The following is a 72,089-nucleotide window of genomic DNA, read 5'->3' on the forward strand; positions in this document are numbered from 1 at the left end:
TTTGCTCCTATTAATATCATAACTCACTTAGAATAATTACTAATCTTTTCCCACTCTCGTATACAATACTATAAGAAATGCCGAATGCTTTAACATAACCTAACTAGAATTTTATCCAACAACATCTTAATTAGCCGTTTCCTATCCTTAAAAAAAACGTCAAATACAAGGCGATTTACAACTATACATTATACCAACTTGCTAGAACTCTTAATCCTTAACCGAATGCTATAACTCAACTACACCTTTTATTCATTAAAACATCTTCAAGGACCACATTCGGCAACTCTCTTTAAATACACTAATCTCAACTTTCAAGTTAAAAACAATTTACCATTTATACATATACTAGATAAATGACTGATTATTCAAAAATCACATATGTACATAATTGAAACTTATTCCATAACATTCACAAGGCTGAATACCCACATGAACAAATTAACCAATGTCATTCAACTTTCAAAGCTAATAAGTCAATATATAACCAACCATTTTAATGTCACAAAAAAAAAGTATCTACTATGAGTTTCAAGCTTATTGACCGAATTTCCAACCTCAAAAACCTAAATTTAATCTATGGGATAAGTAAAATTTGAACTAATCATCTCAATTATGCATAAATTCATTATTCAATACATACCTCATTCTAGCCATCATCTAAGCCAAAAATCAAACAACAAAACTTTCTTCTCCCTCACTTTAAGCTACGGCAATGGAGGACAAGGATGAACCAACTTTGGTTTCTCCTCCCACTAACTATTATCTAATATCTCCTTTTTATTTATTAATTCATTTGTAATATAAAATGTTAAATAAAAATACATATTATATATAAAACAATATCATGACCGGCCACTATCCCAAAAATGGGTATTTTGACATGCAAGTCCACATTTTTGAATACATGCATTAATAGATCACTTTATATTTACCTAACCTATTTCACAAATGTCTCACATAAGCCATTTGACTAAAATTCACATTCAACTAACAGAATTTAAGCATCAAAATTTCACACATGCACTATCACACATAGTAGATATGAATTTTAATATTTAATAAATTTTTGTAACTCGATTTTGTGGTCCCGAAACCACATCTTGACTAGGGTCAAATTAGGGATGTCACATTATAGCTCTTATGAGCTTTCTATTATATAGTCCGGATAAGCTTCCTGATAGGCTCTTTGTAAGCTTCCCGAATAATGGCTCTTTGTGCACTTCTTGTTATATAGCTTGAGAGAGGATTTCCCGATTATGTGCTTTAAAAAGCACTCTTGAATATGAATTGACAAATTTCTGATTTGTACACTTTGAGTGTACTACCTGTGTATCTATCAATGTTTTCAATGATTCAACGGGCAAAATCCTAATAAGAGAAAATATGAACATGAAATGAATTAATACATGTATTTACCTGAAATACATGAAAATGATGATACATGGTATATGGAAATACGATGATAATATATGAACATGGAATTTGTTTGATGAATATGTTCATCCATGATTATATATTTGTACACCTTGAGTGTATTACCCGTGTGACACTGACATTTCAAAAGATTTAATGGGCAAAGTTCTGACATGAAATAATCTGAATTTGAGACGAATTATTATGAAAATGTACTTGAAATACAAGGATATGATTTGTATATGTTATATGAATACATGATGTGGAAAGTATACGTACATGAAAATCTAATTATTGTTGAGCCCATACATGTTTCTTGATATTTGTATCAAATATATGACTAACAAGGGTAAGGAGGATATGTGTTAAGGCTCGTGATCAAGTTGAATGAATGTGCCTTGTATGTTTATATTGAATTTAAATGAGTGGTACGTTAATTACCATGTTATACGAACTTACTAAGTATTTCATACTTACTCTGTTTTATTTTCCCCTATTCTATAGTAATTCGGAGGCTCGTTGGATTGGAAGCTTGGCGGAGATCACTCACACTATCCATCAGCCCATTTCTATATATATATGATAAATCAATTATGGTTCTAATGGCATATATAGGTTAATTGGCCAATATCGGCATATAAATGCTTTAATTATAACTAGCCATTGGAATGGCTTGTGATGGATATGTTTGGTATGTGTTTGAAATGGTTGATTGATAGAAATTATATTAGCATATTGATGATTGAATTAAGTTAGCAAATTTTATAAGATATGCATATATGTGAACTTGGTAATTTAAGTAAGTGTGTATATGACTTGATTTTGAGTTGGGCTAAATGACCTATAATAGCTTGTGAATGTGTTAAAGTGTTGATTTAGGAGGATGACAAAATGAGGTGAGAAATATGGCTTAGAAAATAGCTTATTTTCATCCACACGGTCAGAGACACAAACGTGTGTCTCAGCCATGTGTGACACACGGCTTAGCACATAGGTGTATGACCTGGTCGTGTGTCCCCTGCATCTTTAAAATTTCAAAACAGAATGCCCAGGTATTTACACACGGCCTAGCACACAGGCATGTGGCTTGGCCGTGTGACCCAAGTCAGAGAGTTACACAGCCTGAGACACGGGCTCCCTTGACCATGTGAACCACACGGCCTGACCATACGGGCATGTGACCCCTGCACCTAGGAAAAATTTTGAGATTTCGCGAAAAAATTCTCTGAGTACCCGATTTAGTCTCGACTCGTTTCTAATGCATGTTTTGGACCTCAAGGGTTCATATAAGGGACTTTATGTTTGATTTCTAACATGAATACTGTATAAAATGAAATATATGTTTACTTGATCTGTATATTCCGGTAATGTTTCGTAACCCTGTTCTGGCAACAAATACAGGTTAGGAGTGTTACTATATAAATGTTAAAATATGCCATAAGTCTATGTACACTTTATAAATTTAAAATTCAGTCTATGTACTTTTATTTTTAAGAATTGAATCTTTCTACTTTTCAGATTTGAAAATGAAGTTTCATTGTTAATATTGTTAATTTTTTTTGTCAATTTTGTTGATGTCACTTTTTTAAATAAAAAATACTCGATATTCATATAACTAAAAAATTGTGTTATAATGAACATGAATTTAACAAAATATTTTTAATAATGCGAACAACTAAACCTTAATTTTAATATCTAAAAAGTAAGACTAACTCGAAAATAAAAGTAGGTGAACTAAATTTCAAATTTACAAAGAGTATAAGAACTAATGACATATTTTAACCTAGTATAAAAATATAAATATTTTAATTATATAAAGATGAGTATTTATTTAAATAATTTTTAGCTGAGTATTTATTTTAACTTTTATTTATTGAGTTATGGTTTTAATTTGTCAAATTTAATCCACGCTTTCTCTATGAACATTTTTATAATTGTTTTTTAATTTGAGTTATGCAAATCGATAGTGCTTTTGAATTTGTTCTTGTTTTTCAATCCATGCTATCCTCCATATGCTGTCCGCCAGTCAACTTTTTGTTTTTGTTTTTCCATAAATTATTATATCCTATGGAGGACAGCGTCGATATCGAGTAACCAGGCCAGCCAACTACCAAAATGGCTGATCAGGTGGAAGAAATATAAAAGATTTCTGTCTTTTTCCTTCAATAATTTTATTTTATTATTCATTAAAGATAGAGAAAGAAAGTTACACAAGTTATAAAATTCATTATTATATTTGCTCAATGGTTTGTTGTACTTAATAAAAGGATACTAAATTATTTTATACTACTTTTTTTTTAGAATATAAATATAATTAAAGTATAAAGTGTTTCATCTCCCACACTTTCAATATGTGGATAATATTAATTCGGGTTTACACATGTTAGAAATTTTCGAAGTAATAAAATAAAACTATTAATATTAATAAAGAAGATTATCGAATATTATTAGAAATAAGAAAAAAACTTTTGAATTTAGGGAAATTGATTTAAGAAATAGACTAAATTGTAAAAATATGAAATATGAAACGTGTTGGGTATAGTGCAAAATTAGCAATAAGAAAAAATTGAATTGATGCATTGGAAAAAGAGGAAGATTTTGGAGAGGAATTTGACCATGAAATAAAAAAAATAAAAAATAAAAGTGGATGAGATTGAGAGTAAATAGAAGCCAGCATGATGATGTGATTTTTGCTTAATTAAATAGTATTAGAAAATCTATAATAAAGAAAAGATGATAAATATTTTTGGTATGGAAAGATGTAGAAGAGAAAATAAAAGTAATTTTTTTCAAAATTATTAAAAGTCGGGTCGTTATAATGTAGTCGCGATAAGCTTTTGATGGTTTGGATTTTTACATTTTGACCGCTAAATTACTTTTGATCACCTAGGGAACATTTGTAAATTCGTGTTAAGTTAGGATAAGTGTATAAATCATATTTTAAATGTATTATGAGCCTAATAATGCGAATAAAGATATTTAATCAATTTAGAGTGATTGTAATTATTTCGGTAGCGAATGTAATATCTCTATATCTGGACTCGATATTGAATCGAGTAAAAGGTATTATAATAAGTCTCTATATTCTTCTCTGATTTAGAGTTTAGTTTTTTTACTTTTCATACTTTAAAATTTAAGTTCAATTATTTAAGTTGTTAAAATTATTTTGTTACATTCAGAATCATCATCCGAGGGTCATTTTTTAGTTACATGTTTATTAAGTAAGTTTTTTTATTATAATATTACACCAATAAATTAAAAAAATAAAGGAATAAATTTCTAAAAGTAAAAATAATTTTATTTTAGAAAACCAATCATTAGAAAGGAAAATTGTTTTATTGATTTATTTAAATTTTATCAATTTCTCGAAAAAGAGTATTACTGAGAGGGCGAAGGACCAATTCCAAATATCAAAGGTAAAACTGGGATCCTCTCCCTTTTTTTGTTATTTGAAAATTTCTCAAATATTGAATTAATGATTTGATTCCTTAACCATTAAATTTCCAATTATTATAGTCCTTACAGGGCTCTTTTATTTCGTTAATAAATTGAGTAATTGATTTGATGATAATATTTACTTATTTGGCATATGGTAAGAAAAAGTTGGACCCTCCCTACTGGGTTCTCCTAACATAACAAATTCAATGAAAATGTACCAAAAAGCATTAGATGGACTTTTCTATTTTCTTATATTTTCCAATATCCACTTTCTACTTTCATATCACCTTCCATTTAATTGCTGAAAAGGTAAGACTCTTTATTTGAGAAGCATTCATGCAAGACTTCCTAAGCATTATTTGAACAGATTGTTGTAATTATTGGACTTAATTTTGTTGCAACCTCAAATTCTATAATTAATCATTTATTAAATTACCCTTAAATTTCATCATTATTGCCAACCAAATTTGTATCCTTCACCGGATGATTAAAACATGAAGCTTACAATATCTACCATCCCAATTTTGGTACACGTGGCAATAAATTGTTGTGCCAATTGCTAATTTTGGTCAAATTCAACACTAATATAAAAAACTTGCTTTTTTTTTTGTAAATTTATAATGTGGTTTTTACTTTTTTTACATAATTTTACACCGAAATAAATTTAAAAAAATCCACATTTCATGTTTTTTTCTTAATAAAATGTCTAAAATTACTCATAATTTTTTTCAGTCCTTAAATAGAAGGGTAAACAAGTTTTAGTATGTTTGAATTCACATCATTTTTCATCGATAATAATGTCGATATCAACTGATTTAAAACTCGATCAACCACATATCATAATATTTGATCACAATACACTTTTCTCAACCTTATCATTTTAATAAAACCTTTATTTGTTTCTCATACAAAATTTTTATAAATGTAATTTTTTACCTGTATCGTGGGTGTAATATAATATATTATTACTTAAAATTTATGATGAAAATTGACTTTGGTCTCCTGTAAAAATTTAATTTTCTTTTGTTTTTTCTTCTTAATTTTTTGTGAGGTTAATTAATTCTATCACTTTTACATTTAATTATTAAATACCTTTTTCCATAAAAAATTATTAACAACTTTTTTAGTGTATATAATATTATGTTTTTAATATGAATTAATTTTCTATCACTTTTAATTATTTTAATCATATTATAAATTTTTAAATAATGTTGAAAATTTTTAAATGCAACATTAATAATGAAATTTAAATATTAAAGTTTTTATTTGGTTAGAAGGAAATTACATATTACTAATAATATCAATACAAAAATAATTACTTTATACACTATCATTTAAATTAAAAAAATTCTACTAGCAAATTTAAGATATTATATATCTTTTTTGCTATCTTTTATTTTTATAAGAACATGTGACTATTTTAATATCACTTACTTATACAATAATTACCCTTAATACAATATGTAATATTATCAAATTAAGTTATTTGTTGTGATTAAGTCAAGTTTAGTGTCACTTAATTATAAAAAATTTCATTTTAAGTCCCTAAAATAAAATGTTTGCAATTTAAACACCCACGTTACATGGTTCGGTCATTTTGGTCACTCTTGTTAAAATCGCAAACGACAAGTTGATGTGACAGTTAAAAATGGTATAATAATATATTTAGCTCTTAACTTTTACATATTATATCGATTTTTAGTCATAAATTTAAAAAATTTAACCCTCAAAATTTACAAATAACTTCAATTTAATCCTAATTCTAAAAAATTCAAAGAAATATATAAAAATACAAAAATATTCTTAAAGAATTTAAATTAATATTAATATTAAATAAAATAAAAACCCTCCCCTCCTCTCCCTTCTAGACCTCTCCCCCCCCCCCCCCCGCCCAAATCACCCTTGTCGAACTCAATCCTTGTGTGGTCCTTGAACTTCAATGTTATATTCAAGGCACCCCTTTCTCTCGTCACTTAAAGGTACACTAGATCATGGGTTGGGCCACTCACTCAAGCCCAGAGGTCCGCTCGAAAAGTTAAAGGATTTGGTCAAAAATATAAGCAAAAAAAATGGACTTGAACTAAAAATAATGTCATTTTTCTAAACGGGCCAAGCATCGGGCAAGATTTTTGGCCTGGGCCATGCCCGAATTAGCCTAAATTTTTTTCTGCTACTATTTGCTGTCATTTTGCTATTATATTACTACTATTTTGTTGTTATTATTTGAGTATTGTTTAATTCTTATTTTATTGTTAATTTTGCTACTATTGTAGAGGCATTTGCTTGTTAAGTTAACTATCTTAGTGTTATTTAAGCATAAATACTTTTTTAATATATTTTGAATTTGTTGAGAAACATTTATTTTAATGTTTTTAGTGTAATTGATGTATTATATTTTTTAAATTTATTTTTATATAAAAAAAACACAGGCGACCGGGTCAGACTCGGGTTTAGTATTTTTAATCTGGGCCGGGCTTGGACAAAATTTTAGTCTCATTTTTAGCATGAGTCAAGCCTAGAAAATGAGCCTAAAATTTTATATCGATCTGACTCAGACCCGGCTTGGCCCAATCTATGATTAGTTATACTTAAATGTATGCCTTTGTTTTTTAAATTGACCAAATTTTAGACTTTTAGGGATTTAATAGTCAATTACCTAATAAATTTGAATGTTCTAGAATTGGGGATTTGACAATGTTGTTTAAAATGCAGATTTTTTTTCATGTTACTCGAGATGTGTTGAAGAGAAATTTGCCCTATTTTGATATATGAATATTCCATATAAAATATTTCTCTTACATTCAAGTTACTGTTTCATTAGCCGGCTTTTAGGTGTGCTATTATTATGTTCCAAAGAGAATTCACCATGCATCTCGTTGCTCAGCCACTGAGGAGAGGGAGAGGGAGGGGAGAGTGGTGGTGGGGATAGAGCAGAGGCGGATTTAGGGGGTTAGCAGGGGCCCCGGCCCCCCTAAAATATAAAATTATTATTTAAGCCTTTAAATTTTTTAAAAAATTTTAAATTAGTAAAGATAAATTGTACTTCGGCCCTCCTAAAATTATAAAAATTCGATTTAATCCTTTAAAAATTATAAAGATATAGACTATAAAAAATTAAAATTTCATTCGGCCCCCTAAAAATTTTTTCTGACTTTGCCCCTGGGATAGAGGTCTGGTGGGTGAGGGGGGAGGGATGAGAGAGATTTTTTTTTATATTTAATATTAATATAAAGTTTAAATCTATTATTATAGTGTTTGAAAATATCTATCTATTTTTCTCTATTTTTGAATCTATTATTATGTTTTTGAAAATATTTATATATTTTTATATATTTATTTGATTTTTTAATATTAGAATCAAATTGAGATCATTTGTAAATTGATGATTAATTTTATAAAATTATGACTAAATCGATATAAAATGTAAAAGTTGAAGATCAAATTTGTTATTATACTTATTTGTGATTTTTAACTGCCATATAAACTTACTATTTTGATTTTAACCGGAGTAACCAGAATAACTGAACTATTTATGGTGGATACTTAAATTACAAACTTTTTATTTTTGTTGCCCAAAATGAATTTAAAAAAAAATAGGTTACACTAATTTTTTTACTAAACGCGACTTACATATTCATCCAACATTATCAAAATCTAATCCAATGAATTCATTATCCTTCTAAAATTAATAGCATTCCACGTTTTGGTGACATGGGCTTTAATCTTTCAAATTTTCAATAATGGTAGAAAGTTATCGATGATATCTGTTCACCATCATCTCCAAAATATAATATTTAATGAAACTGATATTAATTTTAACTAGGGTAATAATAAACTAAGTGAAAAGAATTTCACCATTGGAAAACATCATCAAAAACCTCAATATAAAAGAATATTGTCGGTGTAGTTTTGCATATCTAATATGGCCATGAACATGGAGGACTAGAGCGTCATAAATCCTGGTTAAAGTTTGCATGATACCATCGAAAAAACTATATAAACTGCACCAGAAGTGTTGTTTATCGATAAATTCATAAAAACATTTATCATCAGGATGATTACCTGACTTCTATAGTATGCATGCCTTAAGGAGGGGGGATATGTTTCTATGGTTACCTGGCCCGACACCATCCAATATAACCGTCACTGAAATGTCTGTGCACGTGAAGTGTTCCACAAATTAACGGAGGAAATGAAAAGCGGAGAAGAATTTAGATAAAAAGGCAAATTTTCTGATAATTCATCATAATTTCGTCAGTACATTAGGGTACTCTCTCTCTTACATATATATATACTGCTAGTACATTTGACAACAGAACTTAGCCCTGACTATATTCTAAAATTCTAGAATTATTTTCTTGCTGAATCATCAGCTCACACATGGCTTGTGGCTTCAAACGGCTACATTGCTCATGTTCAGCTTCCCATTTTTAGCTTCCAGCTTCAATTTTGCACCTTTTAGCTTTGATCTTTCAACCTTCCAAGTGCTTTTCCCATTCTACACTTTAATTCCATGATAGCAAACTAGTAATGTTGGTTGATTCAAGATGGTGAATTTGAATAATCTTGGGTCCCAACTTCCAAGCATTATGCAGCAAGATTTTCAATGGAGTGTTCTTGCTCATAACCAATATAGCAATCTGAAACTATAATTAGTTTCATCCCCTGGAAAGGAAGAACAATCTCCAGTTATTAACAAACAAGATTTAATTCCATGGATTATGTATTCAAAGATCAAACTTCATCATTCCAAAACAATATAAAAGGTTCACATGCTCTTCAATAGAAAACAAAACAGCAACTTCCTATTATCTGCTTAAACATTCACGGGATAAAACACTCATGCTTGTGTGTGAACTTGTATTCCACAGAGGTTAAATTTTTTCTAAGTTTTTTATGCACTTTGAGGGTCCTTACAAAGTCGAATCTCCACACCCATATAAGAAAACTTATAGGGCATGAATGCTAATACCAAAAACTTAAAGAAAAATGAAGAGTCAAAGTAGTGTGTATTAAAAAACATTTACTAATTAGCACATATGCACCTCAATCTCCAAAATAAAACCAGGGATGCTTGTTAGGTCATGCATCTATTCATCTCTACTAAATCATGAACTAATTCATGTAAACAATTGTTATCGTGTGAAAATTTTTATCCTGCAAAAAAGCACATCATTTAAGGGGGCTTTCAAAGGTCCTAAAACCTAATACCTGAATCAAGGTCACATCTGATGGTAACTCCATGTGGGTAACTAAGCGATCGGAGAAAGAAACTCTCTTCAGAGCATATAGTTCAGCAGTACTGGTGTTACCAAGAATCAGCCACCATGCTTCATCTTTAATCTGTGCAATGGAACATCTAGTTAAGTTTGCATCCCTAAACATGAACTAAGAAACAAGAACAATGGTTTAAAAAAACCAGACTGGTAGTCAAATGCTGTGACTACCAGTTCCTGGTCCATCCAATTCGGCTTTTTCAGCATGTCAAAAACAGTTTACCTTAGGGAAACGAGGGGCAAATGCCCTTGACATATTCCGCCTCAAATTTGTCTTCTCCAATCTGACGTTCAGTTGAAGAGACTTTTTGCTCTCAGTGCCCTTCTTCAGCAGTTTTAATTTGACTCGTATACAGGGGAAATGCTGCAGATCCTGACAAAAGAAAGAATAAAGGACCAAGCAAGGAAATCAGTGGGAACGACTACACATCATGAATAAAATCCAAGCAGCAACAACAACATTTTTTCAGTTAAGAGGTCAATATTCAATCATGGACTTTCTACATATTTAGCAAAAGAGAGTAAATGTCAGGAAAGTTGGTTCATTATTAGTTAATATGAGCATACTTCCAAGATTTCAGAACTTTTTATCTTTTAATATTTGTCTTATCAATTATTACGATCACATCAGGTATATGACCTAGAACAAGAAATAAATTTATTAGAATATAAGGCGATAACCTGGCTAATTCTATATACCACAGGAATATTTAAAGGATTTTTATTGATATCACCCTAGGAACAGGGAAAATTGAGGAGAAGAGAGGAATGGATCCAAGAACCTTGGAAGTAATGCCATCATAACGAGATTTAGCAGAAAAAGATGTAACTCAAAGATAATATGACATATATATCTAGCATTATATTCTCAAAAAAGTGCACCTGATATAATTTTGAAGCAGGGAAGTTTCCGATCACAGTTTGCAATGTTGCCTTAGGAAGATCTAATAGTTGCTGTACGGTGGAAATTCCTCTCTTGCACAATGAGCCAGCAAGTTCATTATTCATACACGGCAACATCCAGAGGGCTGAATCCTGACCAAACCACAAACCCTGAAATGATAGATGTCAGAACAAAGACAGAGAAAAACAATATTCTGTTCTAGCCTTTTTTCCCCTTTAAATCAGATGAAAAACTTATCTGGACACTGGCATCAGAAACTTCACTAAAATTGGTAATATAACATCTAAAATATTTACAGTTGATCACTAACAACTCAAAATCAAACATATATTCTCTATGGGATGGGAGACAGAATCAGATATGTAATATATAGAGTAATACCTGCATGACCATCTGCAATAGATGCATGCAAGCAATCGAACTTGTAAGCCATCCACTATTGGCACATATATCTATCATAGCTTGAATGATGCGTATGCTTTGGTCCAACACTGACTTTAAGTCAGTCACATAGTCGCTGATTGGTAAATCTAACTGGGAAAAATGTGCCTGAACTCCAAAGATATGGCCTTAATTAGAAAGAATAAGGAAAATTAAAGAACATTTGGGTAACACAGATAAGAGAGGGTACAGATACATTATGGATGGAGGAATATATGTTATACACATATCAATAAGATGCACTAGCATGCCTGTCCAAGTATGCTAACGTGGAAAACAAATAAAGTTTGGGGTTCTAATCATGCTAAAACCAGTCACAAGTAACTCAGACCTGGAATAGAAGGTTTGCTTTGACATGTGGATCATCAAGCCGATTTTGATCCACCATATACCGGACTCTCTTAGACAATGCTTCATTATAGTTTTCCTGAAATGCAAAAGAAATTTTTTATTAAAGGTCACTAGTAACATGTTATTTTGTGTGTGTAACTTGGGGGGGGGGCAGGACCACACGGTAATTTTGCATTCAACTATGCGTCATTTGACCTATTAAGTCTTAAATGCTCACTCACAAAACTATTAATATGAGGCATTGAATTACCTCATTATGTCGCACAGGAAGTTCATCATACTCAGAAGCACCCGACAAAATATGCAAGAACACCTATTACATGAATATTTCAACCAAAAAAAAAAAAAAGCCAGTGATTAGAGTAGCAACAGAGATGCCAAATTATGTCAACAATTCATTTTTTTACTTACTTCAGGAGACGTGTCTGGTCCAATGTTTGACCCAAACATTGATACAGTCATGTAACTAAGGTAATACTGAGATGCTATTGTTCCCAACATCATAGGCTCTACACTGTCTTCAGTCATTTTGATGCACCCACTATCTTCTAGATCCTCAAAGGTGCTTTGCACCAAGCTGTCAAAAAGATATTTACACTTAGAACAGCAATAAAAAGGACAAGGATTTATCCCAGCAGGAAAGGTGCTGGGTGAGCTGCTAAACATCTCAGCACCTGGACAAATACGAACTCAATGTTTCATCTTCTCCACTCTCCAAGCCATAGTATGCAGGATTAACCATCTGAGACATGCATTTAAACTTAAGAACTCTTAAAAGGTAAAAAAAATAAAAAAAGTAATGTCAACTAAAGAAAAAGTTAATTTTTCTTCTTCTTTTTAAACAAACAAACAAGACTTTTCATTTTTCTCCATTTAAGAGGCTTCCCATCTAGAGGTTGGGTCACTTCAGTTCGTTTCTGTTTGGGTAGCATATCAGGTTCGAGTCTTTCAGGTTTGAAACTCGTGTAATTCAGGTTCCAGTAATCTTGAGTTCAACAGTTTTGAAGTAAAACCAATTTCATTTTGGATTGTCTTTCAGCTCATTTGTATTTGAATCATTCTAGCTCAGGTTATTCAGGTTCAAGTTGTTCAGGTCTAGGGAAAGTGCATGAAAGAAGTTTTAAAAGGCTGCATTTCTAGATGTGTATGATACATCATATATGACAGCTATACAGGGGGATGGGGGATTGAGAGCTCAAAACATGTGAAAAGTAAACAAAGAATTTCTTAGCTAGAAATACCTTATTTCAATCAAGGCAAGGACTAGACAAAAGCTACAGACATAAAGACCATAGTATGGCACCAAATTCAACAACTTCAATCATGTTATATAGTGGGCTAAAAACCATGACAATATCACACCACAATTCTTTTTGTTCTTGGTGATGATAACAAAAAGCATACCAGTCTCCGGAACAAGTAGGTCCAAGTAAGATAATGAACAGCATCTTCTTTATGACATATTGTTCCAGAAACAATCTCTGCATTCATGTGATCATGCAACTGCTCCCTCAGGCTACTCTCAACTGGAAATGGTTCATATAGGAACTGCATAGTAAAAACAAGAAACATTTAAGCCATAAAGAACTTGGTCAAATTAGCAGGAAAATGGTCAGTTTTGTCCTGACCTTTTTGTAAAAGCTCTTTTTGGGTTCATGAACAAGAATAACTGCCTTCCCATCCTGATCATATTGAGGACGACCGGCTCGACCCATCATTTGCAAAATATCTGTAATGGGGAAATCAACATACCTCTTTGTTTTCCCATCATAATACTCTGTTCCCTGTGTCATTAAAACCACATTTGTTAAAACAGTATCATCCCAGAGCAAAAGGAACTATCTCAAGAAAAAGAATTTAAAAGGCATTTCTTCAGCTCACATCATGTAAAGTCAAATCTCTAAAGCGACAACAGGCCTACTATACCTCATGCTGAGATCCACTTGCATCAGCAGCCAGCAAGTGGAGCCCCTATATGACAATTGTCCCTGATCTCAACCCAAGAAACTAGACTATTAAGGGATATTGTACCTAGTTCAATGAACTAAAAATGAAAGAATAATTTCTTTCCAGCTGATATGAGATCTACAATCTGAGTAATAGTTGGTCACACATGCATTCTCAACTCAGTCCAAGAGCATTCCTAACTCAATTTTCAAATAATTGTTTTCATGAAGAAAAGTTTTCGAAATATAATAGGAAACTCAAGACAGAACTCAACTCAGACATATGGCAAAATCAAAAGACAATTATCCTTTATGTTCTTGAAATTTTTAATCTGAAAAACCAGACAACAGTTCCATGACTTCCTATACAAGTAAAATCATTATGAAAGAAAAAGAGAGCATGGATATGAAAATGGCATGGTTTATGTTTCCTTCACCTTGATAATAACCAAATGGGCTGGAAGATTTACACCCCAAGCTAATGTGCTTGTACAAACCAAAACCTGCATTTGGTAGAGAGCAATTCATTCGTATTCGAAGTATTATCTTTTCTAAGTAAAAAGAAACCACTTTGTGATGAAGAAGTGCCTGGATCATGTTGTTGGAAAAAAGCTCCTCAACAAGAGATCTATCTTTGTCATTTAGTCCAGCATGATGCAATCCAATGCCAAACTGTAAGGTATGCCTCAGGTTTTGATCAGTAACCTGGGAAAGTACCATCTGCAAAGCTTCTTCTGGCATACTCAAAAATTGCCTTGGATTTTCATCTGATGCTGCATACTTCAGTTCAACCAAACATAGAAATTTAACACCATGACAGCCATGAGCTATAATGCTATAGAAATTACACATGAAATACAGATCTCACCTGAATAAGGTCCAAAGCAGTCAGCCTTGTCTGACGCCGAGACGAAACAAAAATAAGAACTGGTTTCGTCGGTGAATGGGTGCATATTGCAGCATATGCTGGTTTATTCATACTATTCATTCTTGGGCAGTAGTACTTTCCAGGATATCCCTGTTCCATAAGGAATATCTCAGAATAGAAAAATAATTATATGCAAGCTCCAATTCACTTTCATATCAACCCGAAAAGGTAATGAAAGAAATACCCTATCCAATATTTGCACAAAATTCAGGTCAAACACATTCGGAAAAGGTCAAAGTAGAAAGTGTCCATTTTAGGTGATACACATTCTCAGAAGTCAAAATAATGTCTACCTAATACACCTGCATCAAGCTATACACATTCTCAGAAATATATGTCTACCTAAGCAATGTAGAATGAAATCAATATAAAAAAATTTGAAACTCATGCTAAAGCTCGTATTTCATGTATGTCCATGATCCATTGAAAAATATTCATAAAAGCTTGAGATTGGCTCAAGATCAATTTCTTATCCAATAGGTGCTGATTCAAGTGTAAGCCAATAGTCAAACTTAGATTAATAATCAAGTAACAATCATAAAAGACAGAAAACTATGTTTGTGTGTGTCCATATATAACCTACAAACGAATCATTAACACCAGGCATTTAAATCAAGTACTATTAGAAAAAGTCAGCAAGTTTAGCTTAAGAAGCTCCAATGTAACGAAAAGTTGCACAGGCAAACTTTTTGAGGAGCCCAACACGAACTGCTAGAAGAAAGTTGTACTCAATTTTCAGCCGTGACTGAAGCCCATTCTAGTACTGTATTGTATCCACACCCTTCTAACAGGCTAAAATTTGAGTAAGATGGCAGGACCAGTTTTCTAATTGAATTGGAGCTTCAAATTTGCTATAAACCTTAACACCTATAGTATCAAAGATGCAAACATCAATGGAACAGCATCTTTATGCTGCCAACAGCAAATTAATGCCTATCACAAGTACTTATAACAGGAAATCATCTCATTTTGGTACTTATAGGACCTAAAATCATAACCAGATGATCTGGGGCATTGGGAGAAAATACAATCAAAATTTGCATTTCTGTTTCTTTTTGGCAAGAAATTTATAGGAAACTTCCTTTCCAATTCTCATTCATAAAAAATCATTCATGCATGGCACTTCAAGGCATGCAAGCAGATTTTGCAAAAACTTAAACTTTAAGAAAGAATGCATGAAACTTGCCTGGATATGAACTTCAAGAGGTACAGGTCTCACACTTTGTTTAAAGTTGAAGAGCCCAATTTCACCAACACCCAACCAATCAGCCAAATCACTGAAAGAAAAGAAAAGAATATATAGGTTATAAAAATATGATGCATCTCAAATGTGCCAAAAGAAAAGAAAAAGGAACACCAAAACTTAAAACTTTTAGGTTCGACCTGTAGTTAAAAACATGGGGCAAATGCCTGGGTATCATAAATGTAAAAGTGTGAACACACCTAAGTTCTGTGCTATAAGTGTTTGAATGAGTCAAACCCCTGCATTATTCGGGTTTTATGGCAGCCTAGAACTCCAAAATTTATCCTTTAATTTTAGGATTTTTGTGATCAAATAATAATTGAACCGAACTAGTTGAACTGTAAACCTCAGTCCTAACCCTTATCAAAGTCATAGGCTGCAATAAACCTGGCAGGGAAGACTTATCTCAAAACTATCACATTATACCACCTCAATCTAGAGGTCTTTGTGGATGAAACAAATATTCTCCCTGAATATTCATTGGATAAATCAATGCAATTTAGGAGGAATCAATGAAAGGACATCAATTCAAATCCTGGATTTTCGAATTGAGAGAGATCAAGAATTCTCACTATTTCTTATCATTAAGGATCTATCATGTAAGAAGTTATACAAATATTCTCCATATGTCACTGGTATAGGTGCTCTAATTGAAAATTAGAGCTCTATGGCCTATTACTGTAAGGGAGATAATCAGGCAGCCAATGTTCAAGCCAAATCAAATTTTCCATAACACAAATTGATTACCCCTAGGTTTCCAGATAAACTAAAATAGATTTAGGTTCACATGATATACCAATGAATTACTGTGCAAAAAATAGACGTACATGATAACTAAGTCAAAATTGATTCAGAAAGTTGCAAATATTCGGAATCAGACAACAAAAAAATTTCTTATACAGCTATTGATAAGTACGTACCATTTACGTTGTTTCAAGAAAACAATACTTCCATGTAAAGGTCTAAATGCATTGAAGCAACATAAACAATTTGAAAGCTTTGACAAATATGTTTAAATGATAGTTGACAATAAGAAACTAATAATCTAGATGAAAAATAATGCAACAACAGCCCTGAAATGGAACCTTTGAAGATAAAGTGTAGCTAAAATTGGTATCATAGTTTAAGTAGCTAAGCTTTAAACAATCCTAATATTCTAAGTTTAAAAGGATAATAAGAACATGAGGTGCAATACATGCAGCAACGAATGATAAAAGTTGAGGGTGCATACCCTGCATTTGCCAAAGCCGTGGAGAGCCCAACAAACCGTACTGCACGCTCTGTTTGTGATGATATGTATCTCATCCTTGAAACAATAACCTGGAAACATAATTTTCTAGTGACATAATGCTCTACAAATTCACATAAGTTCAAAGCAGAACTCGACGCAATCAATTAGAAAAGGAAATATTTGCAATTAACAAAGACATCTCAAATTGATAGCGGCAGATTAAAGAGCCTGATGCCATGTGTAATCAACTAAATGAATATTGTTCTACTGTGCCCTATTTTGACATTAGCACGTTTTCAGTATGATTCATATCCATAATCAGGCCCAGCTCAGATAATTTCAAGAATCAAAGTAGCCAGTAGTTTAGAAACCCACAGCATATAAAGCCATTTATGCAAATTATGGACAGAATAAAAGATTTGGAGCAATATTAATTTGTCATGACTTACTACAGCCATCAAGTAATGACAACCTACAATCCTTGGGCCTCTTCCTCTATTTACAATAAAGAAAAGTGGTCAATTCTGATAAACCAATAAAATTTATGATGTTTTCTTCATAAATTCTTCCTTTTGACCACTGCATAAAGAATACAAGGATTTCCTACATTGATTGATAAAAATGATCTGCTTATTTCCATAGGCCATTCTGAAATCTAGCACATAAAATTCATAAACTTAATTAAAAGTACCAATAATGGTTATGCTTGATCACTTGGAAGGAGTAACCTTCAAGAATACAGAATGTAGAACGAAGTAACCCACAACTCAAATGCCAGAAAATGTCAATAATTCAATTATCGAACTCTAATTGAAAGTAGCATAACATAGGTGTTTATAATTAAACCCAAAACCTTAATACAATGCAAAATACCAATTATAACCTAAAGCTTAACTTGAAGAAGTAAAATACAAATAAATAACCAAATAACCTAAAATGGCCTAGACAACCATAAAGATCACAATCAAACATAAACTATTAAATAAGGTCCTAGATAACTTAATCTCCTAGCTAGGATGTCTCCATACTCCATCAGTATTATTCTCTGAATCCTAGTGATAAGCAAGGAAAAGTTTAGCTGGCACTCTCCAGGACACACAAAAGAAATAACCTGCTTTTGCTTATCCAATATGCCTTGGTGAAATTAGAGTGAAAACCTAACCGCTCGAGCCTGAAGTCCACACAAATGAAGGAAAAAGAACTGATGGTCTATTCTCGAAAGCAGAAAACCCAGGAGAACTTAGAGAGACGTATAACATCACAGTAGGTCCAAGGATCTGAACCAAGTCCAGAGAATCTAGATACTTGCACAGGGGAGATTATTGACCTGCTGAAAGGAGAAATTCCGGTTGGTTGAGAATGGATATTCTCAATCAAACACAATGCAGATGGTAGCATTAATAGGCTCGACGCTCGTCTCATTGAAATGGGGCTCATTCAATCCTATGGGAGTGACTATGATGAGACCTTTGCACACTAGCCAAGCTAAATTTTGTCAAAGTACTGTTATCGCTGGCGACAAATATAGACTGGCCTCTTCACCAACCAGATGTTAAAAATGCCTTCCTAAATGGAGACTAATAGGAGGAATTCTACATGGAAATCCCCCCCCCACAAAAAAAAAAATTGAAACCCAAGGGAACATTGGCAAGGTGTGCAAGCTCCGAAAGCAGCTGAATGGTCTTAAGCGATCTCCGTGAGCCTGGCTTGAGAGATTAACAAAGGTCATAAAGTACCACGGTTTCTTACAATGCCAATAAGACCATGTTATGTTCATCAACTATTCTCATGAGCGAAAAGGGAAGTACTTGTCATCTATGTAGATGATATCATACTGACAAGAGACCACGCCAAAAAAATAGAGAACCTAAAGGAACTCCTTGCAACACAATCAGAGATCAAAGACTCAAGAAAACTCAAATACTTCCTTGGTATGGAAGTAGCATAATCAAGGGTATCTCAGCCACTCAATGAATGTTCTTGATCTATTGAAAGAAACCAGGAGCCTTTGGTGCAAACCAGCAAACACCTCAATGGATCCTACTAACAAGATGGAAAAGGAGGATGGAAGTCATTTTAGTAGACTAAGAGGTATCAAAGACTTGCAAGGAAGCTAATTTACTCAGCTCATACTAGACTAGATATTGGATTTATTGGACGTATGGTAAGTTGCTTCATGAACAATCCAACTGAGAACAATTTACAAAGCTGTGTATTGTATCCTTCAATATCTAAAAGGAAGTCCTGGTGAAGGACTATAATTCAAGAAAACATCAAACAAAGGTATACAAGAAGCTGATTGGGCTAGTTCCACGACAGACCGAAGATCAACTATGGGTTATTGCACTTTCTTATGGGGGAATCTGACTACATGGCAAAGTAGCAATCAGTTGTAGCCAGAAGCAGCACAGAAGCTGGATTTAGAGCAATGTCACATGGAATTTGTGAGAGAAACTGGTTAGAAAGGATGTTAAAAGAATTACAGATATATACAAGAAATTCAATGAAATTTTTGTGATATGCAGGCTATAAGTGTTAAGAACAGGCTTTTTCTATTCCTTAATTAGTAAACTGTAATCTGACACTCCCCCTCAAGCTGGGAAGTGGATATCATCCATTCTCAGCTTGCTTACTAGTTTCTGAAACAACTTTCCAGACAACCCTTTGGTAAGTATGTCTGCTAGTTGACCATCAGTGGACACAAATGGAGTGCAAATTAAGCCACTGTCCAGTTTTTCCTTTATAAAATGTCTGTCAACTTCAACGTGCTTCGTACGATCATGTTGAACTGGATTATGTGCAATATTGATAGCAGACTTATTATCACAATACAACTTCATTGGACCTTCCCACTTGATCTTCAAATCTTCCAAAATAATTTTTAGCCATAATAGCTCACAAATTCCAAGAGCCATCGCCCTAAATTCAGCTTCTGCACTAGATCTAGCCACAACATTTTGTTTTTTACTCCTCCAAGTCACAAGATTGCCTCCTAGGAAAGTGTAATAGCCCGAGGTTGATCTTCTATCAACCATAGACCCTGCATAATCTGCATCAGTATAGGCCTCAAGGGTTAAATTCTCCCCCTTTTTAAATAGGATTCCTTTACCTGGCGTGCCCTTTAAGTACTGTAGAATTTGATACACAGCTCTAAGATGTGATTCTTTGGGGAGGGTTGTGCATAAACTGACTTACAACACCGACTGCATAGGCAATATCCGGTCTGGTATGAGACAAGTAAATGAGCTTCCCCACAAGTCTTTGATATGAACTTTTATCAACTGCTGCATCTTCTAGTGCATCTCCAAGTCTGTGATTCATCTCTATGGGTGTGTCTGCTGGTTTACATCCCAACTTGCCTGTCTCTGTCAACAAATCAACTATGTATTTTTGCTGAGATATAAAGATTCCTTCCCGAGAGTGTGCCACTTCAATACCAAGGAAATATTTTAACTTTCCGAGCTCTTTGACTTCAAATTATTTTACTAGGCATTTCTTTAAACTCTCCATTCCTTCCACGTCATCACCAGTCACTATAATGTCATCTACATAAACTAATAAAGCAGTCACTCCCCCTGAAGATGAGTGTTTTACAAACAGAGTGTGATCTCCTTGACTCTGTTTATACCCCAACTTGAGCATTACTTTGGTAAATCTTCCAAACCAAGCCCTCGGGGACTGTTTTAGTCCGTACAAAGCCTTTTTTAGTCTGCAAACTACCTGTCCTGTATTTGGACCGAATCCTGGTGGAACATCCATATAGACTTCCTCCTCAAGATCACCATGTAAAAAGGCGTTTTTTATGTCAAATTGCTGTAATTTCCAGCCTTGGTTGGCAGCTAGTGACAACAACACTCTCACAGTGTTCATCTTTGCAACAGGGGCAAATGTCTCAAGGTAGTCTACTCCATACATTTGAGTGTACCCTTTAGCAACCAATCTTGCTTTGTACCTCTCCAAAGAACCATCTGATTTATACTTCACTGTGTACACCCAGCGACATCCCACTGGTTTCTTTCCTCTCAGTAATTTCACCAAGTCCCATGTCTTATTTTTTTCAAGAGCTTCCATTTCAACCTTCATGGCATTTTTCCAATTCTCATCTTCTAATGCCTCGGATACAGTTTTGGAAATGGAGATAGAATTTAGGCTAGTAAGAAAGGCTTTGTGGTTATGGGACAAATTTTTGTAAGACAAAAATAAGTACAAGGGATGTTTTGTACAGGCTCTAATCCCTTTTCTAATAGCAATGGGAAATTCATCTAAATTTTCAGTAGTTTCAGTAGTAGGTTCAGCAATTACCTCAGGTTGTCTAGGAGGAGAAGATGATTGAACTTGCACCGGTGCCTTCTTCCTTGAGTAAACCAGTAAAGGACGAGTAGTGTCCTGAATCCCTCTTTGTGATTTGGGTGTATTAGGCTCTGTTTCAGGTTGCTGGACAGGAGCTGGAATGTGAGTGTTTGGTTGCTGGACGGGAGCTGGAATGTGAGTGTTTGGTTGCTGGACAGTAGCTGGAATGTCAAGAAGAAAGAATTCTCTGTCCTTATCTTCTGTGAATAAGATCTCCCCCTGAAGATAAGGACGATTAAAGAAATTCTCTTATTCTGGAAAAGTAACATCCGCTGATACATAAAATTTTTTTGTGGCTGGATGATAGCATTTGCACCCCTTTTGAGTGGAAGAATAACCGAGAAAGACACACTTGACAGCTCGTGGATCAAATTTTCCTCTATTTTGAGAATGTACATGTACAAAGGCAACACAACCAAATATTTTGGGAGGAAGGTTACTTTAAGTACTAAAATCAGGAAAGAATTTTGCTAGAACTTGCATAGGACTTTGAGATTCAAGGACTTTTGTAGGCAATCTATTTATCATATGAGTAGCAGTTAAAACAGCCTCCCCAGTATTGTTTAGGGACATTTTTTTGGAACAAGAGGGCTCTTGTAATAGCTAAAATGTGACCATTTTTTCTTTCGGCAACACCATTTTGTTGGGGTGTGCTAACACAAGATGACTCATGTATAATGCCTCTTTCTTGGAAATATGGTGAGAGAAACTGATTGAAATAGTCCTTGGCATTGTCTGACCTAAACCTTTTTATTTCAGCTCCAAATTGTGTTTTGATCATGTTGTAAAAGGTTGGAAAGACAGACCTTACATCAGATTTCTGTTTTAAAAGAAATATCCAAGACACACGGGTACAATCATCAATAAAGGATACAAACCACCGAGCCCCAGAAATATTTGAAATAGTGGATGGTCCCCAACCATCACTATGAATAAGAGTAAAAGGAGCGGGTGTTCTTTTATTGCTTACCGGAAAAGAGGTACGTTTATGTTTTGCAAGTTCACAGACATCACAATGGAATTTTTCAACAGTTAATCCTTTAAACAATGAAGGAAACATAATTTTAAGGACTCTAAACGATGGATGACCAAGGCGGACGTGATGGAGCCAAATTTAGTTTTTATTGGTTTTAATAGATTCGGATATGAAAGATAATGGTGAGGAATTCAGAGCACTAACTTCTCCACTGGATTCCTCAAGATAGTATAGGCCATTTACTTCCTTAGCATGTCCAATCATCCTCCTCGTATTCTATTCCTGAAAAAGACATCGATTGTGATAGAAAACCACACTACAGTTAGAGTCTTTGGTAATTCTTTGGATGGATAGAAGATTGGTAAATAGTTGTGGAACATGAAGGACATTTTTAAGAGTAAGGGTTTTGTTTATAACAATATCACCCTGACCAGCCACTGTGATCACAGAACCATCGGCTACTGTTATCTTTCTACTACTAGGGTAAGGTGTATATGAAACAAATTTTTGTGAGGAGTGGGTCATGTGGTCTATAGCTCCTGAGTCAATGACCCAAGAACTTTTTGTGGGTATATCCGAGATTTTAGAATTTTGAGAAGAGGATATACCTGAAAAAACCAAACCACTAATACCTATTGAAGGAGATTTTTCCAATGATCCCAGCAGATTCTTCAACTTCTCAATTTCTTCTTTACTGAACTCAACAGATGATTCTTGAGAATTCCCTTCTCCAGTGTTGCTGGTTTTGACAGTTTCAGCCATGTTTCTTTTGAACAAATTCTACAGGCCTGAGGGTTGATCGGGAATGAGAAGAAGTTGCCAGACAAAGAAAAAAAATCCCAGAATTTGAGCTAAAAACCTGGCTCGGATACAATGTTAAGAACAGGCTTTTTCTATTCCTTAATTAGTAAACTGTAATCTGACAATAAGCATTGTGAGAAATCCCATCCACTGTGATCAAACTAAACACATGGAGATTGACCGCCGACACATCAAGGAGAAGATAAAGGAAGGAGTTCTTAGATGAGTCAACGCACCTACACGTTAGAAGACAGCGGACATTCTTACAAAGGCATTACCTCAAAAAATTTTCGAGTCCAAGCTGGACATGACAGATATTCATAGTCCAACTTGAGGGGGAGCGTAGAAATCAAGGGATGTTTAGTATTTGGTGAAAACATTTTAGGAGTAATTATGTCGATTGAGGTTTGTAGAGATATTTTAGTAATAGTTTTTTGTCGTGGTTGGTAGAGATAATTTATGAGTACTTATTGCCTTTTGTACTAATGCTATTGTTAGGGCCTAATATCATGCTTTGTGATAGTCTCCTATTTTTAGGATTTTAGGAACTATAAATAGAGGCTCCTGTAACTAGCCAAAAGCATGGAAAAGAATAAAGTTCTTTTTTCTCCCAAAAATTCTCTTTTATCCTCTTTCTCAACAAAATCCTTTTCTCCCAAAATTTCTCTTTCTCAACAGTATTCTCCTAGTCTTTTTACAGTCTATACCTATATGATCCCTCCCAAGCACATAGGTCAAATGCCCAAACAGAACATTTTGTTTTCCTAGCTACTTTTGTCACGTTTTCTGTTTTCTATTATATCAGTACTCCCTCTGTGTTTTTTGAGAATATTGATTTAGTTACATTCTGAACTACAATAAAGGCCAGTTAGGCTTGATTGGAGCTTTAGTAGGAAGTGTTGTTCTAATAGTGTTGTAAAGAGAAGCTACAACAATGTTTGACAAACTTATTGCAGATAGTGTTTTAGAATAAAGATAACTATTTGATAATATTTTGTTTATTTTTAATAACAAGAAGGACTCAATTTTATTAAGCTAAACCATAACAAAGGTATATCTGAGAAAATAATAAAACAATATATAATTTTGTTAACTAAAAATAAAAGAAGTAACAAAGAATTGGATCAAATGCAAAAGATGAATAAGAAATAATATGGCTCTCCCAATATTTTGTAAATTATTGAAGGATACAATGAGAAGGTAGAATAATTTCACTTAGTACTTGTTAGTTGTTACTACAAATTAGCACTTTTTGAAGAAGCTTTAAATAGATTTGTCTAAAACCCTATGGGTTTCCCATGTCATTAAAATTTGAGTCAAACATCTTATTTATGCTTTTGATGCAAAAAAATTCTTCCATAAGCAGGCCAAAAATCCACTAAGAACAACAAAGTACGATACAGTTACAAGTACCTCCAGGATGGGTCCACGATCAGCTCCCAGTAAGTGAATCTCATCCAATATCATAAGTCCAACCTGTTGATCATTTTAACACATTATTCCTCAGCCACCAGAGCTTATCATATAGTATACAGCTGTGATTTGCATTATCTTTAGAAGGGCAAATAACAAGAATAAAATATTATTAGTAACCTTTGTGACATAGCTTCGACTATGCCAATTCCGACTAATACCATCCCACTTTTCAGGAGTAGATATGATAATATCAGCAGACAACAGGGCCATCAAATCTGGAGTATAATCTCCAGTCATTTCAACCTTATAAAAACATGAAGATAACATCAGTAACTTTCAAAAGAAAAACCATTAGCAATGGATTAAGAAGTGCATACATAGTTTCATCATTGCAAGTGAAAATTTAAAAATATGCACCACTAGGCAGCATGTATGCATCTAAACTCATAATCATATCATCACCATTTCTTTCCCAAGCTGAGAGACAAGACGCTTCCTCCAATCATGCATCCTTTCCCGTACAATGGCCTTCAAAGGTGCTATGTAGATAACCTGCAGTCAGACATCGAGTTTTCAGGATATGGAGCACTAAAAAATGTCACAGAAGCTGAATACAAGTCGACGCCAAAAGTTCAACCAGAGACTGAATGCAGAAAACTTTGTTTTATAAAATTAGAAGGGCTATGCCAACTACTATATGAGCATAGTAGAGAGAACATAAGCAGTTTGCTGTAAAGATACCTTTTATTTTAGTTGGTCGACCCTGCTGGCCAGTAACAGGTATATTAGCAAGAAACCCTCATTTTGATTCTATCATTTAGTTTTAAGCTATATCTTTCCTTCCTATCACCGCTTATACCAATCTTTTTGGGATGCCAATAAAAACATCAACGCTCATACCTTCATATCAGGTTGGGTATTGAAGAGGTGCAGCATAGCAAGTTCAGCCGATATAGTTTTCCCGCTACCCGTAGGAGCTCCTAATAGAACATTGTTATCTGTGTGATACAGGACATGAAAGATCTGACACAATAGGAGAAACAAAGTAAGATTAGAATAGTTAAAATCTAGAACAAGAAGGCATAGCTACACAAAAACATAAAGTAAATTTATTAAAGCAAACCTGCGTTTGTATCGGATTAAAATGTGAAAAGCTATACAATGATTCATAAGTGCTGTTGCCGAGTGAAGTTACAGGCAGAGGCTTCAAATCAAGAAGCTCTGTAAGAGTGGTACAAGCCTGTATGAAGAATAAACTTTATATTAGACAGGCTTTGTCAAGAAATAAACAAGACAAACACAGCTCGATCAAATGATTCAGTTATGATTAACAGGAGTGAATAAAAACCTCTGGCAGTCTTAGATTTTGGAATGATATAGTGTAGAAAGCCTCAGCATACAACCAAGAATCAGAAACAGCACGAATGTAGTACTGAGGAGGATGTGGTTCAAATATTGGTACGGTAAAGGAAAGCTTCTGAGATTCTGCTCTAGCCATCTTCTTTGTCAGTGTAAAAAGCTCAGAGTGGTAGATGTGATCATTCTCAGTGTCCTATCCAAAGTATTCCATCAAATCAGATATTCTAAAACTTTAGTGCCCATAAACACATGTAAACAAGCAACAAAACTCTACACATTGTTCAGAACAGTTAGCTAAGTGAAAATGAAGTTATGACAGATATCAAAGTCTAAAACACCAGAATATGGCATGACAGAACCTAGTTTGTAATTCCAAAACAGATGTACTCAGATGTTATAAAGCAAGGTCATTGACCCATGTCAAATAAAAACTACATAAGTATTAAAATAAATAATAAACAGTCACTAGCTTAGAGAAATCAAATCAAACAAATATGCCTGCTTTCTCTAGAACTTAAACAACCTAGTAAAGGACTACCAAGTTAGCACCTCAACAAGTATCCACCAACGTTGTGCAGCACCGTGAAATCGATCTTTCCAAATAAAATCAGAAGATATAAGCAAATCTACCTGAAAATTGAAATTGTTTTCATTAACCCTAATTTCAAACCCAAAACTACAATCTAAAAGCTTTTCTTTTTAAAATTTATGCAAAAGAAAAAGAATAGCTCAAAGGATAATTACCTTTAAAACAGTCCTAGTTATTGGACTCACAGTCGCTGATAACTGGACCCAAGGGAAATATCCTAAATATTGCTTAACCAACTTCCATTATCGCAAGAAAGAAAAAGATTAGGAAAAGTCATGATATCTCTCCAGTCAAAAGAATTAGACAAACAATGCAGTTGAAAGATATACCCTTCCTCCAGGTGCATAACGAATCAGTGCACCAATGTCTTTTTCTTCCATCTCCTGAAGACGATCTAAGTCAGCCCCTCGTTCTTCAAGCTTCCTTAATATCTGAACCAGTAAAGATAGCATTATCAGAAAAACTGAAAAAGTATAGAATGAATCCTTTAAACAATCAATTCACAATAGCATGTAGGGCATACTTCTAGTGAAAGATCTTTATCAAATTGTCTGAGCGGATGTTGATGAGGCCAAATTTGGCGATCCACGGCCTTGCAATATTCCAACATGAATAATGTCATCTCACACCAGCCTCTGCGCAAGCATATTTCAAACAAAGCACGCATGATGCGAGCCAAACTAGCACTTATATATGCAGCATCAGATACCAACGAAAAGGAATCAATGGAGCCACGTGATATGTACAGCTGCAAATTATATAACCACCACATTAGTCATGACAATTTGCTTCATTTAGCAACTAATAAACAGCATTATTGCAGAACAAGAAGTAAATACCTGAATGAGAATTGAAATTTTCCCATGCTTGTTTGAAGGCCCCCCCCTAACTTCTAATGGGCATGATGTGCGCGCCAGCATCTCTAGCTCATTCTGCTCCTCTTCTCGAACAACAATGTTTTCAAATTCAGAAGAATGGGCAACCATTTCAATTACCTATAGCAATAGCAGAATGACAGGAATATGAAAAGAATGAGTCATGTATTGAGCCTCTTAGTCTTAAGAAACTGTTGAAACCACATCACAGGACAATAAGCCTAATTAAAAGATCAATACCCTATGGACTATTGCAGGAAACTAAAGAATCCATAATCTACAGTACTTGTATTAGCATCTATAGTTATAAGAATTCCAAGAGTTACAATATAGAGAAAATGAAACAAAAAGGCAAAAGAGATGAAAATTGCATCAACTAAAGGAAACATGTAAAATCTTAGTCGTCTAAAAAATTACCTCACTGTCACTCATATGGCGCCTGAGCATTTCATTGTAAGTTTCAACACTAGAATATTGGATATAGAAGTGACTTGCAATACGACCAAGCTCTGTACAATAGAAACTTTTCTCATAAAAACGCATCATTTTAGCTTTGTCTAGTGCACGTGCAGCATCTGTTACTAGAGCTCTTTGCTTTAAACTCAAAGAAGGATCTGCAACAACCTGCCAAACAAAAAAGCATAACAAATTTTATGTAGAAACCCTCTTGAAAATGCAGTTTTAGAATCAGGCCATGTGAAAATCTAAAACATGTTCAGATCAGTTGAAGGAATTAAGGTATACTGTCAAGCAGAAAGGCACCCTCCTCCTGATCACACAAAAACCCTTCTTCTTCACCCCCCCCCAAAAAAAAAAAAAAAATTCTTCCCCGTGAAAAGAAAGGCATTCGTCTCCAGCCTCACAATCTAAAATCCCAAGAAAGTATCTAGTCACCTCCTCACAAACCTTAAATTCCCAGAACCCAAAGAAAGACAAATTCATCAAGTTATCATCAACTAATTAAGAACCGGAGATCCAATGAAATTGAGGTGGCAGAGCAACAACATATAAAGATCTAAATTTCTAAGGAGGTATCCAGAGCTGATGCTATATTTCAATAACAAAATACAGTTAGCAACAATATTAGGTACCTCATCCCATCCGATGCCATATGCCAGTGGGTTCAACCTCATCCTGATAAATAGATAGGTGTACCCAAGCCATGCGCAAGCCTCCTTGACATTAGTTACAGTACCCAATGCTACCTCTGCATTTAAATTATCTTTCAACGAGCTGATAAACTGCAATCAAAAGAAAATTTTAAAAACAAACAAAAGAGAGAGTGTTAGACATAAATCCTCAACCTCAAATCTTGTAGATCAACTTACACACTATAAAATGTTATAGTCACTAAACATGCTTATCAATGACCTCAGACGAATTCTATGATATTCTTTGAAGGAAGTTCAGATGCATGGATGATCTTTTGACAGTAAGAATGGAAGGAGTACATATGCATCAAATAAAATGTTTTAAAATCCACAAGCTCGTCATAGTACATGTAGTACCTGACTTTCTACAGGAAGTTGGCTTGTCAACAATCGCAGATAGTAGGCTAGTTTGTCATGAGATGTAATTATGATGCCCTCACCACTTTTGTCAAACTGAGGTCGACCTGCCCTTCCAAATATCTAAAAAGAAACTTCAACAGACTATCAGAAGTCAAAAAATACAATTAACCTGTTGTAAAATCATGTCTTAAGAGGAAACGAGATTTGCCTGCATAACATCTAGCATGCCCAGGTCTCGCCACCCACCAGCCTTTGGATCATATAATTGAGTCCCCTGGGTGATAACAGACAGATAAAATTAGAAAATGAAGAAAGAGCAGAAGAAATGTATCTTGCGATAAAACTCATTATATTGTATCTATCTAGCCATCCAAATTTAAGTGTCTATACTCCTTTTTTAATGTTCTTAAATGAATTTCATTATCAAAAGTAAAGATCAAATTTTCAATATATTTTTGGTGGTAAGTTGCCTCAAACATATCCACCTGTCCTCTAGTAAAGAACGAGTGCAGTTTTGGAAAATGAGGTCTCCTCATCTTTGAACCAAGGGACAAAAAGGTAAGCATACATAAGTCACTCTTAAATCAATACCACTGAAGTCCATTGTCATTAACATGATTTATTATCCGCATCTGCTTAGCAGAGAACGATCTTTGACATCCTGGAATGGAAGGCACTTATCCTCAGGTTCTAGATGACAGATTGTCAAGGTCAAGTTAATCCAGTGAGCTGACTCATGGCCTAGGATATATCAGGCTAGCTTTCAATTTTCAGCAAATGAAGCAACAACTAAAGTTCTGCCATGTAGAGTAAAATGAATGATGTGTTGATGCAGCTATTCACAGACCTTGATGACAACCGTGTGAGCAGGCAAATTAACACCCCAGGCCAAGGTAGCTGTGCAAACAAGTACCTAAAATGGAAAACGGAAAAATTCAATGAGAACTGGGTGAGGTAAAATTCAAAAGGACTAACCTTGAAGTGAAAGTTGAATCAGCTTTACCCTCAAGATTCCATCAGAGAAAAGCCTCTCAGTAAGCCCCCTATCAGAACGTAACATACCAGCATGATGCACACCAACTCCGAAATCAAAAAGCTGAACTAGATCTTTGTTTCTTGACTTAACAACTTCCTTCTGAAATGCATGAAATAGAAGTGCATTTAATAAGCAACAGAGTGACATGGTGAAGAAAACAAAGGTACCTTTCCATTCCTCACCTTGATTAAGGAGAACTGGGGATGGGCATCATTCTTGAAAAGCTCAAGACCCTCATACTTTCGAGCAAGCTCAACCTGCTCATGAGGTGTTCTCAAAGTTAATGCAAAAAAGCATGGATAAATCATGAAAAAGGAAAAATATGAGTAAAAGTTTCATATCATATATTTTGCACGCATCTCCCAACCAATGCAGTATTTCATGTGTTTATAAGACATATATGCTATCTGATATTTGCATAGTTCAAAAAAATTTGTGAGATATGATTGTGCCTATTAATAGCATATCTTTATGTTGCAGTGTCAAATATCTGTCATAGATTAGAGCATTTCTTAAAAGTATCAATTTATACAAGAAGACCAGGCTTTGTCTAAACTCCAAGTTTTAAAAAAGAACATTTTTGTAACAGATACTTGGTTGGAAAAATATTTAGATGCACCCTCAATTTTTCTCACAGCTAGTCATCATATCCTAATAAAAGTGTTTCTAGAAGTTCCTGGTTCAAAACCAATTATTTCTGGTTCCAAGGATTATAGCTTTTCCTTAACATAAATATCCTTTACTTTTAACAACTTTGAAAGTCATTCTACAACACAAAAACATGAATGCACATGTATACAGAGAATAGACAAACAAAAAGAGGGGAGGACTACAAATGCCAAACAACTCAACCACAATAAACACAGAATAAAAAGGGTATACCAGCTTCTCAGCTGTTTTGACAGTATCCTTCCTTGAATGAACAAACACCATCGCCTGGTGACCTTGCCTTAAGGAATCAACCACCTGGCAAAAAGGTATAGCCAACTTAATAAATTATCACTCTAAACTTGAGTCATATAAATTATAAAAAGAGCCTACTAGAAATTAAAGAGACCTTCTTATAGCATATCTCATTCAATAATTCATTACGGGCAACAAAGTTCTGCTCACTAATTCCAATATATTGTTGAGCAAGCGGAACTGGACGATAACTAGAATCAAAGAAAAAAAGGCCAGTCTCTGCATTCACTCTAAGGAACTGTGCAACCTGGACATTAATATTAAAGACATTAGGCATGCTAAGCATTCAAAAGTAAACGAAGGATCAGAATTTGGGCATTTTAGAGTGGATATTATGTTCCAACTATCAACATATGGTCAAAGAACCTCTAAGTAATTAGGTAGAGTAGCTGAAAGGCCAACAATTCGTATCATTGACTGTGTCGACTCCACCTGCCACAGAAAGAGAAAAAGAAATAAGGATAATTGAAACATTTAGATTTAAAAGCAATATTAACTGAAAGTGATGATGACACTACTAAAAACCAAGAATACACAAGTTAAAACCAACATATAAATTTGTTTAAAGTACCCCCAGAGGAAGATGAATAAAATTAGTGTTCAATAAACACACACACATCAAATTCAAAAAAGGAGAACAGATAATCTTATTCTCCAACCAAAGCTAGTGATAATTCTGGTTGTCATTTAAACATTTGAACTACTAACATGGACTTGGTTAACTTTCCTTGAGCCAGCACAAGTCTTTAACTGAGATTTCAATGTATTAATTCCATACAAGCATTTATTCTTTTTCGCTTATAAACTCAATAAAGAATGTTCCTCCTCGCAGAAGTATTGTGCACCCGTGACCTAGTCCAGTAAGCCCATTATCTATTAGGTGAGAAGACGGGCAAAGCACTATTATTTTATGGATGAAGTTTGCAATCATACACATGCTCTCAGACTACGTTAATCATAATGTTACCAATTCAACAGCAGAGACAATGAAAACTTAATTACCTGACGAAGAGTTCTAGCCACTAGAGCTTCTATTACTGGACCTCTATCATCATTTAGAAGATGCACTTCATCAATAATCAAGAGCTTCACCAGCATTGAGAGTGACATATCACTACTTTTGCGAGTAATAACATCCCATTTCTCAGGTGTTGTAACTATCATCTGATTGGTGAAAAGGAAAAGCAAAGCCTTTAGGTTCAACATGTTTGCTGTCACAATAAAAAAGTTAAGCTCGTCAAATTTATCAACAACCAACCTGAGTTTCTTCAAGTTCATTCTTAGAAAGTTGCATGTCTCCAGTAAGTTCTCTCACACACATATTCAATGGAGATAAGCGTTGACTAAATGTTGATGTGACCTCAGCAGCTAATGCCTAAAAATATAACCAGAAAGAAGTAGTCAGTCGCAAATACTCCCAACAAAAGACAAAATATATGGAGGGTTCAACCTTCATAGGAGCAACATAAACGATCTTAAATTCATCTTTATGCAAGTAGCCATCCTTGAAATGCTGCCCAATCTACAAAAGAAAACCCACTGATTACAATTTATCTTCCTTTCAGTCTAGTTCTAAAGTTATGTCCCACAGGATATATCTGTGCACTGCCAACAAAGTGTATGCTGCTCTCACAACAACAATAGCCACTAACACTTTGGATGCAAGTGTTTTATCTACCACACAAATCCAGCGGTATGAAGAAAACAAAATGTAATTGTTACAATTCAGACACATCATATTATCTATCCATCTACCAATGGGCAGGCATCCAGTGTATCAAGAACCATACAAAAACAATGATTAATTTGTATTCCCTGCCAAATTGTGAAATAGAAAACTCAAAAGTGAAGATCATAGGGACCTGGCTAAAGAGTATACCTCATGTAGGATAGATATCATGGCTATGTTTGTCTTGCCTGCTCCAGTTGGTGCACAAACCTTGACAGACATCAAAATTACTTGAATTCAACTTTTGCGAAAAAGAAAAAGAAAAGAAAGAGAGACAGAAAAAATTAATATTAAATTCTACTTGTAGAATGAAAGACTCACTAATATATTCTCATTAGTGTGATATACGGTTTGGAATATCCGACTCTGAATACGATTCAGAGATTTGTAACCCCGAAAAGCAGCTTGAGCGAAGTCATCCAACTCCTTTATCTCAATCTGACCACAACCAAGAAAAGAAAGTAAGTACATTAAGCCACTATCAAAAGTGCAAGTGGGCCCTATAAGTGAGGTTGTCCACTTGTAGGCCCTATAAGTTACATCTAAGGGGAGTGCCAATAGGTATTAGCCCACATCTTTAAGTATTAGGTTTCTTGTAGTCTAATAGTAAATTTGGGCCCCTCCACCTAGTACCAATTGGTTTTAGGTTGGATGCTTCACAATCCTTTCCTCTTCTTTTATTTCTTTATCAGTTCTCCTAATCAAGGTCACAGATTGAGATAACTTTTCCAGCATGATAAATCATGTTTAATGGATAAAAATTAGGATAAGGGCTAGGATGTCGTAGAAAGAGTAAAATCAAAGATGCAATCAAAGTAGATGAAAGCCCATAAATAGATGCACACAAACAAAGGGGAGTGAGAAGATGAAACACATGGAAAAATCACAACCAAGGTGTTAAATATACAGAGAGTAAAACAGGACACAGGTGACTAACTTACTCAACCGTGTACAAGTCATTTTTTAAGAGACCATTCTTGAACATACTAAAGAATTAGAGTCAAATTTTATATTTGAAACTACCTACTTATTTTTAACGGTCATAAAAACAAATATGAACAAACATTAATCCTAGATAACAACATTTTCCCATAATGCTTGTCAGCCCATTCCTTGTACTTCTTACATAAACTTCACTGACCAAAATCTCTACCACTTTAGCAATTATAAGAAAAATACTGAACCAACCAACAAAAAGTATTGTGAATATAACATGATGGTGAAGAATAAATATTGACATAGAAGAAGTACCAGCTTTTCTCCAGGTTTCATTTGAGCAGTTGGTGTTGGGGGTATAATCACCTCCTCATACCCCTTAAAATGCTTCCGTACAGTCCCCTGTGGAAGGGCAGTTACTGCCACAGAATTAGACCCTTGACCAGATCCACTCAAATCTTCAAACGGACTTCTCTTCTCACTCGCTTGAAGTAAAGAAGAAAAGCTTGCAGCTGACATATCATTCTCAGCCCCATATTCCGTTGCACGTCTGTTACGCTTTTCCTCCTTGCGCCGCAGTTTATCAATCTGCTTCTCAGACTCTGTTTGGACAGTCACCTACAATAGAAAGAAAAAAAAATAGAGTTTTAACAATAATTCAGTGTTTTTATGAACAACTTTGTTCTAACAGAAATCCAGCGATACCTGGGTCCCGTAGCTGGGCATGCGTGACTGAGAACTTGAAGTCAATTTTTCAGATTTCAATACAGATAATCCATGATGAATAGCTTCAACAAGCTCCTTTCGATGCTGGAAAAGGGGAAAAAATCAGCAAGTGACTTCTCCAAAGGACTGAATCAGAATTATCCAAATAGTTAAGCTTAGGGGGAAAATAAATAAATGAAAGTAATGGCCTCATACTAAGAAAAAGATAGGAAAATTCTGAAAGAAATAAAATTACAAAAATGGCATTCAACAAATAAAGAGAAGTTTTTAATTTGACAAGTTAATATCAATGAAGTCAAGCACAAATCTTATCCTTCAAGGTCAACTTCCACTAATTTGAGAACCAAAATTATGTATTAACCTTTAAAATCTCAGTGAAACTTAAAACTGCCAGTTTGTTAATCAAATATCAAAGCATAAAAAGATTGGACTTCCACCAAAGCAGCATCCTTTTCTCGGGCTTGTGAGAGAGATAAAAGAGAAAAGTATACTCCACAAGAACATTAAACATATAACACAGAAAATAAAAAATTAATCCTCTTACCGATAAAAGGTCTTGAACAGTTTCAAATGCGCTATCCCCGACAAGGTCCAATAAATCGCCAGCTATCTACAGAATACTATAAATGTTATGTAAGAGATACAAAAACAACATGGATAGGCATAGATCAGAATGATTAACAATCCATACCTCTTCACCAGGTTTGTCTGAATCAAGTACCCGACAGATTGCCATAGCCAGGTCATCTCGGGAAAGTTGTGAAGTACTCCCTCTAACAATTAGTTCACATGAATCTCTTAACCAACTTAAATTGAAGTTTCTACTATCAGTATTGCCATGATAATTTATAGGGCCATTTTTATCATGCCATCCTTCAATAAATGAAGAAGAAGGTGCAATGCTTTCATCACCCAGTAATTCCACATCCTCCAAAGAAACATCCACCAAAAACCGGGCTGGTGCTTTAAAGGCAAGGTCAGCACCAAATTCTGAATCATCTCCACTTCCATTTACATGCTTTTCAGAACCAAGTATGGCCCCACTGTCTCTTGGTTGAGACTGAGATAGCTTCTGTGCCAAAGAGGACACCTTCCGCACATTAGCATGTGAAACTCCATGACCAATAACTTTCTGCAATTCTACCCTGCAAATAAATGAAATTTACTGAAATCAGAAAGTCTGAATTTACAATAGAATCCTACCAAATATCTTATGAATTTGTCAGTCTTTGGGCATGTTCAAACACAATGTTCACTCACCTTCTTGCAAGAACCAATTCAACCACCATGATCCCTGATGCTTAAGAAACTTAAGCCAAAGCATGGGGCCACAAAAACCATTGCAATTATAACTTTTGAAGCAAACTAAGTGAAATCTATCTCAAAACTTAGGTCTTTACTACTTCATGGTATTGGTCAGGATTTAACCACCAATTCTTCTATCATCACATATTTAAACTTACAAATTAGATAATGGACAACAGGATCCTCTTCCGAGCAAATGAAGCATACAAAATTAGAATGCTGGTAGGGATCCCTACTCATGCTAATTTGACTCCCATAAATAAAAACCGGGAGAAGGCAATGAGAAATCAAAGTCTTACGTCTTCTCATTTATGTTTTTATCAACTTCATCCACTTCCACTGACCCACTAAAAAGACGATAAGCAGTCAACACAACCTCACGGAACTCTTCAGAAGGTACATCTCCATCAATCAGCTCCACCACTGCCCCAATGAACTGTTTGTATACTTGTCTCACTTCTACAGAAGCTGCTTTTGTAAGTCCCATCAACAAAATGAGCATAATGTTAAACCCTATATGATGTAGAAAACACTAAATGTGTAGTTAGGATACTGCAATCAAACAAAAAAATAGGCATCTACCTTCTTCCCATCGATGAACTATCTTCCTTGCAAGCTCTGACTCATCAAGGGAGTTTCCCGAACTAAATTACACAATTAAAAGAAAAAATTCATAAAATTTTAGACTGAAATATTAGGTAGCTTTTAACTTATGTTAGAACATAAAATGAGTTTTCTGAAGCTAAAAACTAAAGTTCCATAGAGAGCCCATGAAAATATCTGCAAGAAAAGTTGATAGGCAAATTTAATGAAATTTTCAAATAGACAAGAAAAAACTCTTCTGCTTCCTCTAAATGTTGCTTTTTTTATTTGTATTTCAGTTAGAGCAAAAAGTAGAAGCATAGGAATTCATTAAAATAAAAAAAAATAAAACAAACCCTAACACAATTGTACTGTATAAAAGTAATCTATGCCTCTTGTTCTAATTATTCGAAAAAATATTATTTACTTTTGCAATCATAAACAATTATATCTAAAGAGATGAGGGATCAAGTTACACAAATGTAAGATTAATTAGCTTAACACCTTTTAATTTTTTAACAAACCAGGGTAAGATTTAACGGCGTAATCATACATGTTGCACGCAAAGATTCAAATCAATATGATATTTCTATCATATCCAAAAAAAAAATGTAATGTAGTTAAGAGATGGATTTTTTTATATTAAACAAATAATTGAACATTTTTAATGATGTTCATGAATAAAGTATGAAATACATCCGCCGGATTGAAGAAATATACAGCATGAAAGTTTAGGAAAGAGTTTAAGCAAGTCTCTCTCCGTACATGTAATAGCTTTGGATGTAAAAAAAAAAAGGAAAAAGAGCAACAATCAAATGTTACTTTTAGTTATTCAGGATAATTTCAATCCAACAGCACTTCCCAATTCGATAGCATTTTTCAATCCAATTCACTTTAACAGACAACAAATCCTAAACATTCCATATTTCACTTCTGAGCAAATATAGAAAGCATTTAAAAAGAACTTCATCTGTATTACTTGATAGATTTTTTCTGGGTTTCAAGGATGATCTTGCGCTGGAGATAAGCTTGGTCGATATCGAACGGTTCCCTTAAAGAATTTGTCAACCGAGGAAGCTGAACCAACATTTTATTATTCCTCTTTTCCACGATCACGGCTGCAACAATTTGTGCGTTTCTGAAACCCTTGCTTTTTTTCCTCCTATTTTTTTTTGAGGATTAACTGTGCAGTAGAAACTTCATCCAAGGAAGACTAGGCGTCTCGTTTTATATAAGAACCTTTCGAAGCAGTCGCCATTGGCCTCCGGGTGATATAAAAACATATAAATGAATGAACGGATTTCGGGTTTTGTTCGGGTTTGACGAATTTGGAGCTTACGGGTGTAATTTTGGTGAATTTGGAAATTGAAATCCGCTAAGGAAACAGTCCAATTGAGATCAGACCCAATAAAGTCCCCATTTTCCTTCGAACTTTATAAACCTAAGAGCAAAAGCTTAAATGGACCTATTTATACCCTGCTTCTGCACTTCACAGTTGCCTAATTTTTCTTTTCATCTCTCTACCTAATCAATAAATATAAAATGGGCTGCACTTCACATGATTGCTCAACCTAGCTAAACTGAAAATTTTCTTTCATTGATCAAGACTAATGTGTTCAAAATTGGATTGGATAGGCCAAGAATTTAAAGGTTAAAACATTCTCTAAGTCTCTATACACTTCGTAAATTTAAAATTTAGTCTCTACTTTTATTTTTATGAATTTAGCCCATCTACTTTCGAATTTAAAATTCAAGTCCAGTTTTTACCACTATTGAAATTAAAAAATATATACTTAGTAGTCATGTAACAAAAAAAATAATGTTAAAAATATTGATGTGGATTTTTTTTAAATACTCATTCGAACTCGTAATGATAAATTATTTTTTATTAGAATAATTTTCTTAAGAAAAATTAACACCAACATTTTGATTGAAATAATTAACAATATTAACTATTTAAAATAACTAATGAATTATAAAACTATAGGGGCAAAATTATGTAAAAGATAAAGCATAGATTAAATATAATGTATGAGCATAGTATAAGAGTCAAAACTAGAATTTGATCAATGTCTTATAATATAATATATATATATATATATGGCAAACCCAAAAGAAATTGAAAGCTATGTGTAACTAGTAACATTTTAATTAAAAAATTAATGATATTAACTACTTGAATTAAAAAATAATTTATAAAAATTAAATTATAATTTTAAGCATAATACAAAAAATTAAATTTAATCTTCACTCGGGGTTAATTATTTATTTTTCAATTAAATTATATAATAAAAATTTAAAGGTTATAACCTGCACTATTCGTATATTTAGAATTTAATTTTCGTATTTTTATTTTCAAGAAATGAACCTAATTACTGTAACAAATATTTTGTTAAATTTGCTAGTGTGACGTTTTGAAATTAAAAAGATATTTGGCATCCATGTAACAAAAAATGACATCATAATGGACTTAGATTTAATAGAGAATTTCAATGGTGTTAACATTCTTTAAAAATTTACATCAATATTTTAATTAGAATAAAGTATTTATACTAACCAATGATACTATAATTATTAAGGTACCTAATTATGTCAAAATTAAAGTATAGAGATTTGATTTTAAAATTAAATAAATATAAAAATTGAAATTGAAATTTAACCATCTTTATATAATCTTAAAAGAATAAAGGACTTAAAAGATGAAATTTGACCATAATCTTTTCATGTCAAAAAGAAAGAAAAGGACTATTGTCATGAAAGGAAGGCCATATTGTCGTATAGATATAAAATTAAATTTCATATTTAAGCATAATAAATGGATACAATTTAAAGGTATAATGACTTTTTTTACTGGACAATTTTATAAAATAAATTATTTTAGCTCTTTATTTATTTTTGGCTTTTTTTAACTCTTGAATTTGTATTTTTTTATCGAATCAACTCAAAATAGATAAAAAAAAATTAACAACAAACCTTGCTACATTACATACATATGGATTACCATGTGGATAACATGTCATTATCTAATTAATTATTTTAATTTTAAAAAATTGTTTTTTTAATTTTTTAATAATTTTTAATTTTAAAATAATTTTTAATATTTTTTTTAATTTTTTAAATTTTAAAAAATATTAATTCAATGCTAAAGTGTCATCCATGTAGCAATCTACATATATGCCATGTCAGCAAAGTTTAAAAAAAATTAACTTATTCATTTATTTTAGAGTGATTAGATAAATAAATACAAGTTTGGGAGCTAAAAAGATAAAAAAATAAAAATAAGAGCTAAAATGATTTATTTTTCTAAAATTGGAGGGTCTAAAAAATTACTGTATGCCAGACTTAAATTTAGTTATTTTCTGTATTGAGAGAGAACAAATGTGGTTTAGTTGTTTTAAGATATCCAAACGACCAAAATAATGTAAAAGAAGAGTGTTGCGTTGAATAATAGTTACGTTTCAAAATATTAAAATATCTCTACCATATTCATTCTGCCCTTTTCGAGTGGTTTCTTTTTTAATCTCTTTTTTCCTTATTAAGATAATCAACTAAACCCAAATTTGTAGAGCATTTTCTGCAATTCTTTGTTTTCTAAATATCTTGTAAACTCATGAAGAAAAGTTGAATAGTTTGGAAGGTGTTCCTGTTTTCCTTATCTGTAAAAAGGTCTACTCTTTATTATTGCCTTCATCATCTGCTTTGGAAGCTTTTAGCATGGCGGTTGTTTTAACTTGATTATTATAGCATCTTTGCTGCTTTTTTATCTTATTATTTTAAATAATGAAATTCTAATTTTTAGGCTTATAGTTGCCCAAATTTATATTATTCATCATTGCCTATGCTCGTAGTACTTGTAATTTATAAACTATTTAAAGAGCCTTTTATTGTTCTATATTTTAACATATTTTTATATTTTGAAATTCATTTTAAAAATTTCAATCCAACACTTTTTTTTATGTTTTTCATTTTTTTTGAAAACAAAAATGATATATATTTCCTAAAAACCAATTAATATCAAAATTGAAACGAATTAGTTAAATTTTCAAAAATTTCAATCAATTTGGTTTAAATAATTACCATTTTTTTTAAATATAAAAACCAAACTCTGTTAAAAAAAAATCACCGAATCTCATTGGAATACTGCTATTCAAATTTGTTTTTAATTTCTTTCGAAGGAGGGAAAAGTTTTGAGATCAAAATCAAACAGGAAAATGCAAAGGGTTATTAGATCTGTGGTCAAAAAAGTAACCTTATAGGCCATAGTAGTATTTATTGGAAAAAGTAAAAAAGATAATTAAATAAGCAAGAGAAAAGGAAAATAATAATAAATTTTATCATATTTGTATTATAATCCTTATCATTTTAAAATATTTTATATTGATAAAAAATTATATTTCTATCATGTCCAATTTAATTATTGAAAATAAGCCTATTGAATCTTAACTCGATTAACGTACATATTATTGCCTTTTACTTATGGAGTAGAGAAAGACAATAAATATAAAAAAGAATAGAATGTTCAAAAAAATTTATTGGAAATAAAAAATACTACTTATTAAATTTTTCAAAAATAAAAAATAAAATCATAATTATATCATCTAAAATTTTTAGAATATTTTTTAATCTTCTCTATAACTATCCATTATTCTCGATTAAACTACTCAAATTTTATTATTTTTATTTCGAAAATTATTATTTCTCTGTATGCAAAATTTATATATCAAATGCTTATAAAATAATTATATATTAAATTTTCACTTATGATAAATTTTAATATTAATAAATTATATTGTATTAATTTTAAAATATTCATATACATATCATATTATATCGTAGTTGATATTATTGTACCATTGTGAAAGATGATAGATCAAAGGACATCATAATGGCAACGCAGGAAGAAGGAATCATGTGGGCACCATTGCCAACCTGGTTGAAATAAATGGGACTACTATAGATATAAGCTCCTTTCTACGTATTTTAGGGTTAATGGGAATTAATTACGTAATTCTTCTTACATTGTTTAAAATTGACAATTATTTTGAGTGCTGGAGTTAAGAAGGTTTTGGACGTTACCTTGTCCCCTTCAATTGGTAGAATTACTTAAGGGTCTCTTTAGAATTTGTAAGAATACAATTTAGTACAATGATAAAAATTTCATTTTGACCATGGAATATTTGTAATTTACTTTTGGCTTCTCCAATAAATTTTACTGGTTTCACCCTAGATTGTTCTTACATTGGGGCTTCAGCATTTGTTCGGTCAAATTTATTTTAAGGAAATATCAAGGTCAAACTTGGATAAAAAATATGTCCCAATATGAAAATAATTATTAACTTCAGGGACTAACTTGAACAAAAATAATTTAAGCCTCAATGTGAGATCAATTGTCAAGTTCAATCCCAAAAAGTGCATTAACTAATTATATTAGTTGCAGAATCTTTTTTTTTTAATTTTATGAAGGAGTTAAAAAATTGTTATATACTTATATGTCATTTTTGTTTAGGTTAAAATATGTTATTATTCTCCGTACTTATCCAGAGTTTGATAAAAATTCAATCTTCCTATATTTTCAATTTAAAAACTGTCGTCCAATAATTATTCTTGTTTGTGATTTCTATCAAAACTTATCAATTTAATATATTTATTTTTGTCCATATGAGGGTAGCCTAATCAACGTGCCAAGTTAACAAATTTGGAAGAAAAATACTAACCATGTTAACAATTGGATAGAGGTTCTTAAGTAAAAAAAAAAATCTATTTTTTTACTTTTAAGTATGTGTGTAACACCTTTATACCCGGTTCAACCTAAGGAACTTGATATAGGAATATTATATTTGGTGTCAAAGTGATTTTGGCTAATCACTAATATTTTTAACATTAAAAAAATAAAATTTTTATAATTTATATTTTTGTCCCTACGACTTGGAACACACTCCATCTTCCTAAGTACATGCCATTCAATTCAAAATTTTGAAACATACCCTCTTGGCACTTGGAGATGTAATGAGATGGATGCTCACAACCTCAATTACAACTCTTGAAAATCACTGTACCTAATCTACGCACGGAAAACAAAACCATACGCTGAGTAAAAACTCAGTGATATTTCTATAATCCGAATATTTAAAAACAATATAATATAATATAATAGGCACAATTAAATTATAATGACATATTTATGTTTAGTATCATAACTATCATTTTTCATTTATTAAACAATATCCTAATTCACATCATTGTTATGTAACACCCCCTACCCGTATCCGTCGTCGGAATAAGGTACAAGGCATTACCAGAGTTTACAGAACCATTTTTCATTAAACTGAGTTATTTTACTATTCATATTTCGAACGTAATTATAATGTCCCTCTATTAGGCTCTTGAAGTTCAAAACATACATTAGAAACGATTCGGGACTAAATCGAAATCATAGGAAATTTTTTGCATAATCCCAAAATTTTTTCTCTATTACAGGGGTCACACGCCCATGTGCTATACGGACATGCCCGTGTGGTTCAGGCCGTGTGGCCAACATGCTCGTGTGGTTCAGGCCATGTGACCAATACGCCTGTGTGACTTACCTCGCTTCAGGCCATGTGGCTTCACACGTCCTTGTCCCTAGGTCGTGTAACTCTCTAACTTGCAACTCATGAACAAATTGATATCACACGGCCAAGGCACACACCCGTGTTGCTAGGCCGTGTGGGTAATTTTTATTTTCGAATTAGGTGCAGGATTGACACGGCCGTATCACACGCCCGTGTATCCAGGCCGTGTACCTCAAACAGGCAAGGCACACGCCCTTGTGGCTACCTGTGTGGATAAAAGCAAAGTTATATCCAAGCCTCATTTCTCACCCAATTGGTCTTTTACTTACACCAACTTTTAAATATGTTCAATATTCAATTTATATGGTTAAATATCTAAATTTATCAATCAACTATTCATATATATATATAGACATATTCATAATTTTTTATAGCATTCTTAACCATCATCTTCATCCCTATACTTATACCATCTCATCATTTGTTCATTTTAAACCCATATCAAACATGATAAAATCATAATTATATGTAACTCAAAACTTACTAAATACAAGTCATACCAATGGCTAGTTACAGTTAGATCATTTATAAGCCAACATTGACTAATTAACCTATACATGCCATTATAACCATAATTTATTTATCATACATACCAAAATAGGCCGATGGATAGTGTGAGTGATCTCTGTCGAGCTTCCTAACCAACGAGCTTCTGAAAACTCATTCATTTAACCTCATCACCCTTGTTAGTTGTACACTTTATATAAATACCAAGAAACATATATGGGCTCAATTCTCATTAAATTTCTCATTTATATAGACAATTTCACATTATGTAATCATATAACATATAACAACCATATCTCTTTATTTTAAATACATTTTCATAACAACTTGTATTGATTTCATACTATTTTATATTTGAGCTTTACTCATCAAAGTATTTGAAATATCATCTTTATGCAAATAGTACACATGAGGTACATAATTTCATAATTATGAATGAACATCTTTATCATACATATTCCATGTTCATATATCACAGTCTAATGTCTCCGTATATCAATAAACATCATTTTCTTGTATTTCAGATAAATATTTGTAACCATACATAAGTACGCAATTCGCTATTTCTTCCTGTCAATCATAATTTCAAATGACAAATTCTTGTGAATACGCTCACCAATTTCATAATTCTACGTATTTACTGTTTCCATATTTATCCCATTGAATTCTTCAGAATTTTGATGGATTTCCTATAGTACACTCATGGTGTACAATCTCATTAACCGTCAATTCATACACATATATACATAAGTCCTTATCAGAGAGCACAATCCCACGAACCTCATTTCTTACAGCAGGATTACTAGTCTAGGCTAAATCCCCTGTAAGAGAGCACACTCTCGTGAATCTCATTTCTTATAGCGGGATTACCAGTTCAGGCTAAATCCCCTGTAACATATGCTCAAAGAGTATTGTCGGGATTACCAGTCCAAGCTAAATCTCCTGCAATGACAAATACTGTATAGAGCTTTGCCTGGATTACCAGTCCAAGCTAAATCCAGACTCACATTTACTTTGGATTACCCGTCTGGGCTAAATCCATTTCATACATATTCTTCGGGAGGGCTTATATCAGGATCACCCGTCCAGACTAGATCCTTTTTATTGTCAAATCCTTTTCAATGATCCATCGAATTCCACTCCATTCAACTGAGATTTATTTCCTTTTTTATTGAATATTATCAACATTTCATCAATAATCATACATTGAGCATTCAAATCACATTTTCATCACATAAACATACATTCCAAACATTTAAGAATACAATTCAAATTACACAAACTTACAATTCGATTTTTATACCATAACGATAATCTTAATTTCATAATAAATATTTGAAATAAAACATTATATCATTTCTAATTCAACGTTTATCGATTATAATCAGGCATGTGATCAATTTATACACGAGTCATTCATATATTTTTCTCCTCCTTAATGTATATATCACGCTTATAATTAACATTATCTATAATATTACTATTTACTTATATGTATATTCAAAGCTGTCCATCCGTGTCATAGTCACTAAATTATTTTTATCTTGAGCTACAGAACTCCAAATTAAGATCTGCTTGATGTTTTTAAAACTAGATTCATATATCCTTCTACCATAAAAATTTTAGAATTTATAGTTTAGCCAATTAGTACAGTAAAATCTTTAAATTTATCCCTATTCTGCTGTTTGACAGTTTTGACATTTGCTTACTAAAAATTAATTATCTCTTAACACAGAATTTGGATGATATTCTCGTTTGTTTCTTTTGAAAATAGACTCATTAAGAATTTAAAAATATAAATTTAAGCCCCTAATTATTTTTCTCCAATTTTTGACGATTTTCCAAAGTCAGAACAGGGGAACCCGAAATCATCCTGGCCTTGTCTCACAAAATTTATTATATCTCATGATTTACAATTCCATTGCTTACACAGTTTCTTCTATGAGAAACTAGACTCAACAAGATTTAATTTCACATTTCATTCATCCTATAATTTTATTCCCACAATTTTTGGTGATTTTTCAAAGTTAGACTACTGCTGCTGTCCAAAACTGTTTTAGTGCAAAATGTTGATTACCATTTTTTCTCTAAATTTTTAATACATGACGATTTTGTTCCTAGGCTAGGAAAATAAAATTATTGCAATTTAATCCTTATTCCAAGCCTAATTATTCTCATACATACCAATAACAGCCCATGAATTCCATGAAATTTCACAATTTTCCATAAATTCAACACTTTTCAATTTAACCCCTAAAACATATTTTCATTCAAAACTCTTTAATAAAACATCTTTAAACATCCATTAACATCTCAATTTCATCATAAAATAACAAAATCATATGAAATTATCAATGGTAACTTCCAAAAGTTTCAAAAAAATCAAAAACTAATAGAATACTAAGTTGGACCTAATTGTAAAATTCAAAAAATATAAAAATTTCAAGGAAAAAGTAAAAATTGAACTTACTTGAAGCTAAAATATGAAAGACCAGCTCAAAACCCTTTTCCAGGCTATTTTTTACAGAAATTTGAAGAATAAATGACCTAGAAATCATTAAAATCAACTTTGGTTATGTAACTTTTATTAAAATTCCAATTTAGTCATTTTCACATAAAATTCTTCGATTTTTTTCACGCTATGCCGCCTCAGCCATTTTAAAATGATCCATTTTCCCTTTTAGTCCTTCCTTATTTAATGGTTAAGCTATTTAATTACTTTAGCAAATTTTTCACCTTTTCAATTTAGTCCTTTTTATCTAATTGACTACCAAAACATTAAAATTTTCTGACGAAATTTTAGTACTACCTTATTGACACTCCGTAAATATTCATAAAAATATTTATGGCTCAGTTTATAACACTGAGATCTCAATACCTCTTTTTCTCAATTTCTTAACCAAATAAATCATTATAAAATACAGTTTACTATTTCAAAAATATTTTAAAAGCTACATTTGGCTCATAAATATTAAATAATATAATTTACGAGTTCATTTTTGAAATTTGGTGGTCTCAAAACACTATTTCCTATATCGTTGAAATTTAGGCTATTACACGCTACATAAATGATTATTCACATATCAACCATATTTATTCGTACAATAACATCAGTCATGCAATACTCAATTTACGAATACATCATTCCATACCATACTCAATTCATGAGTATATAACTCATATATTCCATGTATTGCCAACATATTTCACATTATATTTTTAATTCACTATATCACTTCCATTTCTCATACCATGCCATTTCAAAATCAATTATAGAACTTTATTATTTATTTTCAATTACCCTAGCTTTACAACTTTTACAATTTAGTCCCTTAACTAGTTAATCAAATCAACTAATTTTTCTCAATTAATACTTTATTCAAATATTCTAAGATATCATACAACCTTTAATAAAATAGAAATTTAATACCAAAACCTAATATTTTAACTATTTTCACAATTTGATACTAACATTAATATTACTTTATAATATCATCATACAACAAAATTAAAGCTCTAAACCCACTTGATATTAATAATTTCTTTCAATATATTAATTTAGACAATAAAATAATTCATTTCATGCAATTTGGTCATTTTTGACATTTTTACAAAATTTTCCCTAAAATTTTACATTTATTCAATTTAGTCCACGAGCCTAAAACATGCAAAATAGTCATTTTTAATGTAAACCCATGCTAGCTGAATATTCATATAATTTCCTCCTCCTCCTCTCCATTCCACATCCTTAATGTATATAGCATTCTTATATGTAATATTATCTATAATTCCACTATTTACATCTTGAGCTACAAAATTCTAAATTAAGATATGCTTGATGTTTTTGAAACTAAACTCAAATATATTTCTACCATTAAAATTTCAGAATTTATGCTTTAGCCAATAAGTACAGTAAAATCTTCAAATTTATCACTGTTCTGCTGTTTGACAGCTTCGACCTTTCTTTACTAAAAATTAATTATCTCTTAGTACGGGGTTTGGATGATGTTTCCGTTTGTTTCTCTTGAAAATGAACTCATTAAGAATTTAAACATATAAATTTAAACCCCTAATTTTTTTTTACAAATTTTGATAATTTTCCAAAGTCAGAACAGGGGAACCCTAAATCATTCTGACCTTGTCTCACAAAATTTATTATATCTCATAATTTACAATTTCATTGCTTACACCGTTTCTTCTATGGAAAACTAGACTCAATAATATTTAATTTCATATTTTATTCAACCTCTAATCCAATTTCCACAAATTTTGGTGATTTTTCAAATTTGAACCATTGCTGCTGTCTAGAAACTATTTTAATGCTAATTTTATTCTTTCTTGGTTCTTTGTATTAAGTTTCATTTAGACATACATAATCATTATACTTTTAATTATTGTCCAATTTAATCCTTAAAACTCACTTATCATCAACTTTTATTATAACTTCTCTTATTTCAATTATAAATTTCACAAGTTTACAATTTAATTCCTAATATCTTGAAAATTCATTATTTACTATAATTTCACTTTAACTTCACTTTGTAACTAATTCATTAACACTTAACATTCCATTTAAACTTACTAACAAATACTTTATTTTACACGTAAAATTTTGTTACAATTTAGTCCTTATTATAAAAAAATTAATGTAACTTGAAATTTTCCTACACGTTCACTTTTTATATCATCACACTTCATTTACATTCTCTTTTAAACATTCAAATTCAGACAACCTATGTTGTTTACTTTACAATTTATTCAATATACCATTTTAATTTTCATACATAATATTAGCACGTTCACAAATAATTCAACTAATTTAGCAAACTCTATACTTGATTAAAATTAAATAAAGTAAATTTCTTGAAGTACTTACATTGTCTCTTTAATTTCCTCACTTTTTCTACAATTTTCTCCACTTTCACTTCCAATTTCTTTCTTTCAATATGTTATTTTAACTCTCTAATGTCTCTACTTCACTTCTTCTTTTGGGTGGTTATGAAAATTTCCAAAAAATTTTAGAGAAAAAGTGGGATTTCATGATAAAGGACCAAATTATAAATAAAAGAAAATTTCTTTTCTTTCTCTTCTTCTCACGTTGTAGCATGGACAGATGAAGAGAATTCTTCATCTTTATTTTCTTATATACTAAATATAATAATAATATAAAAAAATCAAGTCAAAATATTAATAAACTATTATTTATTTATTTGATTTTAATCTAAAATATCACCAACATTATCATTACTCTTCAAAATTATCTTTTTTGCTAAATGACCATTTTTTCCCTTTATGATCTTTTAAAAAACCATCCTTAAGTCATCACTTAATTTGGTAAAATTATGATTTAGTCCCTCATATTTTTTCACCTATTCAATTTGGTCCTAATTCATCCATTTTCCTTAGTTTCTAGATCATTCCACCTTTAAAATATTTTTAATATTGGTCCTTTAACTTTTTCATATTTATAATTTAACCCTTCAAATTTTGAATATTTACTCTTGGGCCACAAAACTTTTCTCACTTTGCGATTTAGTCCTTTCTTGGAATTAATATATCATAATATACTTTCCAATGTTGACATAACTCAAAATTTCCCTTTTTGTCACTTTATTTTCTTATTTTACTATATCAAGGATAATATCTTACTTCATTACTATAGTAATTTTTGGGATATTACAATATGAATTAAATTTCAAATTTTGTCTAAGTACAAATGTCACATTCTAATCTTTTGTTTATTATTTTTTATTTTTTTAAAATTTAAATATAACCTAAAAATATACAATAGTTTTTTAATATGCTTGTGGGATTAAAAAATTATTGTTAATATACTTTATAATAATCTATGTTCGTATTGTATTTGCATTTATTGTGATATTAAATTATTATTGTAGTTATATAAAATTTGAAATGTATTTCATACATATATCTATATCATTGTTTAAGATTCTTATTGGATTAGTTTTGCCCTCGACTGGGTCCCAACTCAATGGAGAATTTACCAAAAGTTCGATAATTGTATAAAGCAATAACTATAATTTTGAGTAGAGGCAAATTAAGAAATTCTTAGGGGAGCAGAATTGAATTATAAAATTTTGAGAGGTTAAAATATATTTTATCATGTATTAATTTATGATTTCATTATTTTCTAAAAGAACTTAATAGAATTCTTTTTCATTTTTATAGGGCCAAAGTACAATTTAACCATATATTAATTTATAATTTAAACATTTCTTAAGGGGCCTTATTAGAAATTTTTCCATTTGAAGGGGCCAAGGCACTACCTACTCCTCTAAATTTGCCCCTAATTTTGAGGGGTATTTTTGTCTCTTACAATTTTAAAAAATACATGCACATTATGGAATTTGAATCCAAAATCTTAAGATCTTCATTTCCATAACTTTAGCATTTCAACCAAAGTCACATCTAGTTTTTATATTAATTCTTATAAATTTGTTACATAAATATTTTCACCCACATTATGTGTGTGTTATAACCTAATTGTATTTTATATATAGAGGGAGATTACTCGTATTATGTAATTTTGTATTATGTAATTGTGCAATTTTAATATGGGATGAACATCAAAGCTATATATAAACTTTGATTTAATGTGTAGTGTCATACATGAACTTTGATTTTGTGTGATTTTATAAATGAAATTTTGCTTTGATTCATTTGTCACAAGTCACTAACAACAATATCTAGTTAACATAATGTTATGTAACACCCCTAACCCGTATCCGACGCCGGAATGGGGTTACGAGGCATTTCCTAACATAACACAACTCAAAATAATATTCATTACATTTCATACTTCATAACTCAATCTCATGACAAAACTTATCTTTTAAAACTTAGACATAATCAAACAGGTATTAGCAACTAACAAAAACTTATGCATGTGATAAAATATGCCATTTCATGATTGATACATTTACTGTAACACCATATACTTTCCTTATTCATACATAGCCGAAACACATCATTAATCATCATCAAATTTAATCAAAACAAATAAGTATGTATTAAAATTATAATAATCTTATCATACGATTTGATCCAAACAATCCAAAATACTAGCGCAAATTATATACTATAATCATATATAGAATACCAATTTACAGTTAATCACTTATATATATATGTATATACTACATATAACTTCCATTCAAACACATGATATGATAATTTGAAAGAACTTAAACATTGTCCAAAACGTATAACACCAATCATATATACCATTCATTAATAACATATAGCATATATCCAAAACGAATTAAACCATGACTACACATAACCAAATTCAAACTTAGTAGTTAAGCCATATTAGAATCACATTGAGCTCGTTTAGCAACCAATTCTTCATCGATTTTCTGTGCTTCACAAATTTGCCGTATTAACATTGGTTCTGCTTTTAATTCCGCTACCAGCACAACATCAGCAGAAATAGACAACTGTACATTCATTGCTCTAAGAGCAAACAGAGATTTTCAACTTAGGGCATCAGCCACCACATTTGCCTTACCTGGATGATAATCAATGACAATTTCGTAATCCTTTAATAATTCAAGCCACCGTCGTTGTCTCAGATTCAAGTCTCTCTGAGTCATTAAATATTTGAGGCTTTTATGGTCCGAATATACATGACACCTCTCTCCAAACAAATAGTGTCGCCATATTTTCAGAGCGAATACAATGGCAGCTAATTCGAGATCGTGAGTCGGATAATTTTTCTCATGTGGCTTCAATTGCCTCGATGCATAAGCTACAACTCGACCTTCTTGCATCAACACACAACCCAGCCCAAGTAAGGATGCATCACTGTAAATGACAAACTCTTTACCGGATTCGGGCTGCACTAGCACTGGAGCTTCAGTTAAATAGGCTTTCAATTGATCAAAACTTTTCTGACATTTTTCTGACCATTCAAACTTAACATTTTTTTGAAGTAGTTTCGTCATTGGTGTGGCTATCATCGAGAAACCCTTTACAAACCATCTGTAATAACCAGCAAGTCCCAAAAAGCTCCGAACTTCAGTAACATTTCTCGGAGGCTTCCAATTGAGTATGGCTGAAATTTTGATCGGATCAACTCGAATACCCGATGCGGATACCACATGTCCTAAAAAGCTAATTTCTCGCAACCAGAACTCACATTTACTGAACTTAGCATATAACTGCTTATCCCGTAAAATCTGCAACACTAATCTCAGGTGCTCGGCATGTTCGATTTTGTAACACCCCTAACCCGTATTCGCTGCCAGAATAGGGTCTTGGAGCATTACTACCACTTGCAAATCACTAAAAAAAATTCACTTAAATACTTATCAATTTAATGCATCAATAAATATATTACCATTCAGTCAATGGCTTGGCACTTGCCTAAGCATCAACAACAACACTTGTTAGTGTACTTACACATATTTCATATAAATTCTTATTTTCTCAATATGTCATATTTGAATTTAATACTCGTCTTAACTTACATATTTTCCTTTGTTAACATATAAAAGATAATCTCATATGTACATGTCATGATACATATCCTTCTCTTACCGTTTCTTTAATAACATATATCATTTATTTCATTATATCAACATTTCATGCACCATCATTTCCTTATATCTTAGGTATATTTATTTCGGTAATGGTTCGTATTAAACTTAACATAATTTAAATTCCATGTACCTATACTTATTTCATTTATCTATCTTATAAATTATTTCATACAACTATTTTGTACATTTATTTCCATATGACCAATTCCTGTAAACATTTCACATTACCATTTTGTATAACCAATTCATTTAACCATTTGTTATATTACCTGAATATTAGTTGTTCGACAGATATCTTGGCGTTTCTCTTCTACGATCTTATTTATCTTCGACATGATGCCATAGTGTCTTCCAACTATGGTCTTACCCATTTTCTGTCATGTTGCCATGGTATCATTCAACCATGGTCTTATTCATTTCCCCGTCACGTTGCCATGGTATCTTTCAACCATGGTCTTACACATTTCATGTCACGTTGCCATGGTATCTTTCAACCATGGTCTTACATGTTTCATATCAGGTTGCCATGGTATCTTTCAACCGTGGTCTTACACGTTTCATATCAGGTTGCTATGGTATCTTTCAACCATGGTCTTACACGTTTCATATCAGGTTGCCATGGTATCTTTCAACCATGGTCTTACACATTTTCTATCAGAGAGCACACTCCCGCGAACCTCATTCTTACAGTGGGATTACCAGTCCAGGCTAAATCCCCTGTAATATAAACTCATAGAGTATTGTCGGGATTACCAGTCCAGGCTAAATCCCCTGCAACGACAATTACTCTAATGAGCTTGGATCTGAATTACCAGTCCAGGCTAAATTCAGACCCTAATTCGGATTACCCGTCCGGGCTAAATCCATTTTACACATATTCTTCGGGAGGGCTATATCAGGATAGGATCACCCGTCCGGGCTAGATCCTTTTTACCGTCAATTCCTTTTCAGAGATCCATCAAATTTCCTTTCATTCAACCGGGATTTCTTCCCATTTTATCAAATATATCAATGTTTCATTAATTTTCATACAATGAACACTCAAATCATATTCACATCAATAACATACAATCTCAAGCATTTAAGAATATAATTCAAGTTACACGAACTTACCTCATTGATTGTTCGTGTTTATGATTTCATTATTCTGATATATTTTCTTTTCCATGATCAAGTCTCGTATTTGTATCGTCCGGATCTTTATAAATAAATTTTATCATCATTTTCATTCATTTCATATTCTAATGCACTTAATTAATGCTCCAAGCAAAAATTACCATTTTGCCCCTAAACTTTTAATTAATGACGATTTCATCCTTAGGGTCAAGAAAATAAAATTCTTGCAATTTAATCCTTATTTCCAGCTATTATTATCATACATATCGATAACAGTCCATGAATTCTATAAAATATCAAAATTTTTCACAATTTCAACACTTTTCAATTTAATCCCTAAAACATGTTTTCCCCCGATCTTGAACTGAATTGATAATTTCGTTAAATTTTGTAATTTAAATAATAAAATAATCTATTTCATGCAATTTAGTCATTTCTAACATTTTTACAAAATTGCCCATAAAGTTTTACTTTTATTCAATTTAGTCCCTAAGCCTAAAACATGCAAATTAGCCATGCTAGATGAATATTCATACATATTTTCCTCCTCCTCTCCATTCCACATCCTTAATTTATATAACATGCAACAAGCAACATTATCAATAATTTCACTATTTACTTATATGTACATTCAAAACTGTCCATTTGCGTCACAGTCACTAAATTATTTATATATTAAGCTACAGAACTCGAAATTAAGATCCGTTAATTTTTATTGAAACTAGATTCACATTTATTCTTACCATAACATTTTCAGAATTTTTGGTTTAGCCAATTACTACAGTTTATTCATTAAAGTCTCCCCTTTTTGCTATTTGACAGTTCTGACCACTCTTCACTAAAGTTTAATTATCTCTTTAAACAGAATTCAAATGATGTTATAATTTGTTTCTTATAAAAATAGACTCATTAAGGAATTTAACCATATAAAGTATGTAACAAAATTATTTTTTTATAATTTTTAGTGATTTTTCCAAGTCAGAACAAGGGATCTTGAAATCATTCTGAACCAGTCTCACAAAAATATAAATATCTCAGAATACAGAATTACTTTACTTTCTCTATTTATTTTATATAAAAATAGACTCAATAAGATTTAATTCCATATCACCCTTAGCTTCTAATTCAATTTCTATCATTTTTGGTGATTTTTCAAAGTTAGCCTATTACTACTGTCTAAAACTACTTTAGTGCAACATATTGATTACCAAGTTTATAACACTCCTATTTCCATTTTCTACCATATTTTCCATTATTTTCTCTCATTTCCCTTCACTAATATATCAAAAACATGGAACCATATAAAATAAAACTCTACATTAACATCAATTCCATGCTTTTTCAACAATATTAGACTTAAAATATATTGAAATCTTAATGTTCTTACCTTTTCTTATTAACTTCAATTTTTAACTTGATTTTTCTCTCTCCTCCAGCTTCTATTTCTTGAATCCAACTTGATATTCTTGCTCCCCATCATCTCCTTGCTATCTTTCTCTCTTGATGGCTATGGAAATTCTTTCAATTTTTAGGTGAGAATAATGAATTTTTGGTGAAAGGACTAAATTGTAAAAAAGAAAACTTCTTTTCTTCTTACTCTTTCTCACGTTGGTTTGCAAGGAAAGGAAAGATGATGAAAATTCTTCATCTTTCTTTCCTTATATACTAAATAAATAATAATAAAATAATATTAAATATATCATAAAATATTAATAAAATAATATTTATCTAATTAATTAATTTAAAATATCATCAACATAATCATTACATTCTAGAATTCTCTCTCTTACTAATTGACCATTTTGCCCTTCATGATCTTTTAGAATTCCATCCTTGAGTCATCATTTAATTTGGTAAAATTGCAATTTAGTCCCTTATAGTTCTTCACTTATTCAATTTGGTCCTAATTTATCCATTTTCCTTAGTTTCTAGATCATTCTACTCTTAAAATATTTACACTATTGGTTCTTCAAATTTTCATATTTACACTTTAACCCCTTAAGTCTTGAGTATTTACTCTTAGGCAATAAAACTTTTCTGACTTTTACAATTTAGTCATTTCCTGAATCAAGATATCATAATTTACTTCCCAATGTTGCCATAACTCAAAACTTCCCTTTTTATCACTTTATTTCCTTATTTTATTATATCAAGGATAATATATTACTGTAAAGATTTTCGGGGTATTACAGATTTCATCTCGCAAATAGACCAAAATGTCGTCAATAAACACAACTACGAACGGGTCCAAATATTGTCTGAAGATTCGATTCATCAAGTCCATAAATACCGCAAGGGCATTAGTGAGCCCAACGGCATCACTAAGAACTCGTAGTGACCGTATCTCGTTCTGAAAGCAGATTTAGGTATATCTGAGTCTCGAACTCGCAACTGATAATAACCCGATCTCAAATCTATCTTTGAAAACACTGAGGCTCCCTTTAGCTGATCAAACAAATCATCAATACGCGGTAATAGATATTTGTTCTTTATTGTCACTTTATTCAATTGACGATAGTCGATGCACATTCTCATGGTTCCATCTTTCTTTTTCACAAACAATACTGGTGCACCCCACGGTGAGAAACTCGGTCGAGCGAAACCTCTATCTGTCAACTCTTGCAACTGAGTTTTCAATTTTTTCAATTCCGTTGGTGCCATACGATACGGAACTATCAAAATTGGTGTAGTCCCAGGTACAAGTTCAATGCCGAATTCTACCTCTCGAACGGGTGGTAATCCCGGTAATTCCTCAGGAAAAACATCTGAATACTCACAAACCACTGGCACTGATTCAAGTTTCTTTTCTGACTCTTTGCTATCAAGTACGTACGCAAGATATGCTTCACACCCCTTTTTCACATATTTCTGAGCCAACATCGAGGATATTATTGCTGGCAATCCGTTCAGGTCAGTAGACTCAACTCGGATTACTCATTATTTGCACATCTCAAATCAATGGTCTTTCTTTTGAAATTTACAATTGCATCATGTACAGTCAACCAATCCATACCGAGAATAACATCAAATTCATCAAACGGTAAAAGCATCAAATCGGCTGGAAAACAGGAACCTCGGATTATTAGGGGGTATTTCTTACACACCTTGTCGACAAGCACATGTCGACCCAAATGATTCGACACTCGAATTACGAACTCAGTAGACTCAACAGGTAGAGTCTTACTGGACGCTAATGTTTCACATACGTAAGAATGAGTTGAACTAGGATCAATTAAAGCAAGCACACTAGTACTATAGAGAGTAAATGTACCAGTGATAACGTCAGGGGAGGATGCCTCCTCTCGTGCACGGATGGCATAAGCTCTGGCGGGGGCACGAGTCTCAGATCGAACAGTCGTATCAGTAGTCCCTCTCTGATTACCACCCCTGCCTCCTGTATTTCTCGGTGGTCTACCTCTAGTTGTTGTACCACTCGATCTCCCACCTTGCATCTTATTTTTCTCATCAGGTTCCGTACAATCTCGAACGAAATGATCCCGCAAACAGCATCTATAACAGGCTCTGTTAATAGATTTACCCCAACATTCACCTACATATCGTCATCCACACTGTGGACATTCGGGTTTTTCTTGCCAATTGTTGCCAACACTAGCAACCGAAGTAGCTCGAGAGTCCGTTGATGGTCGCTCCTTAATAGAAATTCCTGCAGTCGTCTTTGATCTATTAGTATCGTCTCTGAACTTCTTTGCAGTCGAGAAAGAAGTTTTACCCATCGATCTTTTGGGAAAATCTCTAGCTTCAGTTTCAGCTTTCTTTTTCTCCTTTCCAAGCTCTTCAGCCTTGCAAGCTCGTTCAACCAGTGTTACAAATTCTTTTAGTTCTAAAATACCCACCAGTAGCTTTAAATCTTCATTCAATCCCTCTTCAAATCTTTTACACATGGCAACTTCATCAGCTACACACTTTTGAGCATATCGACTGAGCCTTACAAACTCATGTTCATATTCGGATACCGTCAAACGGCCTTGTTTAAGCTCCAAAAATTCTTTGCGCTTTTGATCAATGAATCGTTGACTGATATACTTTTTACGAAACTCCGTCTGGAAAAAGTCCCAAGTAACTCGTTCCTTTGGAACAATCGAAATCAAGGTTCTCTACCGATAGTAGGCTGAATCGCGTAATAAGGATATGGCACACTTTAGACACTCATCGAGTGTGCAAGATAGCTCATCAAAAACACGGATGGTATTATCAAGCCAAAACTCAGCCCTTTCAGCGTCATCAGTAGCGGTGGCTCGAAATTCCTCAGCCCCGCTCTTTCTAATCAAATCAACAGGAGGTTTACTCAGCTTCATAGGATCAGTAGTTGCTGGTATTATAGGCACCGGATAAGGATTATTTAAATTCGGGAATTGTTGAGCAGCCGGGTTTGTTCGGGCATATTGTGCAACCCACTCATTCATCATGGTAAAGAAGCCTTGTTTAGCCCCATCATCTTGATTACTCGTAGATGGTTGAGGTTCAACGGCGCTGCCCCTTGCGTGGGAGCAGGCGCTACACTCTCAACGTCATCCACTAAGGCTCTCTCTGGAGTGGATTCCATTTACTAATCAAAACAACAATTTCAACCGTCAGAAGTCATCACACTATCATTTAATAGCATTATGACATGTATATCTAGTTTCATACGCACTACGGTAGTCCTAGAATCGACTAAACCGTAGCTCTAATACCAATCAAATGTAACACCCTTAACCCGTATCCGACACCAGAATGGGGTTACGAGGCATTTCCTAACATAACACAACTCAAAATAATATTCATTACATTTCATACTTCGTAACTCAATCTCATGACAAAACTTATCTTTTAAAACTTAGACATAATCAAACAGGTATTAGCAACTAACAAAAACTTATGCATGTGATAAAATATACCATTTCATGATTGATACATTTACTGTAACAACATATACTTTCCTTATTCATACATAGCCGAAACACATCATTAATCATCATCAAATTTAATCAAAACAAATAAGTATGTATTAAACTTATAATAACCCTATCATACGATTTGATCCAAACAATCCAAAATACTAGCTCAAATTATATACTATAATCATATATAGAATACCAATTTACAGTTAATCACTTATATATATATGTATATACTACATATAACTTCCATTCAAACACATGATATGATAATTTGAAAGAACTTAAACATTGTCCAAAACGTATAACACCAATCATATATACCATTCATTAATAACATATAGCATTATATCCAAAACGAATTAAACCATGACTACACATAACCAAATTCAAACTTAGTAGTTAAGCCATATTCGCATGGCTGAATTTTTACATATTAAGGTTCGAACAAAAATACATATTTGCCTATACATGCCATAATGTTAAATTAATATTTACTAAAAAGGGTACCAAAACGTTGCAGGTAGGTGTGATGACTTCGACGATGGTTCCAAGTACACAAAATGGGTCGAAGGAAAATCTAAATAAGAGACAAGTAAAAACACCAAATGAATTTTCAACTTAGTAGTCGTAAGCAATAAAATGCAATAATTGACTCAGATAGTGTCGAAATAGAATTAAAAAGGTTCATATATTACCTAAACCATTAATTCAATACTAGTCAACTACCACTAGTAAATCAAAATATTACATAACCGATTTCTCACATGTAATGCTCAATTAAGAAATTTTGCACTCATAGTACCATGCTAACCCGCACACAAAGTGCTTTATAAATCCACACGCGAATCTACGATTCAACTCCGCACACATAGTGCCAAATAATTCCGCACACATAGTGCCTTACATATATGCACACATAGTGCCAACAAATACGCACACATAGTGCCATACAAATACGCACACATAGTGCCACTTAAATCCGCATATCTAGTAACCAAAGTCATTTCGTTATAAATAAATGATTGATTCAATTAACTAAATATAACTAGCCACAAATCTTTCAATCAAGAATACATGAACGTGAGTAATTCCTTTATGACATGTATATACCAATTATGTATAGAATAGCCAACTTCAATTGCTTATAGACTTACCTCTTGTTGGATAAAAACAGCTCCAATCGGCTACTTGATGTTTTTTGCTTTGCCCTTGCTTGATTCCCCTCCTTTAAGTTCTTGAGCTTAATCAAAATAAGTTAACTAGTTTAACCACCTTGCTAGTTAATTGTATCCAAATAAAAAAATGATTTTTATATCATGAGAAACACATGGTAAAATTTGATTCTTTTCTACTTTATGCTTTTGAGCTATTCGGCTAATAACCACATAATATCATATTACTATCAATAATCAAATCAATATTTCCATTACACATACATATATAACACATATATATATTTGTATATACAGCAACTACCATTGCTAATTTCTCACATATATAGTTTAATGATTTTCACAACACTTTATAACCATAATTGATCAAGACATTAAAACTTCCACACCTATTCATCTAATGCCTTAAGGCCGAATGCATTATTACCTTCCAATATAACCTTTTCTCAAATATGTTCACAAAGTAAATATATAATCATGAATCAAACTTAATTTATAACCAACCTCACTCATTTGATCGATTATATATAATCAAAGATAATATCACAAATGTGCATACCTATATAATCGAATGTGCAAGATCAAATTCAACATCACCTATGTACTTAATTAGATGGCCGAATATACAATATTATTTATAATATCATTTTTATTTCATTTAAACACATAGCTTCATCTCATGAACCTTTTGACCGAATTCTGCTAAACTAGCATAGCTCACATCAATTTATATCATCATATAAATCCACATATATCTATATATTTGGCTAAATTTTCTTTCACCTTTCTACTATTTCCATTCACAACATCAAAAACACCATCCCCTTAGCATTTACTCCATCTAACCGTATGCCCATTTAATCACCTATTTAAGTAGAATATCAACATATGGGTTATAACAAGACATTGACTACTAACTAGATTTTCAATAAAATTTAATAGAATTAACAAGAACCTTACCTTAATCAACCCCTTAGGAAGGCCGAATGTCCTAGAAAATTTCCTCCTTCTTTCCCCTAGTTACAGCACTTGCAAGAGGAAGAAGATGACCACACTCTCTCCTTTCTTATTTTATTCATCTTTTCCTATTAATTTATTTCTTTTATTTAATTTATTTTAACCATTAGCTAATAGAAAATTATAACAAATTCAACTTAGTGGAAGAAGTATCATTACTTGGCCGGCCATTACTTGAATTTTGGGAAATTTAACATGCAAATCCAAACTTTCACACTTTGTAATTATTTAATCCTTTCAATTACCTATCATAATTTTCTAAGTTTCTCAACTAAGTCCTACTATGAAAATTTACATTTCTTAGACTAAATTAATACATCAAATTTGCACACATACACCACCACACATAGAATATACGTAGTTAAATTTAAATTAAATTTTTATGACTCGGTTTTGTGGTCCCGAAACCACATTCCGACTAGGGTATAATTAAGGCTGTCACATGTTATGTTAATATATTGCATACACAAATAATTATGTTAATCTAGTATGAAAATAAATGAATGTATTAATTTATTTAAATGTAGCACCCCTGATTGTTCCTCCACCTCCTTCGGTAACTGAATCTAGTAAGCATTATCCGATATAAAAGCTCAAAAAGTTTGGAGCTGAGGAATTTCGAGGTAGATCAGATGATGACCCCGTCAAAGCCGAGTTTTGACTCCAAAATATATTGAGAGTTTTTAGAGAAATGACGTGTTCCTCATATGATTATTTGAGATGTGCTGTTTCTTTATTAAAAGAAGAAGCTTATAGTTGGTGGGAGACTATAGAGGCTATGGTACCAGAGGAGAAAATCACTTGGTAATTTTTCCAGAGTGAGTTTAAAAAAAATATGTTGGCAAGAGATACCTGGATAAAAAGAAAAGGGAATTCCTTGATTTGCGACAAGAAAATCAGTCAGTTGTTACCGAAAGAGGTGGAGGAACAGTCGGGGGTGTTACTGATGGTGCAGTAAGAGGAGGAGGTTGCTAAGCCTGATTTCTTTCTTGCATCATCTCATTCATTTGTTTATAAACCAATAGAACATATTTCTGAGTTCCTGTTCTTGCATCGGAGAAATTGGGACACTACTACTTGTCCCGTGTTCAGATGTTTGTACTCTACTATTCGCTTCATCTTGTTCAGTATGTTCAGGTCTATCTGACATCTTTTCAATCTATAAGAAAAACAAAGATTAGATCGGATCATACACATCACACTATCACATATTTATATGGCATGTATTTCTAAACACTTTACACATCACATTTATTCTGAGAATCGGCTAAACCTGGCTCTAATACCAATAAATGTAACACCCCTAACCCGTATTTGTCACCAGAACAGGGTTACGGAGCATTACTGGAGTTTTTAGAACATTTACAGATAATTCATGTCAATTACTATACATTTTCCGAGATTATTCATAACATCCCTTTAAAGGACCTACAGTATTCACGATACACTTAGAAAATTTTTCGTGAAATTTCAAAAATTTTCCCACATACAAAGGTCACACGCTCGTGCTCACACGGCCAAGTGACACACCAATGTCCTAGGCCGTGTGGTATATGAAACTGGTTACACAGCTATGTTCCAAGCCCGTGTAACTCTCTGACTTGCAAAACATTAAGGTGCAGTTTTCACACAGCCAGGACATACGCCCGTATCTTAGGTTGTGTGGCACACATGACTGAGACACACACACCCGTGTCTCTACCTGTGTGCTCAATTCTAAGCATTCTATTTCTTGAATTTAATATGTAGAGAACACACGGCCAGACTACACACCCATGCGCATAGCCATGTGTCACACACGGCTGAGACACATGCCTTTGTCTCTGCTCGTGTGGACGAAAATAGGCCATTTAAAGGTCACTTTTCTCACCTTTTTTACAATCAACCTGCATACAACATTCTTATATACCTTATATACCAATATAACTCAATCAAGCAATCAATACAAGCTAAAATTCAAGTTTTAAACCTAAAATGTCATCACACAAATCATTTGCATAAACTTACTATATTAACTCCATTTATTGATTATTATAAGTTATTACTAAGTATATGCATACAAACATACATATATGTATATGTGCCACTATCATCCATATTACAAGTTTATTTCTTTTTAATTTAACCCTATACATGCCATATAAACCTTAAGATGTATAATAAAATCTACTAGAGTTATTTGGATAGTGTGAACTGATGTGTTGATCCGATTATTCGAACTTCTTGAAAATCTACAAAGAACATTAAATAACTAAAGTAAGCTTAATGAAGCTTAGTAAGTTCGTTGGCTTTAAACATAAATCTTATCGAACATACTAAAACAATGCATTTAAATAAATCATTCATTATTTCCTGCCAAACCATAATCTCAGTTGATGAATTCACTTATTTCATCTTAAAATCAACATTATCATTGAATCTTCAACCTTTAGTATCAAATATCACTTACCGAATTATCAACCTTTGTTAGACTGATAAACGTTTTACAGATATGAGTACATCGTAAACTGAAGCTTGAGGGCTGAAAAGAAGCACATAAGTGCTAACGAAAACCCTTAAGGGTTAAACATAAGCTCATAAGAGCTGAATGAAAACCTAGTAGGGTTAAACTAAAACTCGTAAGAGTTGAACTGAAACCCATTAGGGTTAACTGAAACTCATATGAGTTAACTGAAGCTCATGTGAGCTAAACGAAAAACAAAGACAGAAGTCTGCAAAAAATGCTGATCCTCGGTTTACTTGGGTAATTTGCCATCAATTCCTCTTTTGCACTAAACGATTGTACTCAATCCGACGTTCCATTCTTTTCGAACGTTTCAATTCAATTTTCATAATTTCAATAATATTTTATTTTCAATAATAGATATGAATAAATATATATAATACCATTCGTCAATTTAACAAATAACATTAAAAATTTAACCATACGAACTTACTTGGACTAGTTTGTAAAATTTGTTGTAGCTCAAGAACTATTCGAATAGTTTCTGTTTTCCTCGATTTTCTTTGGACTATTGATCTATAATACAAAATTATTCATTCATTAGCACATATATTTCAGCCTCATTCCACTTGACAATTTACATCCTTTAATTTTTGAAATTATACATTTACCCCAAATTTTATAATTTTTACACTTTAGTCCCTAATCAATTAACCTATTAGTTGAGCTTATTTTTCTCAATTAATACTTTATTCCATCATTTTGAACTACTACGCAACCTTTGAAAATCATAATTTCAACACTAAACCCCAATTCTTAACTTTTCATAACTAGATCCTAAAAATCAATTTCTACTAAAATCACTTGATAAAATCATTATATAATAAAATTAGAACTTCAAATCCATGTTTATTGATCATAAAATTTCAGCACCCATCCATGGTAACTTTCAAAATCACTTATAGAATCAAAAACTAATGAATTCAATAGTTGGACCTAACTATAAAAGTCTCAAAAACACAAAAATTTTAAGAAATAAACAAAAATTGGACTTACATGCAATAAAATATGAAAACCAGCTTCTTAAGGTTTCTTCAATGGTGTTTTTTGGCTGAAGAAAAGTGAAGATATATCTAGAAATTCAATTTAATCATATTTTAACTATTTAATTTTAGTTTATTTCCAATTTTACCCCTTATTCACACTAATTCCTTGATTTTTTTCTCCTTGTGCCGTCCAAACCTTTCACTTTGGGCTAATTTGCCCTTTTAATCCTCCCATATTAAGCACTTAAACTATTTAACCACTTTAGCAAATTTGTACCTTTTCAATTTAGTCCTTTTTAATTAATTGACCATCAAAACTTTAAATTTTTTTAACGAAAATTTAATACTAATTCACTAACACTCCATAAATATTTATAAAAATATTATGGCTCGGTTTATGAAATCGAGATCTCAGCACCTCGTTTTCGACCCAATTTAACCTATTAATTATTTCTAAAACACAAATCACTATTTCATAACTTTCCTAAATTCTCAATTAGCTCATAAGCACTAACTAATAAAATTTACGAGCCCACTTATCAGATTTTAGTGGTCTTGAGCCATTGTTTCCAATACCACTGAAAATTTGGCTGTTACATTAAATGTACATAATTGAATTAAAATCAAATTTTTACATATGCATATAAACCACAATTCAAAGTTAATATAGATAATTATACCATATATGGATTTGATATAAATTTTATTTTGGTTTATTAGTTGGATTATGGATTTCAGTGAAACATCTGTATTTATAAATTATTTAAATTTATTTCAAAAAAGAATTCAACTTTTTTAGATAATTATTAAATTGATTTTGAGCTCAATAAGTCTATTTGTGTAACTGACAAGATTAATTGAGATTTTATTATTTTTAATTAATATTGAAAATCTTCAATCAAAATTTAAATAATGCTCAAATAATCTAATATAGAATTAATTATATAAACATTTTTTTATTTAATATGTATTTAATAAAAAATTGAAGATAAGATATTTTGAAATTTTAAATATGCTTGTTAATTTTATTTCAAAAGAAAATGTTTGAACTTTTACTTATTATAAAATTTCTTACAAAAAGATATTGAATAATACTCATTATTTAATGTTGTAAATATTAAATCAAATTTATGATATTAAAAATAAATTATAATTTTTTATTAAAATATCCAAAATCATATTTAACTAAATTTTATCCAAAACTATAAAAATAATATAAAAAATTTATATTAATAAGATTAAAATTAAAAAGAAACAAATTTTCAAAAAATAAATCAATATTTATTTTTTCATATTCATTACTTATTTTTTTATTAATTTATTGTTTTTTAAAATAAAGTCAATATTTATAAAATTCAACACTTATTTTATTAAATAGCACCTAAATAAATCTAGATGTACGAGTGAAATTCAATTTTTTCTCAAATTAAATTGAAAATTGAAAAAACAAAATGATCCAACTGTAAGTTGAAATTTGAGGACCTCGCCCCGATAAATTCGGCCCGCAGAGACGAGAGGTTTTTAGATTTGACGTTCTTTACGTGATTTAAAATTAAATAATAGAATATGTTTTCCTTTAAATATAATTAAAAATATGTTAACTTATGAGACATCTATTATATAGGTGGAAACAATTATATAATAATTTTATTAAAAAATTGACATTAATATTACATATAGCTTTATATTTTATATGGAATGATAATACTCAATATTTATTTTTTATAAATAGTAGACATAGATATTAATAAAAATAAAATTATACTCTTCTGTTTTTATTATTAAGAAATGAGAAAACAAACACATGTGATTGTTAATAATATATATGAGTGTAATTTATTTAAGGTAAACTATAAAAATAATTATTTTTGTTTGTTTAAAATTATATTTTAGTAATTTATATTTAAAATATTATGTTTTAATCACTTACGTTATTATTTTATTACGAAATGGTCATTCTACTTTTAAGCTTTGTTACCTCCCTAATGACAATCTTACATGGTAGTCCAAATAAGTTTTAAATGTCAACTTAAATATTTTACATTACAGTTTAAATTAAATTTATTTAATTAAAAACTTATTTCATTTTAGCAATTGAACACTCAAGTTATTATTTAAAACCTAATTGGACTGTCACGCAGTACTATTGTTAAGAAGGTAATGGAGTTTAACGGAAGAATGATTACTTCGTAATAAAATAATAATATAAATGACTAAAACATAACATTTTAAATATAAATAACTATTTTTATAATTTACGCATTTATTTGTAATCAAACTGTCAATTTAAGATAAATTTCCATTGGAAAAAGCTTTAGCAGAAAGGTTATTTTATGATAATTGTATAAGAATTAAGTTACACTATTTCTGATATCGGAACCATGTAACCAATCAATCTATTTTTAAAATTTAAAATTTAATTTATTTTTATACACTTTTAATATATTTATTAATTATGTTATTATATGTGGTTCAAAGTTGTTAAAAAAATTAACCGTATGAAATGAAGTTAAAAGAACCGAAAAAAGCAGTCCGCAAACCGACACTAAACAAGGACACCTTCATCCCACTATCACTCTCTCTTACATGTTTTATTTGTCTTGTCTTAAACACTAAACACCTTTGCGCTCTCTCACACTTTTCCTCTTACGCATAAACTTCTCTAACTCAGACACCTCCATTGTTACCTCAACCTCAGCTTTTAGCTTTAGTTTCTCCCTTCGTTACCCTAATTTGTTCTCATCAACCATGGCTGCTACTTTACTGTTTTCACTGCTCATTCTTGCCATCACTGCAGGCCACTCAAGTAAGCTCTTGATATTATAGCTCTTTTTTTTTTTTTTTGCAAAAGCCATTCTATATTTTCATTTTCTTCTTCTACTTGACTTCTTCTTTTTTTTTTTCAACTAAATCTTTCCCTGTTTTTATCCCACAAAAGATGAAGAATAAAAGAGATTTGATATTATCCCATGTTGGGTGCATTTTGTTTACCTGTTTTCTTTTTTTGGTCTGAAATATGTAGTAATATTTTCTTCCATTTTTCCTCTTTAAGCTGCTAATCCTTTTAATGCAACTCAAAACTACTACTTCTTTAAACAGCCTCATTCATTATTTTTTCTTGCTTATTTTTACCCCCTCCTCCACCTTAGCAAAATCCCTTTATGTTCCCCATGTAATACCTCAAAAAAGTCCCCCCCCTTTTCTTTTTCTCTTTGAAAATGACTACATTTGTTCCTTTTTTTCCCTGGACCAACGAGACTAAAATTGTATTTTTGGGCAGGTGGTGCGACGGGCAAATGGTGTGTTTGCAAAGATGGTGTGGGTGATGGAAACTTGCAGAAGACGTTGGACTATGCTTGTGGAAACGGTGCTGACTGTAACCCTATCCGTTCAAATGGACCTTGTTACAACCCCAACACTGTTAAAGCACATTGCAATTATGCTGTTAACAGCTATTTCCAAAAAAAAGGCCAAGGTCAAGGCTCCTGTGAATTTGCTGGCACGGCAGCTATCACTACAACTGACCCTAGTAATTTCCCTTCCCTTCCCATCCATCTCTATTTTCAACTTATTATTTTTTTACCAAGGCAGTTAAAAAGTTTAAAAATGAAGAGGAAAAAGAAAAAAACTTAAAACTTTGTGTTTCTTTGGCTATTCACAGGCTCTGGTGGCTGTTCTTACCCCTCCAGTGCCAGGTATGCTGTAAACTTTCCCTTTTGAAGTGCTCATGTTTTATGCATTATTGTGTGGTACTAAAAGAGTAGGCATTTGACACCATCAACACATAAAAGATTGGGTACCTCCACTTATTAGGACTATTCATTTATGGGGCATTTGGACTATTAATTCTCTAATTTTTAAGGTCACTGAATGCCTTATTTTAGTGGTTGAGCCAAACAAAAAATGCTTCTTTAGGGGACAAGCTTTAGGGTTTATAATGTGTGATATAATAAAATGATAATGTTAACATTGATTCTACTACTACTTAAAAAATTAGTGTTCAAATGCATTTAAGCAGATTTAACAATAGTGAAGATTGTAGTACCATGGGCTATGATATATTAATTTATATTTTGTTGGTCCACAACCAGATATTTAGTCTAAAGTTTTCATCAAAGTGGACCACTTAGTTAAGCAGAAAAGTAAGGTTTGAACAAAAAAGGGGATGTTTTTATTTTTATTAGACTATTCATGTCTATTAAGTATATTTTTCAAATATAAAACTTAAATTTTGAATATAGTCCTATCAAACAATATTCCAACTGCTTATATATTTATATACTCGTTCTTGAGATTCCTGTTTAAATTTAAATTCCTGTCTATTACATTCACATACTCTACTTCTCTTGGGTGCAATGGCCATCCAACTTTCTAACCTTGAGCTGCTTCTTCTTCTTCTTCTTTTTTTAACCTAAAAGAAAATCAAGTACTCATTCACTGTTTTGAATGAGGCTTATTCAAACACAAAAATCCAACACTTTGTCAACTTTTCTTTTTTATGCTTTCACCTTTGATCATCTTCATTGGGCCATTTTATCTCTTATCGCCAACTTCAAAAAAATGGCTCCACATCTAAGTGGTAAAGTTAAAAGAGTGATGTAGCATTGCATTGTAGCTTTTCCCTTTTACTAAAAGAAAAAGAAATTCTCACTATTATTATTGGGATAAATGTCCCTTTTTCTATTTGATTGAACGGTGTAAAGGGTTCCTACCTTATCTTTACCCCTTTACCCTTTACTTTGATGTATAAGGCTATAATTTGAATGGGATAATTTGAGATTGAATTTAAATTTTTATGCTTATAATATAATATTTTTATAATTAAACTAATATTATTTTTATCGAATTATATATTAAAAAAAACTTTAATTGTATAATATTTAATCCCATACCAAATATACCTCATGTTTTCACTAGAATAACTTATTCCCCAAATAAAGTTTTAGAAAAATGATGAATGACCTTTTTTCTTCTTTATTACGTTAAATTTTGTTTTTATCTGTTTGTTCAGTTCTTGTTTTAGTAACATGGGATCATGTTGCCATGTGCCACCACTAAAAATTATAAAAAATAGATTCGATATATATATTTTTTATTTATAAGTTTTATACATATTTGAATTTTGATGTTTACAAAGTATACATCTTATTTTAATTATCTAGTTTATTATGAAGGATTTAAGTGATGATGTATGATTTGGATAATAAAAAAAAAGTGATCAGCACCTATTTCATGGTGGTGGGGTCCTATTGTTAGACTTTGAAATGGACAAATGTTTTTATAGAGATTAGAGCCGGTTTGTTTTCTTTTCTTTTTTCTTTGAGATATGGAAAGCCTTGAGAGTTGTGCACATGTTGTCCTACACTACACTATACTCTTTGCTTCCGCCCATTTTATGGGACACCCTACTGTTGTTACCTTTTTTTTCTTTTCTTTTCTTTTTATCTCTTTGTTTTTTTCTTGCTTTAAAGTTTTTAACCGTGGTAAATAGCAAGCAGAAACCACTATTTTACCACCCCTATGGACAAAATATCTATCCTTTTTCTGAATTTTATGGTTTAGACATGAAAAAGAGTTTTTGTAATATAATTAAAATTAATTAAGTTTTTAATAAGAAATAGCTTTTGTTTGGATTCATAAATAGAATTCAATTAAGTTCTTGAAATATAATAATAAAAAAGATCAAAAATATAGAAAACATTAATAAGTTATTAAAATAATTATACAAATTTTGGAAAGTTATAATAAATATATTAAAATATTATACTTTTTTTTTAAAAAAAATTACTATCTTTTTTGTTTTTCCCTCAAACAATTTCCTACATGATGCATTACACCAACATTATTGAAATATTATTAATTAGACATAAACTTAGTTAGAAAATAATTTAAAAATTGCTTCTTAAAATGTAATAAATATTATTAATTTATTATAATAATGTAATTTTCTTTTCATACTTTTTTTTATATAAAATCTTTAAATAAAACAATTAAATGTGTGGAAATTGAAGTCATTTAAAGTGACAATGTCTGGTGAGTCTGCAAGTATAATTTACAGGTAAGTTAAAGATGATAGAAGATGCTCAGAACGGAAATAATAACCTTCCTTTTGTGGGTGAGAATCGATATACTATCTTATATGTTTGTACTAATTGTGTCGGCAAAGCTCAAATGAACTTGTCTAAGCCCAGTTTATTTATACTTGTAAGATTCTCTGCACTGTATCATCTATTTATATTATACTTAAAATTGTTATTTAAACCGATAAAAATCATTACGTTATTATATGATCCATCCGTTTCTTTTGGAAAAAATTTGATGACACGGCCATATTTTGTCTTTTACTTGGATCAGTGGTGGAGGCACGACCTTAACACCAACAACACCGGGCACGACAACAACTCCATCATCATCAACAACCACCACGCCCTCCATCATGACCCCAGGCACCAACACCCCAACAAGCACTACCCCCTACAGTTCAACAACACCTACCGGAGTGTTAGGAGGAGTCGGCACCGGCTTAGGCCCATCCGGAACCACCTCCACCAACACTGATTACAGCCACGGAGGATTCCGGCTCCAACCCATTTCTTCCTTCACAACCCTCCTGTTTTCAGGCTTCATGCTGATTTGGGGTTGAATACTACAAACCAGCAATGAGCCTATATGTAATATTCAGATGTTTTATCTAAGGACATGTTAAAGCTAAGGGTTTTTTTTTGGGGGGGGGTGAGGGGGTATTTTCTTCCATGGAAACGGGGACTTTATTCCTTTCTAAAGCATGGTTTGTGGTGAATGATGGATATGCAGTGTTATCTTCTTTCTTATTTAATGTTTTGATGTAAATCTAGGTCTAGAATAGTAGAATTCAAGTAATTTATTAATTTAAACAGAATTTCGCACCACAGTATCATCCTTTACTTAGTAATTTGGTTGTATTACTACTTCAGTCAGCACTTGCCTATGTTTTATATTACTATTTAGTTGGATTTGGATTTATATCTTTGTTCTTTCCATTATTGCCAGATTTGTCTACAGCTTAATTTATATTTAGAGGATGTCTGGTTAAAGTAACTTCCAAAATTTTTTCAATTATTCAGAGCATGTCTGTTCATTTAGCATGTATAAATCTGATTTACCTACTAACTACACATAAGATTGCTTTAACATCATTCTTTATGCATGTTTAAAAAAATTACAAAATTTATAATAAAATTTTTACAACAAGTCAAAATAACCTACTATATTTTTTAAAAAAAATTACATTCGGATAATCTTGTATTTAGTGTCGATTCGTTTTTTTTTTTTTAAATTTCAAAATAGCTTAATCTTTGGTACAATTTTAATTGGTCCTATCTGCTCCAAATGTAATTTTGTTTGCGTTTTTTTGGTGGGAACGGTTGAAACTTGCACCTCATTTTTATGAGGTTATGGTAGGACATGCAGATACGATGTGCCTATTATTGGTCAGTCATGTCTTTTACAAGGATATATAAATTATTATTTAACAATAAAAGTTATCTAAATTTAATTATATATATAAATATTAATATAGAATAAAATAATTTTTTACTCAAACTTCAATTAAAAAAATTTGAATCATCATTTAATTCAACTCACCGCAATGTAAATAGAAGTTTTTTTTTTTTTTTTAAATATCATGCCTGTTGAGGTTCTCTTGGGTCTCCTTCCTTGGGAGCCTTTCTCTCATATTTATAAAGCATGTCTGTGATGTGTTAGGGGTATATTTTCTCAATATATTTCTTAAATATATTTCTTAGGTAGAATGCGCTTTAATCTCGTCGCCTCATGAGGTGGTGTGGACTGATGGGATCAACTCGTGTGAGGACCACCTCACGAGGTGTCGATAGTTGTGTGACACTTACACGTGAACTCCCTCGTACTTATTTGATGAGGTGGTCTCGTGAGGTGATGAGATGAGCAACATTTTGCAAGAACCTCATGAAGTGATGAGGTGCCTGACATTGGTGACCTTGTGAAGTGGCGAGATGCGGAATATGACCTCGCAAAATGGATCGGGCTTCATGTACTAAGAACAATTAAATTTTGGATTGTAAAGTATTTTATAATAATGTCTAAATTATTTATAACTCTTAAAAGCTTAAAATTGAAGAAAATATACTTTTAAATGCATTTCTAATACTGTTTATTCGTGCACTTTTTCTAAAGAATTATTATTTTTCGTAATATACATTAATTCATTATTGATATTATATATCACGTTTTCTTTAAATACAACAATCATGCTGTAATATTTTATAGTGCATATGGGCCAAAAAAAATGATGTAAAAATTATTTAATTGAATTAATGTTAGATTGATTAGTTACATCAAATTTAATAAAAAATTAAATTAAATTT

At 32.0% G+C, this 72,089-nt stretch overlaps 2 protein-coding genes across 3 annotated transcripts; one reads left to right on the forward strand and one right to left on the reverse strand.

Moving 5' to 3' along the window:
* Positions 1-9,064: 9,064 nt before the first annotated feature.
* LOC107951232 (DExH-box ATP-dependent RNA helicase DExH14) lies at positions 9,065-37,739 on the reverse strand. Of its 2 annotated transcripts, none has more exons than XM_016886193.2 (49): positions 37,308-37,739; positions 36,329-36,390; positions 36,046-36,214; positions 35,133-35,586; positions 34,986-35,051; positions 34,421-34,525; positions 34,031-34,333; positions 33,101-33,217; positions 32,930-32,989; positions 32,501-32,572; positions 32,309-32,425; positions 32,053-32,214; positions 31,417-31,482; positions 31,145-31,297; positions 30,970-31,053; positions 30,270-30,344; positions 30,055-30,186; positions 29,899-29,964; positions 29,260-29,325; positions 29,049-29,171; positions 28,632-28,781; positions 27,958-28,164; positions 27,505-27,660; positions 27,189-27,413; positions 26,995-27,096; positions 26,821-26,901; positions 26,626-26,706; positions 26,066-26,269; positions 25,841-25,957; positions 25,618-25,740; positions 25,180-25,269; positions 24,895-25,020; positions 24,715-24,777; positions 17,175-17,263; positions 15,887-15,977; positions 14,641-14,790; positions 14,361-14,552; positions 14,210-14,275; positions 13,455-13,610; positions 13,231-13,374; positions 12,501-12,568; positions 12,238-12,403; positions 12,077-12,139; positions 11,807-11,902; positions 11,416-11,583; positions 11,013-11,183; positions 10,354-10,503; positions 10,066-10,197; positions 9,065-9,519 (listed from the first exon to the last, which is right to left on the reverse strand). In XM_016886193.2, the coding sequence occupies exons 1-49, from the start codon at positions 37,415-37,417 to the stop codon at positions 9,442-9,444; spliced, it is 6,267 nt and encodes a 2,088-aa protein (XP_016741682.2). In that variant the 5' UTR covers positions 37,418-37,739; the 3' UTR covers positions 9,065-9,441. The 2 variants fall into 2 exon arrangements, with proteins under 2 accessions (XP_016741682.2, XP_016741681.2); XM_016886192.2 differs by having other exon boundaries at positions 36,046-36,217.
* Positions 37,740-66,232: 28,493 nt separating this feature from the next.
* On the forward strand, positions 66,233-70,707 carry LOC107951231 (PLASMODESMATA CALLOSE-BINDING PROTEIN 3). Its single transcript, XM_016886191.2, has 4 exons — positions 66,233-66,511; positions 66,986-67,234; positions 67,367-67,400; positions 70,060-70,707. Exons 1-4 carry the CDS (start codon positions 66,454-66,456, stop codon positions 70,346-70,348), a joined length of 630 nt encoding a protein of 209 aa, XP_016741680.1. The 5' UTR covers positions 66,233-66,453; the 3' UTR covers positions 70,349-70,707.
* Positions 70,708-72,089: the final 1,382 nt, after the last annotated feature.

This window comes from Gossypium hirsutum, chromosome A12 (assembly GCF_007990345.1).
Source record: "Gossypium hirsutum isolate 1008001.06 chromosome A12, Gossypium_hirsutum_v2.1, whole genome shotgun sequence".
Taxonomy (NCBI): Eukaryota; Viridiplantae; Streptophyta; class Magnoliopsida; order Malvales; family Malvaceae; genus Gossypium; species Gossypium hirsutum.

What these genes read in the sequence shown, in the direction of transcription:
- LOC107951231 (XM_016886191.2), top strand. Translation starts at nt 66,454, where the DNA reads ATGGCTGCTACTTTACTGTTTTCACTGCTCATTCTTGCCATCACTGCA. An exon ending in CATCACTGCAGGCCACTCAA is followed by an intron (nt 66,512 to 66,985) that starts GTAAGCTCTTGA and finishes ATTTTTGGGCAG; the next exon opens with GTGGTGCGACGGGCAAATGG. An exon ending in TATCACTACAACTGACCCTA is followed by an intron (nt 67,235 to 67,366) that starts GTAATTTCCCTT and finishes GGCTATTCACAG; the next exon opens with GCTCTGGTGGCTGTTCTTAC.
- LOC107951232 (XM_016886192.2), bottom strand. Translation starts at nt 37,417, where the DNA reads ATGTTGGTTCAGCTTCCTCGGTTGACAAATTCTTTAAGGGAACCGTTC. An exon ending in GCATGCTAGATGTTATGCAG is followed by an intron (nt 29,172 to 29,259) that starts GCAAATCTCGTT and finishes GTTTCTTTTTAG; the next exon opens with ATATTTGGAAGGGCAGGTCG. An exon ending in TATTGCAGATGGTCATGCAG is followed by an intron (nt 11,184 to 11,415) that starts GTATTACTCTAT and finishes CTATCATTTCAG; the next exon opens with GGTTTGTGGTTTGGTCAGGA.